Genomic DNA, 71,753 nt, shown 5'->3' on the forward strand with positions numbered 1-71,753 from the left:
CCCCAACACATCCTAAAACCTTCCCTCATAACCAGAATGAATTGTGTTTGGCTGGGATTCTGAACCACAGAACAGGTGGATAGTCTTTCAACATCAGGTTTAGTGGAGAATCTGTATCTTGAATCTAATATTCCCTTGGGCCATTGAACATCACAGAATTGTTGAGTTGAAAGTGAATAAAACTCACTTTCTGTTGCAGTTTAGTCAGGACAAAATATGTGGGATTAGGCTAGAGCAGTGTATTTTCTTATTTTTTTAACACTACAGTTTAACATATATGCCACTTCTTCCTATTTCAAAAGTTATTAGTATCCACAGATAATTTATAAATTGAGAGCTAAATACATTTTGGAAAAAGCTTATGATCTGGGTGGGTGATGGGGAGAGATGTGCCCTTTGGCTGGGTCCCAGGAATTATTTTTGCATTAGGATTTAAAAGCAGGTAACCCTGAGAAAGCACCAGAACCTTTTTCTCCCAGAGTACTTTGTGTTAGATTTTTGGAAAAAAAAAATGGAAATGAAGACCTTCTTTGCAGAGTTTATATACAGGGCTTAATACCCAGATAAGCATAACTATATACCATTTTTATACACAAATGGTTTTTAAATATGTATTCATCATCTATTGCACTTACACATTGTGCAAAAACTGCATTCCATGCCACGCCTGAAATGTCCCAAAGCTCAGTTCTGTCAGTAAATTGCAACCAAGATTTCTACAAAAAAAGACACGAGTGAAAGAGAATGAAGAAGAAAAAAAGAAATATTTTCAGAATACTCTTCTTTCAGGAGTGATTCTAATTTTTATAGATGAAACAATACTTCCACATTTTATCTACACACTAAAGAATTTACTGGTACTGGAAGATTTGGTTTCTGAATTATACTTGCACATTTACATTAAATTTCATCATATTATTTTCATATTACATGACATACTTGTACTGTGTGATCTTTACTTCTCTGGAACAGAGTTTCACAACTTGAATGCTATTGACATTTTGGACTCGATAATGCTTTTCTTGTGGAGGTTTGTCCTGTACATAGTAAGTGGCTTAACAGCAGGCTGGGCTTAGCTCACGCAGTGTCAGCAGCACGTGCAGGGCTGCAAGCTGTTACCTGAATGCAAAATCATGTTGGCTGAGAAGCCCTGCTCTGTGGGATTCACTCTGACTTTTGTACCTGATAGTATTTTTGCTAGAGAGGAAAAGGACCTGTTACAGAATTTTAGCAACCTTCTACTACAAATGTAAAGTAGAATCTTAACCCTATTTCAAGGTGAACAGTGAAGATTTATTAAAATTCCAAATGTGATGAAATTGTAACTTACATAGACTGCAAAAAAGGGAGTGACTCAAATGCACGTCTTTCGATAAACTCTATTTTATTGCAGGATAAATCTCTAGGAAAAGGAAAACATTGCCTTGGTTAGCTATTACCTATATAGTCAGTGGGGATAATAAAATTTGCATTTGATAATGTTGGATATGCAGTTTTTACCTAAACTGTAAAGCTTTGGACTTGTATTTGACCCTCTGGAGATACTACCCCTTCTTACAACCTCTCCTAACAGTCTCACTGTTAGAACCTTCATCAATGACATACACAACTATAGATCTTGATAGATTGTGGTGGTAAACTTTCCTGAGTGCAGAATTGATTAGATGAACTTTCATAGTCTTCATCCATTTGAAACAAGGAGCAAAGCTGTCATCTCCATTTTTAATGTCTAATATTCCAAAGAATTCTCACATTTTCACATCTTTCCTGGTTTAGTCCTAGTTTTCTAACTTCATTCAATACCAGAAAAAAAGATGCCCTTTTGAATCATTTGAAATGAAATTGGTTCTCTAATTAATTCATTATTTTGAACTGATTCAGAATTACACTTTCTGTCATACTAAAGGAAATTTATTTGTTGCTTGTTGCTTGATAGTCCATGAAAGCCATGATAGAACCGTCAGAAAACAGCACGACACTGGATTCCCACTTGAAAACACTCTTGGTGGTAGAGGACTCTTACTTCCACTGATTACAATTTGACCCTCACTTTTCACCTGCAACTCATCTGTTGGTGGCTCCATCTCTAGAATCTCCTTCTCTCACCTGTCCCACGCGCAGTCACCAGTGGGACTTGCCCTAAGTGACTCTCCGAGGCCAACATCACTAGGTGCTTACAGAAGAGGCAGATTCTCGGCCCTGTTCTAGACCGACTCAGGCAGTTACTGTGGGGGTAGGGTTCAGAGCCCCAGGTAACTGTGGTGCAAGCTCAAGTCTGTTTTAGAGCACTGCTGTGACAGCATGGTTCCCCGTGGTGACTCTTGCTCAGCATTCAAAGGCCTGGAAGACCTGGCTTCACCCTCCAGCTTTCCCTGCATCTCTGTGCCTCAGAAGCTTCCATGTTTTCCCTTTCTCCCACGATATTCTCTCCAAGACGTCTGATGATGCCCACTGCCCCCTTGGAAGTCCTGTTCAACTGGCATTGCTCCCTGGTTCCATCGTCCCTGACCCAGCCCAAAGTCTTCTCCCTCGTCTGGACTCTATATCCATTTCTTTTGATATCGTTACTTGTGCCTTCCATTTCCCCAGAGCATAAACTTCTTGAAAGCATGGATTTGGCCTTGCTCATCTACATTGCCCACTATGTTTAAAACTGACTCATGGAAATAGACTCAGGTGTTTATTAAATGAAGGAATGGTTGAGTAGGTAGAAGAAGGAAAAGTGAATTTTTAAAAAGCAGTGTGGTTTTATTATTCCCTGGTCCCTCTGCAGCACTCTGTCAGCTACATAGTGCTTATTGGGTATTGGTTTGAGCTTGTGTATTTGTTTCCCCTGCAAGATTGTGAGCTCTTGGGAAGGTGGGATCCTGTCTTACTCATTTATGTGTCTCCAGTACTAGGCAAAGTGTTTGGCTTTCTCTTTCAGCTTTAGACAATTGATTGGCATTTTGAAAATGAAGTGAATACATATGCTAGCATAAACTAATTAGGCTACAAAGGATTTTCCAGCAGAAACAATGAAGGGCCTATTCTACCAGCAGTAGTCTCATTTGTTTTTCTCCAAACCATGTTTGCAAGGTTCCGGAGCCCAGATGGGAAAGGTGCTCAAGAGGAACCATGCAGATGTGGTTGTCCCCGTATGGCCTAGAAGTTCTGATCATCATTCAAAGGAGTGTTGTGAGTATCACATGCTATGTTCCTTAAGCCTTGTACTTTTGAGACAAGAATCTATTTGCTGAAGAGGCCCAGTAATTAGCCTAATAAGGATTAATGATGTACACTTCCCAATACTATGTAGCTATTGTTTTAATTATCTATTTCCAACATGGGTATAATAGTTCCTTAATGGAAATCATTAATGCCAAATCTGTTCTCTTGGTAGCTTAGTATTCTTGATAATATTGTTTATATAATTTACCTGTTTAGCAAGTCACTTAATGGCTAAAGGTTAACTTATTCAAGATTAGATCATCTAACAACTTTCAGTTGATGGCATTCAAATTAATGTTGTTGGTTTATGTTTTCTTCCCTTTGTTGTATTAAACCAACTTGTTCAAACCTTGTTTGTAAAGGCCAGATGATAAATGTTTGAGACTTGGTCGGCCACATATTGTCTCTGTTGTATTTTCTTGTTTCTTTGTTTCTCTTTACAGTCCTTTATAAATATAAAACTCATTCTTAACTTAGGACCTGTATGAAGACAGACCTTGGATCCAATTTCATCCATTGCTTGTAAATTAAATACAAATATAATCCGCGGCTCACTAGGCTAATCCTCCGCCTTGCGGCGCCGGCACACCGGGTTCTAGTCCTGGCCTGGGCGCCGGATTCTGTCCTGGTTGCCCCTCCTCCAGGCCATCTCTGCTGTGGCCAGGGAGTGCAGTGGAGGATGGCCCAGGTACTTGAGCCCTGCACCCCATGGGAGACCAGGAGAAGCACCTGGCTCCTGCCATCGGATCAGCGCGGTGCTCCGGCCGCAGCGCACTGGCCGCGGCGGCCATTGGAGGGTGAACCAATGGCAAAGGAAGACCTTGCTCTCTGTCTCTCTCTCTCTCTCTCACTGTCCACTCTGCCTGTCAAAAAAAAAAAAACCACAAAGCACATAGTAGGTATTCCATGTTAGAGATATGAGACCCTACAGTGTAGACTTCCAGAAGAAACCTTGGAGATTATCCAGCTGGGACCCATATTTGTTTTCTAGATAATGTAACTAAAATCTCATAAATAAGTATGATTAACTGACTTACAAGTGTTGGAGGGACAGCAGGCCTTCAAATGAGTCCTTATGTAATTCAGTCAAGTCATTTTCACTGAGGATTCTGGAAAATGAAAGAGGTACTTCTGAATCAAAATGACAACTGCAGCTGTTTGCTTCATAGGACTAACTCTGTATGTAGAGGAAACTTTGGTAATGGTGCTGTTTAAATACCCAGATTCTAATTTACTTCTAGGGTGGCAATGTCTGTTGTATTTTAATTTAAACCATTTTTCCCACTCTCCCTTTTTTGTCCATCTCTATACACCTATCCGTCCTTCCCACCAAATCATAAATGTAATGTCTGCTCTGTAGGTCACAATGTCCCTGTTAGAACCTAACACTGGGAGGCACCAAGATTGGCAGAACTGCCATTTCCTTCTGTTTTTTCCCCAAGCCCTACTACCGAAGCCCCATGTTTGAGGTATGCCGGGGCTACAAGTTAAGGTTGACCAGGGAGGCAGTAATGATGGCTGAGTATTTAAATCCCTGCCATCTATGTAGGAGAACAAGACTGAGTTTGAGGTTCCTGAGTTTGACTGACCCAGTCTCACCACTACAGGCATCTGGGGAGTGAACAGTGTATGATAGCATGCTGCCTTTGCCTCTCAAATAAGAAAAAATTAAATTTTCTTCCCCTTCCCTTTATCCCTTAGCCTTTCCAACTCCCGTCTTCACTCTTCAGAGGAAACTAGTGTTATTTACTTTTGTGTCAGATGACTCTGATTTTTCCTTTTTCCAAAGATTTATTTATTTATTTGAAAGTCAGAGTTACACACAGAGAGAAGGAGAGGGGAGAAGGGAGAGGGGAGAGGGGAGAGGAAGGTCTTCCATCCGCTGGTTCACTCCCCAATTGGCCACAAAGGCTGGAGCTGTGCTAATGAGGAGCCAGGAGCTTCCTCCAGGTCTTCCCATGTGGGTGCAGGGGCCCAAGGACTTGGGCCATCTTCCACTGCTTTCCCAGGCCATAGCAAAGAGCTGGATCGGAAGTGGAGCAGCTGAGACTCGAACCGGCACCCATATGGGATGCTGGCACTGTGGGTGGTGGCTTTACCTGCTATGCCACAGTGCCAGCCCTGACTTTGATTTTTCTTACAAGTTTGGGACATCTTTAAATGAAGCATAACCAAAATATATACAAACTGTGTGTATTGCATTTAAGAAACATCATAAATTAAAAGTCACAACTGCCTGATTCTAGCATTTTCCCATCAGAAATGAGATAGTAGGCTAAGGGGAAACTTTTATCTTTTTTAAAAAAGATTTTATTTATTTGTTTCAGAGTTATAATTACAGATGGAGAGAAGGAGAGACAGAAAGGTCTTCTCTCCACTGGTTCACTCCCCAAATGGCTGCAATGGCTGTAGCTGGGCCAATTGGAAGCCAGGAGCCAGGATCCATGAGCCTCTTTGGGGTCTCCTACATGGGTGCACAGACCTAAGTGCTTGGGCCATCCTCTACTGCATTCTCAGGCCATAGCAGAGAGTTGGATTTAAAGTGGAGCAGCTGGGACTAGAACTGGTGCCCGTACAGGATACCAGCGCCGCAAGTAGCAGCTTAGCCCACTGCACTACTGCAGCACTGCACAGGCCCTGGGAAAATTTATCTTAAAGTGATCATAACCCTTCTCCTTTGTCTGTTATATGTCTTGTTTGTATTCAGAAATAATTTATGATGTCTGTACAAGTTGTCCCAGTGATATAACACGCAAACTGTCGTGAAAAATGTCAATTAATTCCTTTTTTTTATTATGTTACACTCAGCACTTCAAAATTTCTAGTTCACTGGCCTAGGTGACATGATAGATTTTTATTTTTAGTTAATTACTTTGAATGTTAAGTATTTTCCCCCAAAATTGGGAGTCTAAACTGATTCCTTTCAAAAATCAGTAAGGAAAAGATAATTCAACAAATGGACAGTGGACAAAACCTCAACGAAACATAGATGTTCAATAAGTATATAAAGACATTTAAATTTATGAGTAATCAGAGAAATCCAGATTCAGCTGGGAACCCTTTTATTTGCCAGTCACATTAGCAAAAAGACAAAGAGCATCCCGAGGTGAAAAGGTGAAGGGAAGAGTCAGTGTTGGGGCATAGCAGGCTAAGCCGTCACTTGAGAAGCGTAAATTCCATATTGGAGAGCCTGGTTAAAGTCTTGGGCCCTCTGCTTCTGAGCCAGATGCCTGCTAGTGCACCTAGGAGGCAGCAGATGATGGCCCAAGTGCTTGATTCCTCGTCATCCCTGTGGGAGACCCAGAATCAAGTATTAGATCTTAGCTTTGGCCTGGCCCAGCCATGGCTGTTTTGGGCATTTGGGGAATAAAGCAGTGGATGGAAGATTCTCTCTTTCTCTCACTCTCTCATTTGCTCTCGCTCCATCTCCCCCTCCCCCCACTCCCATAGTTCAAGTAAACAAATACATCTTTTTAAAAAGGATGAAGGGAAATGAATGTTCTTATATTCTGTTAGCTGGAGTGTAAGTAAGTGTGCACAGCTTTTCTGAGGGCAATTAAAATTTCCTATTTCCGTAGTCTTCATCCATTTTCATTCTTTTTTTTTTTTGAGATTTATTTATTTATTTGAAAGTCAAGTTACACACAGAGAGAAGGAGAGGCAGAGAGAGAGAGAGAGAGGCAGAGAGAGAGAGAGAGGTCTTCAATCCACTGGCTCACTCCCCAGTTGGCCACAATGGCCAGAGCTGTGCTGATCCGAAGCCAGGAGCCAGGAGCCAGGAGCTTCTTCAAGGTCTCCCACATGGGTGCGGGGTCCCAAGCACTTGGGCCATCTTCCACTGCTTTCCCAGGCCATATCAGAGATCTGGATCAGAAGTGGAGCAGCCAGGACTCAAACCAGCGCCCATATGGGATGCTGGCATGGCTGGTGGAGGCTTTTCCCACTATGCCACAATGCTAGCTGCCCCATTTTCTTTCTAGACTTCTATTTTGCAAAATGCTTGTCCATGTTCACAAGTGTGCACAAGGATTTTCCTTGCAGCAATACATGAGAAGTGGACATAATCGAAAATCCATCAATAGAGGGATTATTAAGTAAACTGTGAAATGGCCATCCATACTATAGAATATCATGCAGGAGTTAAATGAATAGGGTAACTGACTGAGTACTAGGAGGGAAAGAAATCCAGAAGAAACCATGAAGTGAAAGAACCAAGTTGCAGGATGTTACTATTTAGGTTAAAAAAAGAAAGAAACCACACAACACAACTATTATGCTCTATGTAAATATGTTTGTAGGTAATTTTTTGGAAGGATATATGCCAAACTCAGAGCAGTAATTATTACCTCATAGGTAGGGAGTTAGGACACAATGAAGGTCTTCACTATCCCTATCACTTTTTATCTACTAAGAATGTAATGGTATTACTGATAAAATGCAAATAAATAGAAGTAGTTTCTTATTTCAAATTCTGTGCCTTGTTAAAACAACCATAGAATTATAATCAACAGATGTTGATTGTGACATGGAGAGGGAATACTTTTTCTGACATACTGACCTCAAAATAGTAGAACAAGAAAGCTCTTACAATGCAGTTAGTTTTGTGTATTCATGTTTGGGAGCGTGTACTCACAGTGTCTCAGCCCAGCGGTATGCTTTCCATACATTTTCATCAATGAAAGAAATCGAGTTTCCTTGGAAATTTCTGTAAAGGAACACAGTTCACATCCTTGAATGGGTTGGAAAAGAATGAACAGAATGAGGAAAAAAATCATGGCACCCTCATGGGGGAGTATTGAAATACAGAAATATTATCAGCTTTCTAATAAATACCAGTGCTTTTATGTTCCGTAGCTCTCTGCTTCCCAGTTTGCTCACTCAATAAATAATGAGGGGCCACTGACATAAACAATGAAGCATCCTCTCAGAAGCTTAACTTCGTCTCTGTCCAGTCTCTTTGACAGTAAAGACAGTCAATCACTTTGAATATTAAGTATTTTCACCAAAATAACTCAGGTGTCTACACTGACTTCTATAAATCAGTGAGAAAAGGATAAATTATTCAAGAAAAAATGGGCAAAATGTATTGTCACCAATAAGAATAATGAAAACCTATGCAGGTATACTAGTGCTTTGGCCAAGCGCCCTCTGCTGAAATCTTTCCAAGTACTGAATGGATACAGACAATTTAAAATCAGAGGGACTAATGTGCTGATGTGGAAAGCCTTTTGGAATACAGCATAGGGTAAAAGTGCCGATCACTGAGCCAGGAGCCAAGCATTACCTCCATAGGAAAAAAAAAAAAAGAGAGGAGGTTGGAAGGAAAGACGCACACCTGGGTTACAGGTAATAGAGTGAGGACCAGGGGATGATGAGGGTGTGTGGGGGTTCATACTTTCACATTTTATCCTACATTCTGTGCACTTTTTAAAAAGTGGAAAGGTGCTCATAATCGATACTTGTTTACAAGAAGCTGTTAAATGACTTATATTTAGCTTCAACTTTGAATTGCTGTGAGTGCTTAGCTTTAACTCTGTCCTCACTCCTCAGCAACAATGAACCTATTTGTTTTAGGTACACATTTTCCTGGAAGCAGGAGCAGCAATAAAACAGATACCTGTATGCTCACCTGCCTGGTGGATATGTCCTCTCGGGTTACTTTATGCTCATCAATAAAAAGTGCCTAACACTGAACACATCTCCCACTAACGGGCTCTTCTTTCTGACTGCTGTGCTTCTGCCTTATAGACCACCATCATTCTCGCTGTCATCCAGGGAAAGACTGTGGAGTCACGCATTTTTATTTTCTGTTACAATCCATCACACAATTCTTTAAGCCAGCTTTACAGATGAGGATATTGAATCCAAGCTAAATAACTTGTCCAAAGTCACAAAGCTAATCACTGGGAGACCTGTGTTCAAAGCCAGGCAACCTGGCTCCAGAATCTATCCTTAAATCTGTTGTATCATCTCTAATAAGTCGGGATGAGGGCTGTGTTGAAGAGTGGGATTAAAGCAATGAGGTAATAACATGGTGAATGTCAATAAATAATGAATCAGGAAAAGCAGTAAGGGCAATCACATGAGACTGTAGAAGAGACAGAAGAGAATAAGAGAAGGAGGATCAGGAAAGCTCACAAGCAAAGTGGCCACTTGGGGGTGAACCAACGGAAAAAGGAAGACCTTTCTCTCTGTCTCTCACTGTCCTACTCTGTCTGCCAAAACACACACATACACACACACACAGTCAACATAAGGTGGGGACTTGAGGAGGGCTCAGAAGATCTTGGGTAAAAGCTGCTGAGACAGGCAGGCTGTAGGGAACCATGAGGAAGGGAGATTCTTACAATATGCTGAAGGTGCCATTGTAGCTGTTGGGCTCTGGTACAGGAACTCTGTGAAGCTTCTGCACTGGGCTGAGGCCAGTGCACGAAAGTGTCTCATCTTTGCAGGTGCAGAGCTCACAGACATTTATGGTGGCAGCCGCATTCAGGGGTTGATCTGTGACTTCAGTTAGGGTTGAGTGCTGAGTCTGAACCTGGCCTGGATGTAGATCTGTAGTCTTCTTCAGGGATGGAGAATGGCCAGCTTTTGCAGTGGGTACCAGAGTTATGGTTAGCTCCATCTTGGAAGGCTGAGCTATGACACTGGGTGATGTTGGGTGCTGAGCTTGATGCTGACCTGCTGTTGGAACTGTCATCTCATTGTCCCCTGGGGACTGAGTTATGAGCTCCTTTAGTGGCTCTGTAGACTGAGTTAGGGTCATTTGCATGGTAGTAGAAGGTGTAGCCTCTGTAGTACGTTGTGGAGTTTGGGTAATTTCCAGGTCCAGAGGCTTGACTGTGACTTGAGGCAGGTTTGTATACTGAGTCTGAATCTGGACTGGAGGTGAAAATGTCACCTCAGGGTACATTGGATAAGGAGGAGGAGATATAGACTTGAAGGCTGTAGAATGTTCATCCTGTGTAGTGGGTACCTGAGTTATGGTTGACTCTAACTTCGAAGGTTCAGCTGTGCCACTGGGTGACATTGGATGCGGAGTTTGATCTTGACTTGGTTTTGGAACTACCATCTCATAATAAACTGGAGGCTGAAAGACCACTTCATTATGTGGCCCTGGAGGCTGCCCTGAAGTCTCCTGCATGGTTGGGAGTGGTTCACCCTCCACAATGGATTCTGGAGTTAGGGTAAGTTCTACATCAAAAGGTTGAACTGTGACTTCTGTCAGGGTTGGATGCTGAGCCTGAACCTGGTCTGGTTGTGAAAGTACCTCCTCATGGAGCACGGGAGGTACTTTAGTCTTCTTCAGGGCTGTAGAATGTTCAGCCTTCCTGGTACGCTTTGCATTTATGGTAAGCACTGTGTCCAAAGGCTGAACTGTGATGTGAGGCAATGTTGGATATTGAGCTTGATTATGACCCAGTGTTGGAACTGTCACCTCTTGATGTATTGGAGATTGGGTTACACCCTCCATGGGAGGTTGACTGGAGGTCTCCTGCATGTCTGTAGAGGGTTCAGTCACCATACTGCTGGTTTCTGGAGTTATGGTAAGTCCCAGGTCCAGATGTTGAGTTGTGACTGGAGTCAGGTTTGGAGATGGAGCTGTAGTCTTGCTCAGGTCTGCAGGATGCTCAGCCTCTGTAGTAGGTTCTGTAGTAATGGTAAGTGCCAGGTCTAAAGGTTGATTTGTGACACTGGGTGATAGTGGAGGTTGATTTTGACCCTCATGATGCACTGGTGGCTGAGCTACAGATTCTTTAGGTGGAGTCTCCTGCACATTTGTGGCAAGTTCAGCCTCTGTAATGGGCTGTGGAGTTATTGTAAGTGCCAGATCAAAAGGTTGAAATGTGATGCGGGGTGATTTTGGAAACGGAGCTTGATCCTGAGCTGGTGTTGGAACTGTCACCCCCTGATATCCTGGGGGTTGAGCTATACCTTCCTTAGATGGCCCTGGAAGCTGAACTGGGGCCTCCTGCATGATTGGAGAAAGTCCGCCTTCCATTCCAGGTTGTGTAGTTATGGTGAGTTCCACATCCAAAGGTTGACCTGTGACTTTGGTCAGGTTTGGTTGCTGAGTTTGAAGCTCCTGCTGGGTTACAGATGATTGAGTGTCAGGGAAGTCTTGTGGCTTGGCTGGGGCTACATTTTGCACTGGAGCTTGTTCTGCATTCTTGAGGGGCTCTAGAGGCTCAGCTGGAGAAAGTTCCATCTTTTCAGGCAGTGCTGGAGGCTTGGCAAGAGGAGGCCCAAGCTGGGTTGGAGAAAATTCAACTTGCTTGGTGGGAACTGTAGGCTGGGCAGGTCCTTCCTGCTGACTCCAGTAAGGATAAACTTCTGGAGTGGGCTTTAGGGTTCTGGTAAGGTCAATATCCACATGTTTTGGTTTGGTTTTAGACATCCTTAAATGCTGAGTTCTGAGTATTTCTTCTGGAATATGAGGTGAAAATGTCATATTCATTGGAATAGCATCACTCATCTCTGGGAAGATATCTGAAGGCTGGTTTGTGTTTCCCTGTTGGAGTGGTAATTGGTAAGCACTCACGGGGCGCTCTAGAGGTGGAACGGAAATCCCCTGCTGGCTTGGTGAAGGTTCCTTCAGTTGTTCAGGCTGAGCTGGGACCCCTGGAAGTGGGGAGTGCTCATCCTCTTCTGGGGGCTTTGGCTGCTGAGCTGTGTCTGCCTCCTGGTCTTTCAAAGGCTCATGCTCCGTAGGGAACACTGAGGCGTGAGCTTGGGCTTCCTGATGGATTGGAGAAGGTGCAGCCTCTTCGGGGGCCTGTAAATTTCAGCTGTTTCCTCCTGCTGGGTCATAGAGGGTTTCTCATCCTGCATAACTTCTGGAGATTGAATTGGCAGTGGTTCAACCTCTTCAAGAGGCGTTGGAGGCAGAGCTGGGACTGAGGCCTGAGTTGTTGTGACCTCGTGGCTGACTGGAAATGTTTCCACTTCTGCAGGGTTTTTTGTTTTTTTTTTTTTTTTTTTTTTGACAGGCAGAGTGGACAGTGAGAGAGAGAGACAGAGAGAAAGGTCTTCCTTTGCCGTTGGTTCACCCTCCAATGGCCGCCGCGGCCGGCGCGCTGCGGCCGGCGCACCACACTGATCCGATGGCAGGAGCCAGGAGCCAGGTGCTTTTCCTGGTCTCCCATGGGGTGCAGGGCCCAAGCACCTGGGCCATCCTCCACTGCACTCCCTGGCCACAGCAGAGAGCTGGCCTGGAAGAGGGGCAACCGGGACAGAATCCGGTGCCCCAACCGGGACTAGAACCCGGTGTGCCGGTGCTGCAAGGCGGAGGATTAGCCTAGTGAGCCGCGGTGCCGGCCGTGCTGCAGGTTTTGGTGTTAGGGTCAGCTGCAGGTCTGGAGGTTTAGTAGTCACATTGGGCAAGTCGTACTGCTGAACTTGATGGTGACCTGGAGGTAAAATGGTCACTGTGTGAGGACTTGGAAGCTGGGCTGGGACTTCTGTCTTCTTTCCAGAAGATTCAACCCCCTCAGAAGACTCAGAGGGCCGCATTGGTTGCTCCTGCTCACTGATATAGGGTTCTGTCTCCACAGGAGGGCCCGGAGTCTGAGCAGAGCCCTCCTGCTGCGCTGGAGAAGAGTCCCGCTCCATGGTAGGCTCCGGAGTTATGGTCAGCGCCACATCTGCAGGCTTGATGGTCACGTTGGGCAGGTTATAACGGTGAACTTGATTCTGATCTGGAGACCAGTCCGTCCCCTTCTGAATCTGTGGAGTCTGAGCTATGATAGTCTCTTCAGGAGATTCTAGCGCTTGAGCTCGGGGATCTTGCTGTACTGGAGATTTGACTTCCACAGGGAGTGCCGAAGGCTTCTCCGGGGCTTCCAGTTGGCTTCTAGAAGGTTCGATCTCAGGAGACTCAGAAGGCTGAGCAGGCTGCTCCTGATTGCTGGAGGAATATTCAGTGTTCACAGGCAGGCCTGGAGGCTGAGCTGGGGCCCCCTGCTGGGCTACAGATGGGCTGACTTCCTCAGCATACTCTGAGGGCTGAGCTGTGGCATCGTTTTGGGTAGAGAAAGGTCCAGTCTCCTCAGGGAGATCTGAGGTCTGAGCTAGACCCTCTTGAGTCCAAGATTCCACCCTCCCAGGGAAGTCCGGAGTCTGCACTGGGGCCTCTTGTTGGGCTGAGGGGAGTCCCACTCCCTCAGGATGCCCCAGAGGCTGAGCTGGAGCCTGCTCCGTGCTTGGAGTAGACTGAACTTCCTCACCTGCCCCTGAGGCTTCTGTCAGCTCCGTGTCTGCAGGTTTCAGTGTGACGCTGGGGAAGTTTGCTTGGAGAGCTACAATCTGAGGTGAGGATGGAGTGTTAGGATCATGATACACTGATGCCTGACCTACTACTTCTGCAGTAGCAAATGGATTCTGAGCGGGGGCCTCCTGCTGCAACGGAGATGCTTCTTCCTCGGGCTGCTGCAGGTCTGCACCTGGGCCCTCTTGCTGGGGTGAAGAAAGTTCATCTGGTTCAACGGGCTGTGGAGGCGGAGCTTGTTCTTCTTGCTGTGCAGAGGAGGATTGGATGGGCTCCTGAGTCTCTGGATTTTGAGTCTGGCCTTCCATCAGGAATTGAGATGGTTCAGCCTGCTCAGAGGGCTGTGCAGGTTCTCCTGGGTTCTCCTGGGATTCTGTAGGAAAACCACCAGGATAGACCCCATAGTCAGCCAGCAAAACTTGATTTTGACCCTGAAGCTTGGCCGCTTTGTCTGGAGTTCCAACAACAACCTTAGGAAGCCGTTGACGCCGAGCTAGATCTTTCTTGGGGGTCAGGGGTGAAACAATCAACTTGTTTCCTTGTGAAGACTGTCTAGAGGCGGAACGAGTGCTTCCAATGACTGGTGAGCATTTCCTTCCAGTCGAGGAGGCAGAGCCGGAGGCTGATCCTGATCCCCGTCTAGCACGGGAATCGCCTCTGGTAGCCTCTGTTGTCGAGTCAGCCTATTGAAATACTGCTTTGGAACAGCAAGCTGTTCTGGCTCTGGGGGCAGTTCCAGAAAAAGGAAGCAAACTCACAGTGGACTCTTGAGGCGAGGTCAGCACCCGGGAGGGAGCAGAAGACCCCAGGTCATCAAAGCCGCCAGGGTCTGCCATGGGTGTGAGCGAGTCAGGCGATTCAGGTGGGACATTCAAGGAGTGGGAAGACCAGGGCTCAGAGAGCCAAGGGATCTGGACTGGGAGCCCCTGGTCTTCCCGCGTGGGGTCTCCTAAGTGATGGGAAAGTGCAGGTCTCCTGTCCTCACCTTACTCGACTCCTGCTCTTTCTGTCCACTCGGGGCTTCTGTACTCTCATTGATATAGGTCTCGGTCCTCCACTGCTCTGCGTCCCATTCTTCCTTGGCTATCTTTTCTTCCTGCTGCTCACTGAGGAGCTTCATCAGGATGCCTGTTTTGGAGGTGAGCTTGGCACAGGGCAGTTGCACCTGGGCCTCAGAGCAGTCCATTTTCAGAGTGCGGATGACGTGAGAAATGAGCTTTTTCATGTCCGTGTTGGGGATGAGGGACTGTAGCTGCTGATTCAGCTGAATTTCAAACTGTTGCCCCTGGGACAGCATCACGGGGTAGGTGAAGCCTGCGGGCGTGGTGGGGGCTTCAGTGCCCTCGCTGGGGTATTCCCACTGTGTTTCCTTGGTTTGGTCCACAGTCGGCATTAGGTCGAACTCGGTCCCAGCAGAATCTGTAGCTGAAGGATCTGTGTGCATTTTGTCGCCAGGGAGCGTTTCTTCATGTGCAGTGGTGTTTTCTGGCAAAACGTTTTCTTCAAAAACACGACCTCCGGAATGGTTTTCCTCCCTAGTGTCTTCTATAGAAGGTTCTCTCAGAGGAGGACTCCCCTGAGAATGCAGGCCTCCAGGGGATGAGAAAGCCTCTCCGGAGGGGGAGTTTATGAGACTCCGCAGTGCAGGGAACGGAGGCCTCTTCCCAGCCGTCAGCCTGTTGAGGGAATTTTTCCTTCTGAACTTCCGACTCAGTTTGGCCTTGGGGGTTCGGAGGACCAGGTGAGAGCGAGTTTTGTGAAAGTGGTAATTTTGTCTGGAATGCCAGATTGGTTTTCCTGCCGCCTTATTTTTAGCTTTAGCATTGGCATCTTCTAAGACAAAAATGGTGTAGGTTAAGTCTTTTCCTTTGTTGTTGATCTCAGAGAGAGATTTTGCAGGGGAGGTAGAAGGCCTGCCCAGGATGTGTTTCTTCAGGAAAGAGGAGGCTGCAGCCTCACGTTCCTTTGTGAGCAAGGGCTCCGTGTGCAAGGAGTTTCCGGCCACCTGCCTGGGCCTCTGAGCCACTTGAAGCTCCTTCAGCTCCCTGGAGCCTGCTCTCCCAAGCCTTCTTCCCCCAATGCTCTCCGCAAAGGGCCAGGTGCCCCGTCTCCTCCCGAGGCTCTTCCTCATCTCCTGGAGGTGCCTTTCCCGTAAGCCCTTTGGCCCCTTGATGACTTTTTTCACTCTCTGCAGCCTGTACCCCACACTTGGCATGGTTGCCAGGCTGTTCTCCTGTGACGGGGCAGTTTCTGATTTCTTTTGGAGGATTTGAGGGTTAAATTGAGGACCTAACAGGATAGGCTGCATAAGCATGGCCTTTTCTTCCTTCTTAACCTCATCGATTTTTTCTTGAATTTCTTCATCTAACAAATTCTGTAGAAAATAGAGCTTTCTCAACTTATTTCTGTAAGGATGAGAGGGCCTCCTTATGTGGGTTTTCACGTAGCTCAGGGACTTATCTCTATCTTGCACATTTGAAAAAAGCAGTGTAATGAATGGTAATAATGTTGATTCTACATTTTGTAGAATTTCCTCTGAGAAATAAGGCAATATGTAATTCAGTGCACTAATAATGTCACTTTCATTGTTGAAGTCCCGCTGTTCACTCATATGGCCTGGGAAGTCCACACTGTTTCTCTCTGATACTGGGTTCCCTGGCTCAATAGTCAGCTGCTTGCTGGTGTTGTTCTTCCGGGCTTGCAATATCTTCATGAATGCCCCCTTTGGGTTCCCTATAGATGCTTCTTCAACTGTCAAAAAAAGAAGAGACTGCTTTTTGGTACGGAAGACTGATGGGACAGCTTTATGTCAGTCCACAGCCCTACACTCTGATCAATTAAATTAGGAGTCAAATCCAATATTTGGGGTACCATTGAGACTTTAGAGAGAAAAGTAAAACCAAACTCAAACCTATGAAATGGCAACAATAAAGGAGAAAAAGATATTTTTGAGAGTGGCATTCAGAAGAGTTCGCAGTGTTAAAAAGCAGTAACTATGATCAGTATTATTTCATTGGTTTCCAATGACCAACCACTCCAGGCTTAGAATAAGGCTGGAGGACAAATGGCCCCACCCAGCTGCCCCTTCTGTGGCTCTGCCCCTGCTTCTCAGCCACATCATTCCACAGTCCTGCCTCATGCTGAGGGAGCCCAAGGCTTCCTCCCTCCCTCCCTCCCTCCCTGTGGCCCTATGTTCTTGCTGCCATCACAGGTGTCCATGGCAAAAGATAGGCATGTAAGGGGAGCGAGGGCAGAGATGGTCAAGCCAAGGGGCCTTGCTCCTCACCTCAGTGTGTTCTTTCCCACCCTTGTAAAGGGAGATTAACAATGCTTGTCCTTCTCACCTCTTGAGACAAAGGGAATAATATAATTGGTAGGAAACTGGTCTGGAAGGTGAGCAACACTGTGTAGATGGGTATACAGTTATCACTGTGCTAATGCCTCAGATCCCTGACTGAGATCCGAATTCAAGCTGTCTAAGGAAGAAAGCGGTCACATTTTGGAAGTCACGACATCAGTGGTAATAACCCTCATCTACAGAAGGATACTTAAAATTACCCGAGTGTTCTGTGGATAGAAAAGCGTGAGACTCAGAGCAGGTTCAGAGTTGGACAGTCTACAAGTGCATGGAGGAGCCTTCCGACTCCATCAGAGGAGCCAGGCAGCCATTTCTGGTTATGGAACCAGAAACTCCCCGGCTCCAAATAAAACAGCATCACTTGTACTCTTTTATACAAGTGCAAAAACAAACAACCGCGGTGAGCAGTGTAGACCTGTTCTATAAGACAGAGGGCCCTTGAGGCCCAACACGTAGAAAACCAGTTTATAGACTGTGTGCAAATGAGTTATCATTGAAAAGCAAAGCACCCAAGAGCACAGAACACCACGTGTGTGGTTCCCAACATTGCTTCCTTCCCCTTCCACCTCTTTTCCATGATCCTTTGTGCATATGTAAATTACATAGCGGTAACTATGTTATTAAATTACATAGCGGTGATTGCGAACCTGACTTTCAGCAAGGGAGCAGTGTAGCAATTTAGGGAGTTTAAATCTGAATGAATGAATAAAAATTCAGCAATTAATTACATTGTTACTTTAAACTTGACCCTAAAATTTTAAAATAAGAAATTTAAAACAAATAAATATTAAAAAAAGATCCTCAGGAAGTTCCGACTCACGGCAATGTGTCGTATTTGGCAGGCATTCATTGTCACAGTGAAGCTTGACGGTGTTGCAGACAACCTCGATAGTATGTTTAAATTGGCAGAGGCAGCAGGCCATATGGCTGGGTAAGATCCTATGAATAGAGACAGAGAATTAAGTTACCTGTAAAGGGGTTCCTTGGGTGGGTCAAACAGGTGAGCCAAGGTGCCAGCAAAGGCGTTCTTGAGGTATGTGTGTGGCCAGGGCATTTGGGTAGGAGCCTGGTGGCCAATTGTTGGTCTTGAATATGAGAATAAAGGAAGGAGGGAGAGGTGGCCCAAGGAGGCATAGGCATGGAAGTGGGTGTGGTGTATCCAAAATAAAGTCAACAGGGTGAGCATTGGGCACCATGGATCTGTCGTTTGACTCAGGGGTGTCTCCTTCCAGTTCACAAGTCTCATTGTGGGTTGGGAGTGCACAGGAGGACTTCCCCCAACCTCTGGAGTACTCTTCTCCATCCCTGTTGGAAGTGTTCACTATTAGAAACTACTCTGGTCCCAGAAAAATGACTGACTGCAGTAATTGTTGGAAAAGATGTGGAGAAAAAGGAACACTTGCTCACTGATGGGTGAGTGAAAGTAATTTGACCAGGCAGGTGTTTAGCCCAGCCATGAAGATGCTGCTTGGGACAAGCACATCCCCTTCTGGAGTGCCTGGCTCCATTTCTGATCCCTGTTTCCTGCCAGGGAGTGCCCTGGGATGTGTCAGGTGGTGCTTCCCTAAATACCCAGAAATGGAAAGGCTGCAACTTATGGTAGGTGTGTGTTTTTAAGAAACTGTCAGTCTATTTTCATTATATTTTTTTTTTCAAATTTATCATTTCGAAAGTTTCTGTGGAAGGAAGAGAGAGAAACACACACAAACACATCTTTTCTTTTTTTTTTCTTTTTGACAGGCAGAGTGGACAGTGAGAGACAGAAACAGAGAGAAAGGTCTTCCTTTTGCCATTGGTTCACCCTCCAATGGCCGCCGTGGCCGGCGCATCGCGCTGATCCAAAGCCAGAAGCCAGGTGCTTTTCCTGGTCTCCCATGCGGGTGCAGGGCCCAAGGACTTGGGCCATCCTCCACTGCACTCCCGGGCCATACCAGAGAGCTGGCCTGGAAGAGGGGCAACCGGGACAGAATCTGGCGCCCCGACCGGGACTAGAACCCAGTGTGCCAGCGCCGCAAGGCGGAAGATTAGCCTATTGAGCCACGGTGCCGACCACATGTTTTCATTAGGTAGTTTACTCCCCAAATGTCTGCGACATGCAGGGCTGGGCCAGGCCAAAGCCAGGAGCTCAGAAACTAGTTTGGTTTTCCATGTGAGGAGCAAGAACTCAAGTCCTTGGGGCATCACCCACTGCCTTCCAGGGTACATGTTAGCAGGAAGCTAGGGTGGAGCAGAGCCGGGACTTGGATCCAGGCATTCTGATGTGGGATTGGAGTATCCCAGGTAGTGGCTTAACGGCTGCACCAAATACCTGCCATCATAAACAGTTTAATTTTTATTTGTTTTATTTTTTAAAGCTTTTATGTAATGAATGCCAATTTCATAGGTACAACTTTAGGAATATAGTGTTTTTTCCTCCATACCTGCCCTCCCACCCCCACTCCCGTCCTACCTCCTACTCCCTCTCCCATCCCATTCTTCATTAAGATTCACTTTTGATTGACTTTATATACAAAAGAGCAACTCTATACTAAGTAAAGATTTCAACACTTTGCACCAACCCCCCACCCCACAACATAAAAAGTACTGTTTGAGAACAAGTTTTGCAGTTAATTCTCATAGTACAGCTCATTAAGGACAGAGTTCCTACAGGGGGGGTAAGTGCAAACAGCTTCATTTCTAATACCCCCAAATTGGAACAACCTAAGTGTTCACAAATAGGTGAATAGATAAACTATGGTAGGTTACACGTAGTGGGCCAGGCTCTTTCTAACCAATAGAATAACCAATGGTTGAGTTGTTACAGATGACTAATGTTACTTCTTTGGGTCCAGGGAAAGCTTCATATAGAAAGAAAAAAAAAAGAAATTATCAACTCCCAACTTGACTCTCACTGGGATTAAACATGACAATAGGTCTGATCTGATTTCATCATCATTTAAAAAAATCATCTATTATTTTTCACTTTATGTTTCTGTGTGGGAGCAAACTGCTGAAATCCTTACTTAATGTATACTAAGCTGATCTTCTGTATATTAAGATATTCGAAAATGAATCTTGATGTGAATGGAAGGGGAGAGGGAGTGGGAAAGGGGAGGGTTGTGGGTGGGAGGGACGGTATGGGGGGGAAGCCATTGTAATCCATAAATCGTACTTTGGAAATTTATATTCATTAAATAAAAGTTAAAAACAAAACAAAACAAAACAAAAAAAAAAGAAAGAATGCACTCAGAATGCTAAGCTAGTGTTTTACTAGACTTCAATTCTAACAGGAAATTTTCGTTAAGTCCTTTCTACCCCTAACTTCGTATTTTGAAAATTTTCAAGCCTACAAAAATATCCGAAAGATTGGTGTCATGAGTTTACATGTTCTCTCACTTAGATTCAACTGTTGCTAACATTTTGCCACATTCACTTTCCACGTGTGTGTCTCTATGCACTTCTTGGACAAACCATTTGAGAATGAGCTGTAGATATGATGACCTTTTCTTGCTAAACCTGAAGTCTGTGTCTCCTAAGAACAAAGGCATTCTCCTGCATATCCACAACACTATTATCACCCAGTCAGCTTTAACATTAACATCACCGTCTATTGTGGTCCACATGCAGGTGCTCTCAGTTGTCCCAAACATGTCTTGGCTACTTTTAAATCAGGCATTGCATTTTATTTTCATGGCTCTTTAATTTTCTTCAGTTTAGAACTGTTCCTTTTTTGCAGTGTTTCATGGCATTGGGATTTTTGAGGCATTCAAATCAGTTGTTTTACAGCATGCACCTCAATTTATCCTTCTAAGACCAATACTGAATATAATCACCAGGGAACATTTATTTTTTTGAGTGGCTAAGATTTTTTTTAAAAAGTTTTATTTATTTGAAAGGCAGAGTGATGGTTGGGTGCAGGAGAGAGAGAGAATGAGTGGAGGGAGAGGGAGAGGGAGGGAGAGAGAGAGAAAGAATGAACGTGAATAAATCTTCCAGCCACTGGTTCATGCCCCAAATGGCCACCGCAGCTGGGGTTGGGCTGGGTTGAAGTCAGGAGCCAGGATCCAGGAGCCAGGAACTATATTCAGGTCTCTCCTGGGTGGCAGGGGGTCAAGCACTTTGGTCATCCTGTGCTGCTTTCCCAGGTTCATTAGCAAGGAGCTGGATGGGAAGTGGAGCAGCTGGGACTTGAACTGGCACTCCCATATGGGATGCCAGCATCACAGACAACTTCACCTTATGCCACAACACCAGCCCCACTAGGGACCATTTCTGGCAGGAACACTGCATCTTGCATAGAGAATGTTGTAGTTTTGCTGCTTACTAAAATGGATGCACTAGGGATGATGTCAGTGATAAAATATTTATTTTTTAGAAGATTTTTATTTATTTGAGAGGTAGAGTTACAAACACAGAAAGGGAGAGACAGAGACAAAGATCTTCCATCTTAAGCTGGTTCACGTCCCAAATGGCCTCAATGGCCAGAGCTGGGCCAATCTGAAGCCAGGAGCCAGGAGCTTCTTCCGGGTCTCCCATGCAGGTGCAGAAGCTCAAGCACTTAGGTCATCTACTGCTTTCCCAGGCCATAGCAGAGAGATGGATCAGAAAAGGAGAAGCCAGGACTGGATCTGGTGCCCATATGGGATGCTGGCACCGCAGGTGGAGACAGCCCACTATACCACAGCGCTGGGCCCCAAATCATTATTTTCAAAAATATTGGCAAATCTGGGGCCGGCACCATGGTGCAGTAGGTTAATCCTTCACCTGCAGCACCGGCATCTCATATGGACGCTGGTTCTAGTGCCAGCTGCTCTGCTTTTGATCCAGCTCTCTGCTATGGCCTGGGAAAGCAGTGGAAGATGGCCCAAGTCCTTGGGCCCTGCACCCGCATGGGAGACTGGAAAGAAGCACCTGGCTCCTGGCTTCGATCAGTGCAGCTCCAGCCATTGTGGCCATTTGGGGAGTGAACCATCGGAAGGCTTTTTTCTCTGTGTCTCTCTCTCTCTGTCTATAACTCTTATCTGTCAAATAAATAAATAAAATTTTAAAAAATATTGGAAAATCTTTTGAAATTGCTAATGACCTGAGGTATAACTTATTCTTACTAGATAATATTTAAGTATTAAAGACCATTGCACATTAATATGCAATAAAGGGGCCAGAGCTGTGCTGTAGCAGGTTAAGCCTTCACCTGCAGTGTCAGCATCCCTTATAGGCACTGGTTCAAGTCCCAGCTGCTCCGCTTCTGGTCCAGCTCCCTGCTAATGCACTTGGGAAAGCAGCAGAGGATGGTCCAAGTGCTTGGGCTCCTGCTCCCACATGATTCAGAATAAGCTCCGACTCCTGACTTTGGCCTGGCCAAGCCCTGGCTGTTGTGGTCTTTTGAGCTAGGAACCAGCAGATGGAAGATCTTTCTCTCTCTCTGTATTTCTGCATTTCTTTTTTCTTCTTTTTTTTAACTTTTATTTAATGAATATAAATTTCCAAAGTACAGCTTATGGATTACAATGTCCCCCCCCCCCATAACTTCCCTCCCACCCGCAACCCTCCCCTTTCCCTCTCCCTCCCCCTTCCATTCACATCAAGATTCATTTTCAATTCTCTTTATATACAGAAGATCAGTTTAGCATATATTAAGTAAAGATTTCAACAGTTTGCACCCACATAGAAACATACCAGGGGATTCCAATTCAATCCCATCAAGGTGGCATGTACCAATGCCATCTCACTAGTTCCGGTGATCAATTTCTGTTCAAATTGATCATAATGATAGGACTAAGAGCCAAAGGGAGCACATAAACAAGACTAGTGTCTGCAAATACTAGCTGATAGAATAAAAAAGGGAGAGAACGATCCAGCATGGGAAGTGAGATACACAGCAGACCCATAGAATGGCAGATGTCCTAAACAGCACTCTGGCCTCAGAATCAGCCCTTAAGGCACACGGATCTAGCTGAAAAGCCCATGAGAGTATTACAGGCATGGAAAGCCAAAACACTCTGGCAAAAAAAAAAAAAAAAACCCTACATGTATTTCTGCCTTTCGAATAAATAAGTAAGTCTTTAAGAATGCATTAAGGACCATCGCTTATGAGTCACGACACAAGTGAGCTGGCCTGCTTTGTCTAAACTCCTGAGGACTTCCAATAATGAACTCCAGTGTAACAATTGCTTTCAGGTTTTTATAGCCTTGGTTGCACATGGCTCCAGAAAATGCTAGCACTTTTCCTGTCCACTGATGGTCAAGTATGAAAAAAAGCAGCTAGAACACCACAGCCTTGGCTAACTGAGAAAGCTTGTTGATGATGAGAGCTTTGACTCTTTGGAGAGGAAGGCCTCTCACTGACCTGGGAGGATCCACTGTGGCAGATGCTGCCCAAGGTTGAGGAAGAGGAGGCTAGAGCAGAAACCAGTGGACTTGATGATGTGGGAACATTAGTCAAGGAGGTGATCTGACAGAAGTGATTAGGGCAGGGTATGCTGTGAGAGGCCTTTCCCCATTCTTATCTTGTGGAGTCCGCTCAACTAGCCTTATCATAGTTTCTGTTTAGCTTGTCCAATTGGCAGGGGGGAGGTCACAATGGAAGTTGCAGTGAGTTTATGGTAAAATGTCAGAATAGGGCTCTAAGGAAATCCTTTTTAAAACTTCAAAACTTGAGATACTTCAAACTCTGCATGAAAATTAACTAGAAAGGATCATGGACCTAAATGTAACTCTACAGTTTCTACAAGAAAACAGGAGAAAATCTCTGTAACTTTAGATTAGACAATGGGTTATTTGAAAGATTTTTTTCAGGAAAGGCACAATAAAAGGACAAACCATACAAGATAAAAGTTGCTATAGGCTCATCAACATTAAAAAAAAATTAACTTCTACTCTTCAGAAGGTACACTTAGTAGAGTGAAATGATAACTCACAACCAGAGAGAAGATATTTACTAAACATACATCTGAGAGAAAGTACTCATACCCAGAGCATATAAAACACTCTTAAAACTCCCTAAGATTACCATCAAATTACTACATGGGAACAGATTTGAATAGACACTTGGTAAAGATATTTGCACAACAGTATCGTCAGTTATTAGAGAAGTCTAAGTTTAAACTGCAGTGAGTGTACCCAAGGTGCCAGCGTTAGGATGACTGAGTCCCGCATTTGAGCACTTGCATTTGATTCTTCTCTCTGGTTCCTGATTCCAGCTTCCTGCTAATATAGTTCTTCTGCCTTTCTTTGGTTGAGTAACTGGGGTTCCTGCCACCTACATGGGAGATCTGGGTTGAATTCCCAGCTGTCAATTCCAGCTTCAGCCCAATGCTGGTCTTGGTGGCATTTGGTGAGAGAACTGATTGACTCTCTAGTAACTATTTTTAAATACTAAAAAAACATATAGAGATTCCACTATTTATCTACTGGCAGAAGAGCTACATTAAAAAAAGTTTTATTTTTTAACTTATTTGAAAGAACGAGAGAGAGAGAGAGAGAGAGAGAGAGAGAAAGAAAGAGATTGATTGATTGACCTTCCATCTGCTGGTTCACTTCCCCAAATGCTGATAACAGCCAGGGTTGGGCCAGGACTATGCCAAGGACATAGGTCTCAATGTGTGGGTCTCCTACATGGGTGGCAGAGACCAGAATACTTGAGTTACCATCGGCTACCTCCCAGGGTGCACATTAGCTGGAAGCAGAGTAGCTGGGACTCAAACTTGGCACTCTGATACGGGATGTAGGCATCCCAAGTGGTATCTTATTTATTTATTTATTTATTTATTTATTTATTTGACATGTAGAGTTAGACAGTGAGAGGGAGAGACATAGAGAAAGGTCTTCCTTCCATTGGTTCACCTCCCAATCACCCCCCAAATGGCCGCTACCGCCGGAGCTGCGCCGAACTGAAGCCAGGAGCCAGGTGCTTCCTCCTGGTCTCCCATGCGGGTGCAGGGTCCAAGCACTTGGGCCATCCTCCACTGCCTTCCCGGGCCACAGCAGAGAGCTAGATTGGAAGAGCAGCAGCTGGGACTAGAACCTGGTGCCCATATGGGATGCCGGTGCCACAGGTGGAGGATTAGCCAAGTAAGCCATGGTGCTGGCCCCCCAAGTGGTATCTTAATGCTGTGCCACAATGTCCAGTTTCTAAATGTTTGTTAAAAAAGTTGAAATCTGAGGACTGGGACAACACATGTTGCAACTGCCACTCTCGAACATTGTTGGTGAGAGTGCAGACTGCAGCAGCTACTTGGCAAACAGTTTAGCTGTGTGTTAAACAGTTCAATATACACTTAGTAGGTAATGAACTGTCCTACCCCTAGATCTTTACACCAAAGAAATGAAGACACATATCCACTCACAGACCTCCATGTGAGTGCTGTTAGTGGCTTTATTTATAATTGCAAAAAGTTGGAAAACACAGTTCTATAAGCTGATGAAATGGATAAACTGGTGTAACTACACAATTGGAATATTACTTAGCAATAGGTAGAGGCAGCAACATGAATAGTAGTTTAATCTCTAAAGGATTATGCTGAGTAAAGGAGCCAGACACAAGAGGCTACACTTACTACATGATTTTGCTTATAAGACACTGTGGAAGGAAAAACTACAAGAATAGAAACAGGATGAGTGGTTTGCAGGGCCTGGGTCTGGGGATGGGAGGAGACGATTGATTGGAAAGGACCATGAGGGACCTTTTTGGGTTGATAGAAATGTTCTACATCAGGAATTTGGTGGTGGTTACATAACCACGTGTTTGCCAAAACTCAGCAAACTTTACAGTGTGAATTGAAATACATAAAAATTATACCTCCATAAGCCTGACTTAAGAAAACAAGTCTACAGACTTACATGGAAATAAACCTAAGAAAAAGATAACTTACAGGTTTTCCAATTGAAGAGTCATCATGAGGATGTTCTCAACTGTGGTAAGTGGTACTTGTGTTGTTCCCAAGTCTCTGAAGGAGAAAGCCCAAACATTCATGGTATGGACCTCAATAAAAAGATCTGTCTTTAAAAAGGTTGTTTCAGGAAGATGTGGTTACATCAGTTTTGGCTTCTCTATAAAGCAAGACAGCTCAAGAGTTTGTCATGGAGACAGTTCCAGAAAGCCCTGGTTGAAATGACTTTACTATTTGCATCATCAGATTAATGACCTTGGCATTGAAGAGTGGAACCTACACCTTTTTCTGCCATTGTCTTATTTTTCATTTTATACTACATTGACCTCTTTTAATTCTTATTTTTTTCTTTAAAAAATTTACATCTATACCTCTTTGCTTGGGATAGATGGTATTCCTAACATGTATTTGCATGTAACACTGTCTCCCTCTGCCAGCTGTCTTTCCCATGATAAATTCTTTCTCAGTTCTTGCCTCAGTCAATAACTTTTTTTCAGTAACCTATTTTTTTTTCAGTAACCTAATTTAAAATCATGACTTTTTAGCCTCAATCTCAAATATTTAATGTTTGATGAAAATAAAAAAGGATTAGTTTAATACTTACAGATATTTTAATGCTGGCAGTTTAAAAAGATACGAATCTTCAACGTTTTTCAGAGGATTACGATTGAGATTTCTGAAAAATGCAATGGAATTAAAGTTATTGGCCTTTCAATAAGCACAAGATTGTATGAGAAATTATATTCTTTTTTGTGTAGACATTTTAGGCTTAAAATTACTTTCTGTGTACTTATAAATCACCCTTAGAATTCAAAAAGCACTTGTTCTTTGGGAACTACCTATGTCTCTTAGAGGATGAATGGAGAAGAGAAAGAGAAAAGATACAAAAAAATGCATAATAAACAAAAAGTATGCAAAAGAACTTTTTAGGTGAAAAGCCCTAATTAGAAGTGGAGCCAGTGTTTTGCCTAGCAATTAACACCCAGATTGGGATACCTACGTCTCAAATCAGATGCCTGGGTTTGATTCCCAGTTCCAGCTTCTAATTGCAACTTCCTGTTAATGCAGACCCTGGGAGGCAGTGGTGATGGCTCAATTGGTTGATTCTTTGCTGCCTACTTGGAGACGTGGACTGGTTTCTGGTTTCCAGCTTCAGCCTGGGCCTGGCCTAGCCTCGCCCGAGCCATTGCAGGTATTTGGGAAGTGAACTAGTGGACGGGAGCTGTCTGTGTCTTAAAAAAGAAAGATGTATAGAAGTGACCACACTGATAGGGAAGCCCTTTTTTGTGTAGGAAACACTAATCCTGTGTTCTCCATAATTCAAGGTGCTTGCCTTTCATCTTTAGAAATTTTAAACAAGCCATGACTTAATTCATTTAGTTGATGGAAAAAGAACCCACGTCAAAGCCATACTCTTGTCACGTTCTTCCACTGGTGTTCTCATTTCGCATCACACATCATCACATCACATCACATCACATCACACCACATCATCACGTCACATCACATCACATCACATCACATCACATCACATCACATCATCACGTCACATCACATCACACTGATCATCACATCACATCACGTCACATTGCATCACATCACATCACAGTCTTTGTTACGTTGCTTGTTGGCCTGTCAGTCTCCTGGCCTGTTAGCCCCTTGAGGGCAGGGAACATATGTTATTGTCTTTGTTATGCCTGTGTGTGGCATAGTGCCTGAAATTTACTGCATGGTTAATAAATATTTGTTGAGTAAAGAAATCACATTTTGTTTCCATACCAATACAATGAATAAATTCGTGTTGTGGGAAATTTCATTCCTAAATGCTGTAATAGATTTTTAAAGTTTTTAAAGCAAGCAAACAAAAACAAAAACAGGTAAAAAAAACTGCCTTTAGTTTAACTCTACTCAAAAACGTACTGTACTGTTACAGACTGTGAAAATAATAATTCTTACAGATGATATTGATTGGGCTGCCAAGCATCTGTGTTCAGCATTCAACACTGGATGTTCCCAGTAACCTCTGTGATAGGTATTGTACCCCAGTAGCCTATTGTGATATATATTGTGCTGAGTCACAGAGGCTGTGTAACTTGTTGTAGGTCACTGCACTTGTAAGAAGCAAAGCTGGAGCTGGAGCTCAGTCCTGCCCCAGACTGTGTCTAATATGTGTGCAGAAAAGGGTCCAAATATTTGTCACTTTAATCTGAAGCTTGAGATGACTAAATATAGAAGTACTTTGAAAATTTCATCAACCTTCTCAGGATAGCGCTCATGAAAATTAGTTTCTCTTTTTATTCCTTTTCCCTAATCTTATCCCACGATTAGATATTTAGCTCAGAGTCATTGAGACTAGAGATTTAAAAGCATGTTGTAGGTGACATCAGTGGAAACCTATGTAAACAGTGGAGTGAGAACATTTGAAAATTTATCCCTTCATAAAGGGAACAACAAAATGGTAAAAGTGGTCAGAATCAAGTTTTTGATAATTCTGGAAATTTAACCAAAGGCTTGCAGCCACCTGTGGGGCATTTACTCAAGAAAATTGGCTGACTTTCTCTAAGAATAGTGAGATTTGTGTGGGTTTTGTGTATTTAACTTGCCCTAGACAGTTCCTCCCTGGCAAGCTCAGTGGTAGCCTTAAAAATAGGCTTGGCAGCTTATGACAAGAGCCTCGGGTGATAACTGACGTCATAAATAAGAGTGTCAATTGTTAAATCAACAACAGGAGTCACTGTGCACTTACTCCCCATGTAGGATCTCTGTCCTTAATGTGTGGTACTATGTGAATTAATGGTATAACTAGTACTCAAACAATACTTTATACTTTGTGTTTCTGTGTGGGTGCGAACTGCTGAAATCTTTACTTAGTATATACTAAGTTGATCTTCTGTATATAAAGAGAATTGAGAATGAATCTTGATGAAGAATGGGATGAGAAAGGGAATGGGAGATGGGATGACTGCAGGTGGGAGGGAGGTTATGGGGGGAAAAAGCCACTATAATCCAGAAGTTGTACATTGGAAATGTATATTTATTAAATAAAAGTTAAAAAAAAGAAACATCTGCTTTAGGAATAGACTGATGTCTTAGCAATATTTGGGTTTAGGTTTTTGGATTGTGGATTAATTTTATTTTTGATTTGTTGCTTCTCAAAATTTTTTAAAATTATGAGATGTATTACTTGCATACTCAAAGTCATATGTAACCATGTGAATGTTGGATAATGTTTGAACTTTGTCTAAGTTATTTTGTCTACATTTGAACCAAATCAGGAATTATAATAAGAAAAGAGAAGTATGTGTAAAATGAGCAACAACAAAAAAACCTCAAACTCTCCAAAAAAAATAGCCTGTATGCCCAGTATCAGAGAGAGTGAGGGAGAGGGATAGAGGGATAGAGGGACAGAGGGACAGAGGGAGGGAAGGAGGGAGGGAGGGGGAGAGAGAGAGAGAGAGAGAGAGAGAGAGAGAGAGAGAGAGAGAATGAAAATGAATGGAGATGAGGGCCGGCGCCGTGGCTCACTAGGCTAATCCTCCGCCTAGCGGCGCCGGCACACCGGGTTCTAGTCCCGGTCGGGGCGCCAGATTCTGTCCAGGTTGCCCCTCTTCCAGGCCAGCTCTCTGCTGTGGCCAGGGAGTGCAGTGGAGGATGGCCCAGGTGCTTGGGCCCTGCACCCCATGAGAGACCAGGAAAAGCACCTGGCTCCTGGCTCCTGCCACCGGATCAGCGCGGTGCGCCGGCCGCAGTGCGCTGGCCGCGACGGCCATTGGAGGGTGAACCAATGGCAAAGGAAGACCTTTCTCTCTGTCTCTCTCTCTCACTGTCCACTCTGCCTGTAAAAAAAAAAAGAAAGAAAAAAAAAGAAAATGAATGGAGATGAGCATGCAGAATGAAGCTGAGCCTCTCCAAAGTGCATCCCAGTGAGCTGTCAGAATCTTGGGCCATCTTCCACTGCTTTCCCAGGCCATAGCAGAGAGCTGGATTGGAAGTGGAGCATCCAGGTCTCAAACCGGCACCTATATGGGATGCTGGCGCTTCAGGCCAGGGCTTTAATCTGCTGTGCCACAGCACCAGCCGTGTCTCTGACTTTCAAATAAATGAATAAATCTTAAAGAAAAAAGTAAAAGAACAAAAAAACCCTAAAGCCAATGAAGAGAATACTTTAAGAGAAGCATACGGTGCAGAGGAAGAATTACCTTAAGAGAAAAGAAGACCTCTTGCCACACAGATGAGAATATGGTGCAGATGAAAAGATTATGAGAAGAAAAGTGTAATAGTTGCAGGAAGTGACAATGTGAAAACTTGTGAACCCTTACAAAACACCCCCAAAGGGCAGACCTGAGTTGTTCTCTTCATCTGTAAGGTTTATGCCTCTCTCTGAGTTTGGGGAGATGCTGTTTGGATTCCAGGACACACCACAGAGGGAGGACTGTGCCAGCAGTGTGCAAATGCAGGTGTATCCACAGCTTGCCTGAAGGAGGCTATGCCCATGGCTGACCTTCAGTGTACGACCACACCCAGCTCACCTACAGTGTCAACAGTGGGGCGAATATCTGAGGAGGGAGAAAGCCTGGACTCTCCTCCTAGTCACCCACAGTGCTTGTGAGTAACAGACGAGTGAGCATGTGGATGTGCTCTGTCTGGATAAGGGAGCCCCTCTCTACACTCTAGAGTCCTTCCACTACTAAACTATGAAACTTGTTTTGTGAGGACCAATGAAGTGACTAAAACAATTTTTAGAAAGAAGCCAATGAGTTAAGACTTAATGTACATGTGTGGGGAGCAACTCGGACTAGACTAAGTTACTGGAATTAAGACTTATTCTATGCATCTGCTCTCCCACAATATGGCGCTGGGAGAGGAGCAAACAGCTTCTACCCAGCTGCCTTTCACCAACTTGACAAGCTGCAGGAGCTGCTCCTGATTGGAGGAGAGCAGCGTACTCGGCGTGTGGGTAGCAGAGTTGGGATTGGTGGAAGAGGACTATAAAGGAGGAGAGAGACAACATGCACCAGGAACATCTATCTGAAGGAACACCTGTGCAGCCCCCGAGAGAGCCGGCCGGCGGTGTGCCGCTCCCCCGCAGAAGTGGGGAAAGCGGCAGGGGGAACCGCCCTTCCACGGAGGTGGAAGGGACGGTAGCCAACCCGGGAAGAACCAGCAGCAAACCTGGGGAGGGCCGAGCAGACGAAAGAACAATGCAGGGTCCTGTGTCGTTCCTCCACGAAGAGGGGGAGCGACATAATGGTGCCGTGACTCGGATAGGAAACCTAGGAGGGAAGAAGAGGGAAGAAACGGGAAGAAGTGGGAAAATACCGGAGAGAGAGACTAGCAAAGAACCTAGGGAAAAGCCGGATGGAAAAGGTGCCGGAAGAAGCTATTGAAAGCCTAGGCATAGACTCGGATACGGACTGTGGGAAAGAAGTTAGGATTTAAAGTGAAAGCAAGAAGAAACTTAGACTCAGATACGGACTGCAGGTTGAAAGCGAAAGTGAAACCTAGAAGAAACTTAGACTCGGATACGGACTGTGGGGAAAAGCCAGGAGAAATGAGAGGGGATTGTTGTTGGAAGAAAAGTTAGGAAACATACCGGGTAGAGAAAAATGTTAGGGAGGATGAAGCCGCGGGGGGGCAGGCTGAAGCGGAGACGTAAGCTAGCTTGGAATTCTTCAAGTCAGCCCGGGGAGCAAAAGGCGAAAATCTGGAACCAGAGGCAGAGACGTGGGCCGCCAGGTTGGAATCCGTCAGATTAGCCCGGGGAGCAAAAGACGGGAAGCCAAACTGGGGGGCGCAGACGTGAGCTAGGTTGAATTCACCAGGTTAGCCCGGGGAACTTGGACTGAATGCCGGTGGCGGAAACGTGAGCTGGGCTGTGTGACTCGCGGAAGCCGCCACGCGCAGAGAGAGCGCGCGGGGCACAAACGGGGAGAGCGCACGGGGTGCGAATAGAAGCCGGTAAGCTGCGCAGAGCCGGGAAGCCACCGCAGGGCGGGCCCCGGGAAGCCGCGCAGAGCCGGGAAGCCGCCGCGGGGGAGGCGCCGAGAAGCAGCCTCGGGGCGGGCGCCGGGAAACCGCGGGGATAAGAGAAACAAGTTTAGAAGTAAAATGAGAGAAATAGGAATGCTGGCAGATAGAAGTAAAATAGGAGAAATAGGAATGCCCGGAGGTAGAGAAATAGAGAAAAATAAGGCCTCCCCACAACACGGCAATGAGAGAGCTTGGATTCGGTCTGCCTGATTAGTAAGACGATAAGCACCTGCAGGCAGCTAGCAGCTTATGCGCTGCAGGTCACCGAAGACAGGCACGAATTAACATCAATAAGTCTCCCCACAATACGGCAATGAGAAGGCTTGGATTCGGTTTGCCTGATTGGTAGGGCTTGTAAGCACCTGCAGGCAGTTCTAGCAGAGCAGAGCATGCGCTGCAGGGCACCGAACACAGGCACGCATCAGCGCCTAAAAACCTCCTCACAACATGGCGAAGAGAGGACCCGGATTCAGTTTGCCTGATTGGTAGGGCTTGTAAGCACCTGTGGGCAACTCTAGCAAGCAGAGCAGTGTGTGTGCTGTGGGGCACCAAAGACAGGCGCGTATCAACGCCAAAAATAAAAAGAAAGGGGGATCTGTGGGGAGCAACTGGGAGCAACTCGGACTAGACTAAGTTACTGGAATTAAGACTTATTCTATGCATCTGCTCTCCCACAATATGGCGCTGGGAGAGGAGCAAACAGCTTCTACCCAGCTGCCTTTCACCAACTTGACAAGCTGCAGGAGCTGCTCCTGATTGGAGGAGAGCAGCGTACTCGGCGTGTGGGTAGCAGAGTTGGGATTGGTGGAAGAGGACTATAAAGGAGGAGAGAGACAACATGCACCAGGAACATCTATCTGAAGGAACACCTGTGCAGCCCCCGAGAGAGCCAGCCGGCGGTGTGCCGCTCCCCCGCAGAAGTGGGGAAAGCGGCAGGGGGAACCGCCCTTCCACGGAGGTGGAAGGGACGGTAGCCAACCTGGGAAGAACCAGCAGCAAACCTGGGGAGGGCCGAGCAGACGAAAGAACAACGCAGGGTCCTGTGTCGTTCCTCCACGAAGAGGGGGAGCGACATAAATGAATGAAGCAGAAGAAATAAAGTATACTTAATGTTTAGAATTATCAATTACTGCTGATTTTCCATAATATATTTCATTTCTGATTTCACTGAAAGATTTGATGAGTATTACTATTCAAGAATGTTATGTCACTGGTAAGCTCTTGGCATGTCTTTGAGGTAGATTTCATATTCACAATAGATTGATCCTACCACACTGCTGTTTTACACAGAGACTTCATTCAGAAGAATGTTTACTGGGCTGCATGTAGTACATGCAAAGTAAGGGTGAATGCAGATTTTGCTGAGCATGAGCCTAACCTAATTTGGGGAATCCCTTATAATGAAACATGCAGAATTATGAATATAAAAATTGCTCCAGCCCCTCCCAGGACCTTGGAAGGGGCACGTGCAAGCGTAAAGCCTTGAAGCTTAGGCTCCAGTTCATGATGAATCCAGCTCAGCTGGCACTCTTTTCTGGACTCTGTAATGCAGTGAACAGCATTGTTTTCACTTTAAAAACCCTCATCTTTGGTCATAAGATCACTGGTGTCTTCCTGGGGCAACGGGGATAGCAAAAGTTTCCTTGAAGCAGATTTGTCTAATAAAAGAATATGTCCCCAAATAAAGGAGACCCGCTCCCAACACACACTTGGTGTATTACAGCCATTGTGCCAATTTTTGAAGCAACCATGAGTTAGATATGTTCAGATCGCATGATAAGAGGATTAGTTTCCAATACCAGCTAGCTCTGGTTTTTGCATCACCATGAAGCAAATGCTTTTTTTCTTTGGCTTAAGATGGACACAGAAACTTGAGATAAATGAACTGGTGCCTCATGCACTGTACGCCATCCCTAGCTCTGCTCCTACTTTTTCAGCTCAACTCTCTGGCCTTGCTGCACAGATGCTAGCATGGCTGTCACTCATTTTCCCATCAATGTCCAACTTCCCCCTGCTGGCATGAAAGTCTCTGGAGACAAAGCTTCTGTCCTGTTCCAGTTTGTACCCCCAGCACTTAATACAGCACCTGGCACTCGGTGGGCCTGGCACTCAGTGAATGTTCTTAAATGAATTCATTACTTTTCATCCACTGTGATTCCACAGATTTTCTCCCTGTGTTGTCTACAGAAAGCTGTACTGGAACTCGGCCCCTTAGGAGGGAATCTAATGGAATGATATATGTTGAGGCCATTTTTACTGATGCTACCAAAACCACTTGGTGTTGGGGCTCCAGGAACCAGCTCCCGGTGTGTGGGTGAAGTAAAAACAGACTCTCAGTGTTCTTCCTCAAGATCTGCAGGCACTGTTGGTCCATCCCCAACACATCCTAAAACCTTCCCTCATAACCAGAATGAATTGTGTTTGGCTGGGATTCTGAACCACAGAACAGGTGGATAGTCTTTCAACATCAGGTTTAGTGGAGAATCTGTATCTTGAATCTAATATTCCCTTGGGCCATTGAACATCACAGAATTGTTGAGTTGAAAGTGAATAAAACTCACTTTCTGTTGCAGTTTAGTCAGGACAAAATATGTGGGATTAGGCTAGAGCAGTGTATTTTCTTATTTTTTTAACACTACAGTTTAACATATATGCCACTTCTTCCTATTTCAAAAGTTATTAGTATCCACAGATAATTTATAAATTGAGAGCTAAATACATTTTGGAAAAAGCTTATGATCTGGGTGGGTGATGGGGAGAGATGTGCCCTTTGGCTGGGTCCCAGGAATTATTTTTGCATTAGGATTTAAAAGCAGGTAACCCTGAGAAAGCACCAGAACCTTTTTCTCCCAGAGTACTTTGTGTTAGATTTTTGGAAAAAAAAAATGGAAATGAAGACCTTCTTTGCAGAGTTTATATACAGGGCTTAATACCCAGATAAGCATAACTATATACCATTTTTATACACAAATGGTTTTTAAATATGTATTCATCATCTATTGCACTTACACATTGTGCAAAAACTGCATTCCATGCCACGCCTGAAATGTCCCAAAGCTCAGTTCTGTCAGTAAATTGCAACCAAGATTTCTACAAAAAAAGACACGAGTGAAAGAGAATGAAGAAGAAAAAAAGAAATATTTTCAGAATACTCTTCTTTCAGGAGTGATTCTAATTTTTATAGATGAAACAATACTTCCACATTTTATCTACACACTAAAGAATTTACTGGTACTGGAAGATTTGGTTTCTGAATTATACTTGCACATTTACATTAAATTTCATCATATTATTTTCATATTACATGACATACTTGTACTGTGTGATCTTTACTTCTCTGGAACAGAGTTTCACAACTTGAATGCTATTGACATTTTGGACTCGATAATGCTTTTCTTGTGGAGGTTTGTCCTGTACATAGTAAGTGGCTTAACAGCAGGCTGGGCTTAGCTCACGCAGTGTCAGCAGCACGTGCAGGGCTGCAAGCTGTTACCTGAATGCAAAATCATGTTGGCTGAGAAGCCCTGCTCTGTGGGATTCACTCTGACTTTTGTACCTGATAGTATTTTTGCTAGAGAGGAAAAGGACCTGTTACAGAATTTTAGCAACCTTCTACTACAAATGTAAAGTAGAATCTTAACCCTATTTCAAGGTGAACAGTGAAGATTTATTAAAATTCCAAATGTGATGAAATTGTAACTTACATAGACTGCAAAAAAGGGAGTGACTCAAATGCACGTCTTTCGATAAACTCTATTTTATTGCAGGATAAATCTCTAGGAAAAGGAAAACATTGCCTTGGTTAGCTATTACCTATATAGTCAGTGGGGATAATAAAATTTGCATTTGATAATGTTGGATATGCAGTTTTTACCTAAACTGTAAAGCTTTGGACTTGTATTTGACCCTCTGGAGATACTACCCCTTCTTACAACCTCTCCTAATAGTCTCACTGTTAGAACCTTCATCAATGACATACACAACTATAGATCTTGATAGATTGTGGTGGTAAACTTTCTTGAGTGCAGAATTGATTAGATGAACTTTCATAGTCTTCATCCATTTGAAACAAGGAGCAAAGCTGTCATCTCCATTTTTAATGTCTAATATTCCAAAGAATTCTCACATTTTCACATCTTTCCTGGTTTAGTCCTAGTTTTCTAACTTCATTCAATACCAGAAAAAAAGATGCCCTTTTGAATCATTTGAAATGAAATTGGTTCTCTAATTAATTCATTATTTTGAACTGATTCAGAATTACACTTTCTGTCATACTAAAGGAAATTTATTTGTTGCTTGTTGCTTGATAGTCCATGAAAGCCATGATAGAACCGTCAGAAAACAGCATGACACTGGATTCCCACTTGAAAACACTCTTGGTGGTAGAGGACTCTTACTTCCACTGATTACAATTTGACCCTCACTTTTCACCTGCAACTCATCTGTTGGTGGCTCCATCTCTAGAATCTCCTTCTCTCACCTGTCCCACGCGCAGTCACCAGTGGGACTTGCCCTAAGTGACTCTCCGAGGCCAATATCACTAGCTGCTTACAGAAGAGGCAGATTCTCAGCCCTGTTCTAGACCGACTCAGGCAGTTACTGTGGGGGTAGGGTTCAGAGCCCCAGGTAACTGTGGTGCAAGCTCAAGTCTGTTTTAGAGCACTGCTGTGACAGCATGGTTCCCCGTGGTGACTCTTGCTCAGCATTCAAAGGCCTGGAAGACCTGGCTTCACCCTCCAGCTTTCCCTGCATCTCTGTGCCTCAGAAGCTTCCATGTTTTCCCTTTCTCCCACGATATTCTCTCCAAGACGTCTGATGATGCCCACTGCCCCCTTGGAAGTCCTGTTCAACTGGCATTGCTCCCTGGTTCCATCGTCCCTGACCCAGCCCAAAGTCTTCTCCCTCGTCTGGACTCTATATCCATTTCTTTTGATATCGTTACTTGTGCCTTCCATTTCCCCAGAGCATAAACTTCTTGAAAGCATGGATTCGGCCTTGCTCATCTACATTGCCCACTATGTTTAAAACTGACTCATGGAAATAGACTCAGGTGTTTATTAAATGAAGGAATGGTTGAGTAGGTAGAAGAAGGAAAAGTGAATTTTTAAAAAGCAGTGTGGTTTTATTATTCCCTGGTCCCTCTGCAGCACTCTGTCAGCTACATAGTGCTTATTGGGTATTGGTTTGAGCTTGTGTATTTGTTTCCCCTGCAAGATTGTGAGCTCTTGGGAAGGTGGGATCCTGTCTTACTCATTTATGTGTCTCCAGTACTAGGCAAAGTGTTTGGCTTTCTCTTTCAGCTTTAGACAATTGATTGGCATTTTGAAAATGAAGTGAATACATATGCTAGCATAAACTAATTAGGCTACAAAGGATTTTCCAGCAGAAACAATGAAGGGCCTATTCTACCAGCAGTAGTCTCATTTGTTTTTCTCCAAACCATGTTTGCAAGGTTCCGGAGCCCAGATGGGAAAGGTGCTCAAGAGAAACCATGCAGATGTGGTTGTCCCCGTATGGCCTAGAAGTTCTGATCATCATTCAAAGGAGTGTTGTGAGTATCACATGCTATGTTCCTTAAGCCTTGTACTTTTGAGACAAGAATCTATTTGCTGAAGAGGCCCAGTAATTAGCCTAATAAGGATTAATGATGTACACTTCCCAATACTATGTAGCTATTGTTTTAATTATCTATTTCCAACATGGGTATAATAGTTCCTTAATGGAAATCATTAATGCCAAATCTGTTCTCTTGGTAGCTTAGTATTCTTGATAATATTGTTTATATAATTTACCTGTTTAGCAAGTCACTTAATGGCTAAAGGTTAACTTATTCAAGATTAGATCATCTAACAACTTTCAGTTGATGGCATTCAAATTAATGTTGTTGGTTTATGTTTTCTTCCCTTTGTTGTATTAAACCAACTTGTTCAAACCTTGTTTGTAAAGGCCAGATGATAAATGTTTGAGACTTGGTCGGCCACATATTGTCTCTGTTGTATTTTCTTGTTTCTTTGTTTCTCTTTACAGTCCTTTATAAATATAAAACTCATTCTTAACTTAGGACCTGTATGAAGACAGACCTTGGATCCAATTTCATCCATTGCTTGTAAATTAAATACAAATATAATCCGCGGCTCACTAGGCTAATCCTCCGCCTTGCGGCGCCGGCACACCGGGTTCTAGTCCTGGCCTGGGCGCCGGATTCTGTCCTGGTTGCCCCTCCTCCAGGCCATCTCTGCTGTGGCCAGGGAGTGCAGTGGAGGATGGCCCAGGTACTTGAGCCCTGCACCCCATGGGAGACCAGGAGAAGCACCTGGCTCCTGCCATCGGATCAGCGCGGTGCTCCGGCCGCAGCGCACTGGCCGCGGCGGCCATTGGAGGGTGAACCAATGGCAAAGGAAGACCTTGCTCTCTGTCTCTCTCTCTCTCTCTCACTGTCCACTCTGCCTGTCAAAAAAAAAAAAAACCACAAAGCACATAGTAGGTATTCCATGTTAGAGATATGAGACCCTACAGTGTAGACTTCCAGAAGAAACCTTGGAGATTATCCAGCTGGGACCCATATTTGTTTTCTAGATAATGTAACTAAAATCTCATAAATAAGTATGATTAACTGACTTACAAGTGTTGGAGGGACAGCAGGCCTTCAAATGAGTCCTTATGTAATTCAGTCAAGTCATTTTCACTGAGGATTCTGGAAAATGAAAGAGGTACTTCTGAATCAAAATGACAACTGCAGCTGTTTGCTTCATAGGACTAACTCTGTATGTAGAGGAAACTTTGGTAATGGTGCTGTTTAAATACCCAGATTCTAATTTACTTCTAGGGTGGCAATGTCTGTTGTATTTTAATTTAAACCATTTTTCCCACTCTCCCTTTTTTGTCCATCTCTATACACCTATCCGTCCTTCCCACCAAATCATAAATGTAATGTCTGCTCTGTAGGTCACAATGTCCCTGTTAGAACCTAACACTGGGAGGCACCAAGATTGGCAGAACTGCCATTTCCTTCTGTTTTTTCCCCAAGCCCTACTACCGAAGCCCCATGTTTGAGGTATGCCGGGGCTACAAGTTAAGGTTGACCAGGGAGGCAGTAATGATGGCTGAGTATTTAAATCCCTGCCATCTATGTAGGAGAACAAGACTGAGTTTGAGGTTCCTGAGTTTGACTGACCCAGTCTCACCACTACAGGCATCTGGGGAGTGAACAGTGTATGATAGCATGCTGCCTTTGCCTCTCAAATAAGAAAAAATTAAATTTTCTTCCCCTTCCCTTTATCCCTTAGCCTTTCCAACTCCCGTCTTCACTCTTCAGAGGAAACTAGTGTTATTTACTTTTGTGTCAGATGACTCTGATTTTTCCTTTTTCCAAAGATTTATTTATTTATTTGAAAGTCAGAGTTACACACAGAGAGAAGGAGAGGGGAGAAGGGAGAGGGGAGAGGGGAGAGGAAGGTCTTCCATCCGCTGGTTCACTCCCCAATTGGCCACAAAGGCTGGAGCTGTGCTAATGAGGAGCCAGGAGCTTCCTCCAGGTCTTCCCATGTGGGTGCAGGGGCCCAAGGACTTGGGCCATCTTCCACTGCTTTCCCAGGCCATAGCAAAGAGCTGGATTGGAAGTGGAGCAGCTGAGACTCGAACCGGCACCCATATGGGATGCTGGCACTGTGGGTGGTGGCTTTACCTGCTATGCCACAGTGCCAGCCCTGACTTTGATTTTTCTTACAAGTTTGGGACATCTTTAAATGAAGCATAACCAAAATATATACAAACTGTGTGTATTGCATTTAAGAAACATCATAAATTAAAAGTCACAACTGCCTGATTCTAGCATTTTCCCATCAGAAATGAGATAGTAGGCTAAGGGGAAACTTTTATCTTTTTTAAAAAAGATTTTATTTATTTGTTTCAGAGTTATAATTACAGATGGAGAGAAGGAGAGACAGAAAGGTCTTCTCTCCACTGGTTCACTCCCCAAATGGCTGCAATGGCTGTAGCTGGGCCAATTGGAAGCCAGGAGCCAGGATCCATGAGCCTCTTTGGGGTCTCCTACATGGGTGCACAGACCTAAGTGCTTGGGCCATCCTCTACTGCATTCTCAGGCCATAGCAGAGAGTTGGATTTAAAGTGGAGCAGCTGGGACTAGAACTGGTGCCCGTACAGGATACCAGCGCCGCAAGTAGCAGCTTAGCCCACTGCACTACTGCAGCACTGCACAGGCCCTGGGAAAATTTATCTTAAAGTGATCATAACCCTTCTCCTTTGTCTGTTATATGTCTTGTTTGTATTCAGAAATAATTTATGATGTCTGTACAAGTTGTCCCAGTGATATAACACGCAAACTGTCGTGAAAAATGTCAATTAATTCCTTTTTTTTATTATGTTACACTCAGCACTTCAAAATTTCTAGTTCACTGGCCTAGGTGACATGATAGATTTTTATTTTTAGTTAATTACTTTGAATGTTAAGTATTTTCCCCCAAAATTGGGAGTCTAAACTGATTCCTTTCAAAAATCAGTAAGGAAAAGATAATTCAACAAATGGACAGTGGACAAAACCTCAACGAAACATAGATGTTCAATAAGTATATAAAGACATTTAAATTTATGAGTAATCAGAGAAATCCAGATTCAGCTGGGAACCCTTTTATTTGCCAGTCACATTAGCAAAAAGACAAAGAGCATCCCGAGGTGAAAAGGTGAAGGGAAGAGTCAGTGTTGGGGCATAGCAGGCTAAGCCGTCACTTGAGAAGCGTAAATTCCATATTGGAGAGCCTGGTTAAAGTCTTGGGCCCTCTGCTTCTGAGCCAGATGCCTGCTAGTGCACCTAGGAGGCAGCAGATGATGGCCCAAGTGCTTGATTCCTCGTCATCCCTGTGGGAGACCCAGAATCAAGTATTAGATCTTAGCTTTGGCCTGGCCCAGCCATGGCTGTTTTGGGCATTTGGGGAATAAAGCAGTGGATGGAAGATTCTCTCTTTCTCTCACTCTCTCATTTGCTCTCGCTCCATCTCCCCCTCCCCCCACTCCCATAGTTCAAGTAAACAAATACATCTTTTTAAAAAGGATGAAGGGAAATGAATGTTCTTATATTCTGTTAGCTGGAGTGTAAGTAAGTGTGCACAGCTTTTCTGAGGGCAATTAAAATTTCCTATTTCCGTAGTCTTCATCCATTTTCATTCTTTTTTTTTTGAGATTTATTTATTTATTTGAAAGTCAAGTTACACACAGAGAGAAGGAGAGGCAGAGAGAGAGAGAGAGAGGCAGAGAGAGAGAGAGAGAGAGGTCTTCAATCCACTGGCTCACTCCCCAGTTGGCCACAATGGCCAGAGCTGTGCTGATCCGAAGCCAGGAGCCAGGAGCCAGGAGCTTCTTCAAGGTCTCCCACATGGGTGCGGGGTCCCAAGCACTTGGGCCATCTTCCACTGCTTTCCCAGGCCATATCAGAGATCTGGATCAGAAGTGGAGCAGCCAGGACTCAAACCAGCGCCCATATGGGATGCTGGCATGGCTGGTGGAGGCTTTTCCCACTATGCCACAATGCTAGCTGCCCCATTTTCTTTCTAGACTTCTATTTTGCAAAATGCTTGTCCATGTTCACAAGTGTGCACAAGGATTTTCCTTGCAGCAATACATGAGAAGTGGACATAATCGAAAATCCATCAATAGAGGGATTATTAAGTAAACTGTGAAATGGCCATCCATACTATAGAATATCATGCAGGAGTTAAATGAATAGGGTAACTGACTGAGTACTAGGAGGGAAAGAAATCCAGAAGAAACCATGAAGTGAAAGAACCAAGTTGCAGGATGTTACTATTTAGGTTAAAAAAAGAAAGAAACCACACAACACAACCATTATGCTCTATGTAAATATGTTTGTAGGTAATTTTTTGGAAGGATATATGCCAAACTCAGAGCAGTAATTATTACCTCATAGGTAGGGAGTTAGGACACAATGAAGGTCTTCACTATCCCTATCACTTTTTATCTACTAAGAATGTAATGGTATTACTGATAAAATGCAAATAAATAGAAGTAGTTTCTTATTTCAAATTCTGTGCCTTGTTAAAACAACCATAGAATTATAATCAACAGATGTTGATTGTGACATGGAGAGGGAATACTTTTTCTGACATACTGACCTCAAAATAGTAGAACAAGAAAGCTCTTACAATGCAGTTAGTTTTGTGTATTCATGTTTGGGAGCGTGTACTCACAGTGTCTCAGCCCAGCGGTATGCTTTCCATACATTTTCATCAATGAAAGAAATCGAGTTTCCTTGGAAATTTCTGTAAAGGAACACAGTTCACATCCTTGAATGGGTTGGAAAAGAATGAACAGAATGAGGAAAAAAATCATGGCACCCTCATGGGGGAGTATTGAAATACAGAAATATTATCAGCTTTCTAATAAATACCAGTGCTTTTATGTTCCGTAGCTCTCTGCTTCCCAGTTTGCTCACTCAATAAATAATGAGGGGCCACTGACATAAACAATGAAGCATCCTCTCAGAAGCTTAACTTCATCTCTGTCCAGTCTCTTTGACAGTAAAGACAGTCAATCACTTTGAATATTAAGTATTTTCACCAAAATAACTCAGGTGTCTACACTGACTTCTATAAATCAGTGAGAAAAGGATAAATTATTCAAGAAAAAATGGGCAAAATGTATTGTCACCAATAAGAATAATGAAAACCTATGCAGGTATACTAGTGCTTTGGCCAAGCGCCCTCTGCTGAAATCTTTCCAAGTACTGAATGGATACAGACAATTTAAAATCAGAGGGACTAATGTGCTGATGTGGAAAGCCTTTTGGAATACAGCATAGGGTAAAAGTGCCGATCACTGAGCCAGGAGCCAAGCATTACCTCCATAGGAAAAAAAAAAAAGAGAGGAGGTTGGAAGGAAAGACGCACACCTGGGTTACAGGTAATAGAGTGAGGACCAGGGGATGATGAGGGTGTGTGGGGGTTCATACTTTCACATTTTATCCTACATTCTGTGCACTTTTTAAAAAGTGGAAAGGTGCTCATAATCGATACTTGTTTACAAGAAGCTGTTAAATGACTTATATTTAGCTTCAACTTTGAATTGCTGTGAGTGCTTAGCTTTAACTCTGTCCTCACTCCTCAGCAACAATGAACCTATTTGTTTTAGGTACACATTTTCCTGGAAGCAGGAGCAGCAATAAAACAGATACCTGTATGCTCACCTGCCTGGTGGATATGTCCTCTCGGGTTACTTTATGCTCATCAATAAAAAGTGCCTAACACTGAACACATCTCCCACTAACGGGCTCTTCTTTCTGACTGCTGTGCTTCTGCCTTATAGACCACCATCATTCTCGCTGTCATCCAGGGAAAGACTGTGGAGTCACGCATTTTTATTTTCTGTTACAATCCATCACACAATTCTTTAAGCCAGCTTTACAGATGAGGATATTGAATCCAAGCTAAATAACTTGTCCAAAGTCACAAAGCTAATCACTGGGAGACCTGTGTTCAAAGCCAGGCAACCTGGCTCCAGAATCTATCCTTAAATCTGTTGTATCATCTCTAATAAGTCGGGATGAGGGCTGTGTTGAAGAGTGGGATTAAAGCAATGAGGTAATAACATGGTGAATGTCAATAAATAATGAATCAGGAAAAGCAGTAAGGGCAATCACATGAGACTGTAGAAGAGACAGAAGAGAATAAGAGAAGGAGGATCAGGAAAGCTCACAAGCAAAGTGGCCACTTGGGGGTGAACCAACGGAAAAAGGAAGACCTTTCTCTCTGTCTCTCACTGTCCTACTCTGTCTGCCAAAACACACACATACACACACACACAGTCAACATAAGGTGGGGACTTGAGGAGGGCTCAGAAGATCTTGGGTAAAAGCTGCTGAGACAGGCAGGCTGTAGGGAACCATTAAGAAGGGAGATTCTTACAATATGCTGAAGGTGCCATTGTAGCTGTTGGGCTCTGGTACAGGAACTCTGTGAAGCTTCTGCACTGGGCTGAGGCCAGTGCATGAAAGTGTCTCATCTTTGCAGGTGCAGAGCTCACAGACATTTATGGTGGCAGCCGCATTCAGGGGTTGATCTGTGACTTCAGTTAGGGTTGAATGCTGAGTCTGAACCTGGCCTGGATGTAGATCTGTAGTCTTCTTCAGGGATGGAGAATGGCCAGCTTTTGCAGTGGGTACCAGAGTTATGGTTAGCTCCATCTTGGAAGGCTGAGCTATGACACTGGGTGATGTTGGGTGCTGAGCTTGATGCTGACCTGCTGTTGGAACTGTCATCTCATTGTCCCCTGGGGACTGAGTTACGAGCTCCTTTAGTGGCTCTGTAGACTGAGTTAGGGTCATTTGCATGGTAGTAGAAGGTGTAGCCTCTGTAGTACGTTGTGGAGTTTGGGTAATTTCCAGGTCCAGAGGCTTGACTGTGACTTGAGGCAGGTTTGTATACTGAGTCTGAATCTGGACTGGAGGTGAAAATGTCACCTCAGGGTACATTGGATAAGGAGGAGGAGATATAGACTTGAAGGCTGTAGAATGTTCATCCTGTGTAGTGGGTACCTGAGTTATGGTTGACTCTAACTTCGAAGGTTCAGCTGTGCCACTGGGTGACATTGGATGCGGAGTTTGATCTTGACTTGGTTTTGGAACTACCATCTCATAATAAACTGGAGGCTGATAGACCACTTCATTATGTGGCCCTGGAGGCTGCCCTGAAGTCTCCTGCATGGTTGGGAGTGGTTCACCCTCCACAAGGGATTCTGGAGTTAGGGTAAGTTCTACATCAAAAGGTTGAACTGTGACTTCTGTCAGGGTTGGATGCTGAGCCTGAACCTGGTCTGGTTGTGAAAGTACCTCCTCATGGAGCACAGGAGGTACTTTAGTCTTCTTCAGGGCTGTAGAATGTTCAGCCTTCCTGGTACGCTTTGCATTTATGGTAAGCACTGTGTCCAAAGGCTGAACTGTGATGTGAGGCAATGTTGGATATTGAGCTTGATTATGACCCAGTGTTGGAACTGTCACCTCTTGATGTATTGGAGATTGGGTTACACCCTCCATGGGAGGTTGACTGGAGGTCTCCTGCATGTCTGTAGAGGGTTCAGTCACCATACTGCTGGTTTCTGGAGTTATGGTAAGTCCCAGGTCCAGATGTTGAGTTGTGACTGGAGTCAGGTTTGGAGATGGAGCTGTAGTCTTGCTCAGGTCTGCAGGATGCTCAGCCTCTGTAGTAGGTTCTGTAGTAATGGTAAGTGCCAGGTCTAAAGGTTGATTTGTGACACTGGGTGATAGTGGAGGTTGATTTTGACCCTCATGATGCACTGGTGGCTGAGCTACAGATTCTTTAGGTGGAGTCTCCTGCACATTTGTGGCAAGTTCAGCCTCTGTAATGGGCTGTGGAGTTATTGTAAGTGCCAGATCAAAAGGTTGAAATGTGATGCGGGGTGATTTTGGAAACGGAGCTTGATCCTGAGCTGGTGTTGGAACTGTCACCCCCTGATATCCTGGGGGTTGAGCTATACCTTCCTTAGATGGCCCTGGAAGCTGAACTGGGGCCTCCTGCATGATTGGAGAAAGTCCGCCTTCCATTCCAGGTTGTGTAGTTATGGTGAGTTCCACATCCAAAGGTTGACCTGTGACTTTGGTCAGGTTTGGTTGCTGAGTTTGAAGCTCCTGCTGGGTTACAGATGATTGAGTGTCAGGGAAGTCTTGTGGCTTGGCTGGGGCTACATTTTGCACTGGAGCTTGTTCTGCATTCTTGAGGGGCTCTAGAGGCTCAGCTGGAGAAAGTTCCATCTTTTCAGGCAGTGCTGGAGGCTTGGCAAGAGGAGGCCCAAGCTGGGTTGGAGAAAATTCAACTTGCTTGGTGGGAACTGTAGGCTGGGCAGGTCCTTCCTGCTGACTCCAGTAAGGATAAACTTCTGGAGTGGGCTTTAGGGTTCTGGTAAGGTCAATATCCACATGTTTTGGTTTGGTTTTAGACATCCTTAAATGCTGAGTTCTGAGTATTTCTTCTGGAATATGAGGTGAAAATGTCATATTCATTGGGATAGCATCACTCATCTCTGGGAAGATATCTGAAGGCTGGTTTGTGTTTCCCTGTTGGAGTGGTAATTGGTAAGCACTCACGGGGTGCTCTAGAGGTGGAACGGAAATCCCCTGCTGGCTTGGTGAAGGTTCCTTCAGTTGTTCAGGCTGAGCTGGGACCCCTGGAAGTGGGGAGTGCTCATCCTCTTCTGGGGGCTTTGGCTGCTGAGCTGTGTCTGCCTCCTGGTCTTTCAAAGGCTCATGCTCCGTAGGGAACACTGAGGCGTGAGCTTGGGCTTCCTGATGGATTGGAGAAGGTGCAGCCTCTTCAGGGGCCTGTAAAATTTCAGCTGTTTCCTCCTGCTGGGTCATAGAGGGTTTCTCATCCTGCATAACTTCTGGAGATTGAATTGGCAGTGGTTCAACCTCTTCAAGAGGCGTTGGAGGCAGAGCTGGGACTGAGGCCTGAGTTGTTGTGACCTCGTGGCTGACTGGAAATGTTTCCACTTCTGCTGCAGGTTTTGGTGTTAGGGTCAGCTGCAGGTCTGGAGGTTTAGTAGTCACATTGGGCAAGTCGTACTGCTGAACTTGATGGTGACCGGGAGGTAAAATGGTCACTGTGTGATGACTTGGAGGCTGGGCTGGGACTTCTGTCTTCTTTCCAGAAGATTCAACCTCCTCAGAAGACTCAGAGGGCCGCCTTGGTTGCTCCTGCTCACTGATATAAGGTTCGGTCTCCATAGGAGGGACTGGAGTCAGAGCTAGGGCCTCCAGCTGGCCTGGAGGAGCTTGAGTCTCCACCAGGGCCTCCGCGTACTGAGCAATCTGCTGCTGTTCTCTGAGAGAAGGCTCTGTCTCCACAGGAGGGCCTGGAGGAGGCTGAGTCTCCACCAGAGCCTCCGCATACTGAGCTATCTGCTCCTGTTCACGGGGAGAAGGTTCTGCCTCCACGGAAGGGCGTGCAGTGTGAGCTCTGGGTGCCTTCTGGAATGGGGAAGGTTCCGTCTCTGCAGAAGGGACCGGAGTCGGCTCTGGGGGTTCCTGCTGGGCTGGAGAAGCTTCTGTCTCCAGGGAAGGGCCCAGAGTTTGATATGGGGTCTCCTGCTGGGCTGGAGAGGGTTTGTTCTCTACAGAAGACTCAACATACTGAGTGGGCTGCTCCTGATCACTAATATAGGGTTCTGTCTCCACAGAAGGGCCCGGAGTCTGAGCAGAGCCCTCCTGCTGCGCTGGAGAAGAGTCCCGCTCCATGGTGGGCTCCGGAGTTATGGTCAGCGCCACATCCGCAGGCTTGATGGTAACATTGGGCAGGTTATAACGGTGAACTTGATTCTGATCTGGAGACCAGTCCGTCCCCTTCTGAATCTGTGGAGTCTGAGCTATGATAGTCTCTTCAGGAGATTCTAGCGCTTGAGCTCGGGGATCTTGCTGTACTGGAGATTTGACTTCCACAGGGAGTGCCGAAGGCTTCTCCGGGGCTTCCAGTTGGCTTCTAGAAGGTTCGATCTCTGGAGACTCAGAAGGCTGAGCAGGCTGCTCCTGATTGCTGAAGGAATATTCAGTGTTCACAGGCAGGCCTGGAGGCTGAGCTGGGGCCCCCTGCTGGCCTACAGATGGGCTGACTTCCTCAGCATACTCTGAGGGCTGAGCTGTGGCATCGTTTTGGGTAGAGAAAGGTCCAGTCTCCTCAGGGAGATCTGAGGTCTGAGCTAGACCCTCTTGAGTCCAAGATTCCACCCTCCCAGGGAATTCCGGAATCTGCACTGGGGCCTCTTGTTGGGCTGAGGGGAGTCCCACTCCCTCAGGATGCCCCAGAGGCTGAGCTGGAGCCTGCTCCGTGCTTGGAGTAGACTGAACTTCCTCACCTGCCCCTGAGGCTTCTGTCAGCTCCGTGTCTGCAGGTTTCAGTGTGACGCTGGGGAAGTTTGCTTGGAGAGCTACAATCTGAGGTGAGGATGGAGTGTTAGGATCGTGATACACTGATGCCTGACCTGCTACTTCTGCAGTAGCAAATGGATTCTGAGCGGGGGCCTCCTGCTGCAACGGAGATGCTTCTTCCTCGGGCTGCTGCAGGTCTGCACCTGGGCCCTCTTGCTGGGGTGAAGAAAGTTCATCTGGTTCAACGGGCTGTGGAGGCGGAACTTGTTCTTCTTGCTGTGCAGAGGAGGATTGGATGGGCTCCTGAGTCTCTGGATTTTGAGTCTGGCCTTCCATCAGGAATTGAGATGGTTCAGCCTGCTCAGAGGGCTGTGCAGGTTCTCCTGGGTTCTCCTGGGATTCTGTAGGAAAACCACCAGGATAGACCCCATAGTCAGCCGGCAAAACTTGATTTTGACCCTGAAGCTTGGCCGCTTTGTCTGGAGTTCCAACACCAACCTTAGGAAGCCGTCGACGCCGAGCTAGATCTTTCTTGGGGGTCAGGGGTGAAACAATCAACTTGTTTCCTTGTGAACTCTGTCTAGAGGCGGAACGAGTGCTTCCAATGACTGGTGAGCATTTCCTTCCAGTCGAGGAGGCAGAGCCGGAGGCTGATCCTGATCCCCGTCTAGCACGGGAATGGCCTCTGGTAGCCTCTGTTGTCGAGTCAGCCTATTGAAATACCTGTACGGACCAGGACCAGCAAGCTGTTCTGGCTCTGGGGGCAGTTCCAGAAAAAGGAAGCAAACTCACAGTGGACTCTTGAGGCGAGGTCAGCACCCGGGAGGGAGCAGAAGACCCCAGGTCATCAAAGCCGCCAGGGTCTGCCATGGGTGTGAGCGAGTCAGGCGATTCAGGTGGGACATTCAAGGAGTGGGAAGACCAGGGCTCAGAGAGCCAAGGGATCTGGACTGGGAGCCCCTGGTCTTCCCGCGTGGGGTCTCCTAAGTGATGGGAAAGTGCAGGTCTCCTGTCCTCACCTTACTCGACTCCTGCTCTTTCTGTCCACTCGGGGCTTCTGTACTCTCATTGATATAGGTCTCGGTCCTCCACTGCTCTGTGTCCCATTCTTTCTTGGCTATCTTTTCTTCCTGCTGCTCACTGAGGAGCTTCATCAGGATGCCTGTTTTGGAGATGAGCTTGGCACAGGGCAGTTGCACCTGGGCCTCAGAGCAGTCCATTTTCAGAGTGCGGATGATGTGAGAAATGAGCTTTTTCATGTCCGTGTTGGGGATGAGGGACTGTAGCTGCTGATTCAGCTGAATTTCAAACTGTTGCCCCTGGGACAGCATCACGGGGTAGGTGAAGCCTGCGGGCATGGTGGGGGCTTCAGTGCCCTCGCTGGGGTATTCCCACTGTGTTTCCTTGGTTTGGTCCACAGTCGGCATTAGGTCGAACTCGGTCCCAGCAGAATCTGTAGCTGAAGGATCTGTGTGCATTTTGTCGCCAGGGAGCGTTTCTTCATGTGCAGTGGTGTTTTCTGTCAAAACATTTTCTTCGAAAACACGCCCTCCGGAATGGTTTTCCTCCCTAGTGTCTTCTATAGAAGGTTCTCTCAGAGGAGGACTCCCCTGAGAATGCAGGCCTCCAGGGGATGAGAAAGCCTCTCCGGAGGGGGAGTTTATGAGACTCCGCAGTGCAGGGAACGGAGGCCTCTTCCCAGCCGTCAGCCTGTTGAGGGAATTTTTCCTTCTGAACTTTCGACTCAGTTTGGCCTTGGGGGTTCGGAGGACCAGGTGAGAGCAAGTTTTATGAAAGCGGTAATTCTGTCTGGAATGCCAGATTGGTTTCCCTGCCGCCTTATTTTTGGCTCTAGCATTGGCATCTTCTAAGACAAAAATGGTGTAGGTTAAGTCCTCCTTTGTTGTTGATCTCAGAGAGAGATTTTGCAGGGGAGGTAGAAGGCCTGCCCAGGATGTGTTTCTTCAGGAAAGAGGAGGCTGCAGCCTCACGTTCCTTTGTGAGCAAGGGCTCCGTGTGCAAGGAGTTTCCGGCCACCTGCCTGGGCCTCTGAGCCACTTGAAGCTCCTTCAGCTCCCTGGAGCCTGCTCTCCCAAGCCTTCTTCCCCCAATGCTCTCCGCAAAGGGCCAGGTGCCCCGTCTCCTCCCGAGGCTCTTCCTCATCTCCTGGAGGTGCCTTTCCCGTAAGCCCTTTGGCCCCTTGATGACTTTTTTCACTCTCTGCAGCCTGTACCCCACACTTGGCATGGTTGCCAGGCTGTTCTCCTGTGACGGGGCAGTTTCTGATTTCTTTTGGAGGATTTGAGGGTTAAATTGATGACCTAACAGGATAGGCTGCATAAGCATGGCCTTTTCTTCCTTCTTAACCTTATCGATTTTTTTCTTGAATTACTTCATGTAACAAATTCTCCAGAAAATAGAGCTTTCTCAACTTATTTCTGTAAGGATGAGAGGGCCTTCTTATGTGGGTTTTCACGTAGCTCAGGGACTTATCTCTATCTTGCACATTTGAAAAAAGCAGTGTAATGAATGGTAATAATGTTGATTCTACATTTTGTAGATTTTCCTCTGAGAAATAAGGCAATATATAATTCAGTGCAGTAATAACATCACTTTCATTGTTGAAGTCCCGCTGTTCACTCATGCGGCCTGGGAAGTCCACACTGTTTCTCTCTGATACTGGGTTCCCTGGCTCAATAGTCAGCTGCTTGCTGGTGTTGTTCTTCCGGGCTTGCAATATCTTCATGAATGCCCCCTTTGGGTTCCCTATAGATGCTTCTTCAACTGTCAAAAAAAGAAGAGACTGCTTTTTGGCACAGAAGACTGATGGGACAGCTTTATGTCAGTCCACAGCCCTACACTCTGATCAATTAAATTAGGAGTCAAATCCAATATTTGGGGTACCATTGAGACTTTAGAGAGAAAAGTAAAACCAAACTCAAACCTATGAAATGGCAACAACAAAGGAGAAAAAGATATTTTTGAGAGTGGCATTCAAAGAGTTCGCAGTGTTAAAAAGCAGTAACTATGATCAGTATTATTTCATTGGTTTCCAATGACCAACCACTCCAGGCTTAGAATAAGGCTGGAGGACAAATGGCCCCACCCAGCTGCCCCTTCTGTGGCTCTGCCCCTGCTTCTCAGCCACATCATTCTACAGTCCTGCCTCATGCTGAGGGAGCACAGGCTTCCTCCTTCCCTCCCTCCCTCCCTGTGGCCCTGTGTTCTTGCTACCATCACAGGTGTCCATGGCAAGAGATAGGCATGTAAGGGGAGTGAGGGCAGAGGTGGTCAAGCCAAGGGGCCTTGCTCCTCACCTCAGTGTGTTCTTTCCCACCCTTGTAAAGGGAGATTAACAATGCTTGTCCTTCTCACCTCTTGAGACGAAGGGAATAATATAATTGGTAGGAAACTGGTCTGGAAGGTGAGCAACACTGTGTAGATGGGTATACAGTTATCACTGTGCTAATGCCTCAGATCCCTGACTGAGATCCGAATTCAAGCTGTCTAAGGAAGAAAGCAGTCACATTTTGGAAGTCACGACATCAGTGGTAATAACCCTCATCTACAGAAGGATACTTAAAATTACCCGAGTGTTCTGTGGATAGAAAAGCGTGAGACTCAGAGCAGGTTCAGAGTTGGACAGTCTACAAGTGCATGGAGGAGCCTTCCGACTCCATCAGAGCAGCCAGGCAGCCATTTCTGGTTATGGAACCAGAAACTCCCCGGCTCCAAATAAAACAGCATCACTTGTACTCTTTTATACAAGTGCAAAAACAAACAACCGCGGTGAGCAGTGTAGACCTGTTCTATAAGACAGAGGGCCCTTGAGGCCCAACACATAGAAAACCAGTTTATAGACTGTGTGCAAATGAGTTATCATTGAAAAGCAAAGCACCCAAGAGCACAGAACACCACGTGTGTGGTTCCCAACATTGCTTCCTTCCCCTTCCACCTCTTTTCCATGATCCTTTGTGCATATGTAAATTACATAGCGGTAACTATGTTATTAAATTACATAGCGGTGATTGCGAACCTGACTTTCAGCAAGGGAGCAGTGTAGCAATTTAGGGAGTTTAAATCTGAATGAATGAATAAAAATTCAGCAATTAATTACATTGTTACTTTAAACTTGACCCTAAAATTTTAAAATAAGAAATTTCAAACAAATAAAAATTTAAAAAAGATCCTCAGGAAGTTCCGACTCACGGCAATGTGTCGTATTTGGCAGGCATTCATTGTCACAGTGAAGCTTGACGGTGTTGCAGACAACCTCGATAGTATGTTTAAATTGGCAGAGGCAGCAGGCCATATGGCTGGGTAAGATCCTATGAATAGAGACAGAGAATTAAGTTACCTGTAAAGGGGTTCCTTGGGTGGGTCAAACAGGTGAGCCAAGGTGCCAGCAAAGGAGTTCTTGAGGTATGTGGCCAGGACATTTGGGTAGGAGCCTGGTGGCCAATTGTTGGTCTTGAATATGAGAATAAAGGAAGGAGGGAGAGGTGGCCCAAGGAGGCATAGGCATGGAAGTGGGTGTGGTGTATCCAAAATAAAGTCAACAGGGTGAGCATTGGGCACCATGGATCTGTCGTTTGACTCAGGGGTGTCTCCTTCCAGTTCACAAGTCTCATTGTGGGTTGGGAGTGCACAGGAGGACTTCCCCCAACCTCTGGAGTACTCTTCTCCATCCCTGTTGGAAGTGTTCACTATTAGAAACTACTCTGGTCCCAGAAAAATGACTGACTGCAGTAATTGTTGGAAAAGATGTGGAGAAAAAGGAACACTTGCTCACTGATGGGTGAGTGAAAGTAATTTGACCAGGCAGGTGTTTAGCCCAGCCATGAAGATGCTGCTTGGGACAAGCACATCCCCTTCTGGAGTGCCTGGCTCCATTTCTGATCCCTGTTTCCTGCCAGGGAGTGCCCTGGGATGTGTCAGGTGGTGCTTCCCTAAATACCCAGAAATGGAAAGGCTGCAACTTATGGTAGGTGTGTGTTTTTAAGAAACTGTCAGTCTATTTTCATTATATTTTTTTCAAATTTATCATTTCGAAAGTTTCTGTGGAAGGAAGAGAGAGAAACACACACAAACACATCTTTTCTTTTTTTTTTTCTTTTTGACAGGCAGAGTGGACAGTGAGAGACAGAAACAGAGAGAAAGGTCTTCCTTTTGCCATTGGTTCACCCTCCAATGGCCGCCGTGGCCGGCGCATCGCGCTGATCCAAAGCCAGAAGCCAGGTGCTTTTCCTGGTCTCCCATGCGGGTGCAGGGCCCAAGGACTTGGGCCATCCTCCACTGCACTCCCGGGCCATACCAGAGAGCTGGCCTGGAAGAGGGGCAACCGGGACAGAATCCGGCGCCCCGACCGGGACTAGAACCCAGTGTGCCAGCGCCGCAAGGCAGAAGATTAGCCTATTGAGCCACGGTGCCGACCACATGTTTTCATTAGGTAGTTTACTCCCCAAATGTCTGCGACATGCAGGGCTGGGCCAGGCCAAAGCCAGGAGCTCAGAAACTAGTTTGGTTTTCCATGTGAGGAGCAAGAACTCAAGTCCTTGGGGCATCACCCACTGCCTTCCAGGGTACATGTTAGCAGGAAGCTAGGGTGGAGCAGAGCCGGGACTTGGATCCAGGCATTCTGATGTGGGATTGGAGTATCCCAGGTAGTGGCTTAACGGCTGCACCAAATGCCTGCCATCGTAAACAGTTTAATTTTTATTTGTTTTATTTTTTAAAGCTTTTATGTAATGAATGCCAATTTCATAGGTACAACTTTAGGAATATAGTGTTTTTTCCTCCATACCTGCCCTCCCACCCCCACTCCCGTCCTACCTCCTACTCCCTCTCCCATCCCATTCTTCATTAAGATTCACTTTTGATTGACTTTATATACAAAAGAGCAACTCTATACTAAGTAAAGATTTCAACACTTTGCACCAACCCCCCACCCCACAACATAAAAAGTACTGTTTGAGAACAAGTTTTGCAGTTAATTCTCATAGTACAGCTCATTAAGGACAGAGTTCCTACAGGGGGGGTAAGTGCAAACAGCTTCATTTCTAATACCCCCAAATTGGAACAACCTAAGTGTTCACAAATAGGTGAATAGATAAACTATGGTAGGTTACACGTAGTGGGCCAGGCTCTTTCTAACCAATAGAATAACCAATGGTTGAGTTGTTACAGATGACTAATGTTACTTCTTTGGGTCCAGGGAAAGCTTCATATAGAAAGAAAAAAAAAAGAAATTATCAACTCCCAACTTGACTCTCACTGGGATTAAACATGACAATAGGTCTGATCTGATTTCATCATCATTTAAAAAAATCATCTATTATTTTTCACTTTATGTTTCTGTGTGGGAGCAAACTGCTGAAATCCTTACTTAATGTATACTAAGCTGATCTTCTGTATATTAAGATATTCGAAAATGAATCTTGATGTGAATGGAAGGGGAGAGGGAGTGGGAAAGGGGAGGGTTGTGGGTGGGAGGGACGGTATGGGGGGGAAGCCATTGTAATCCATAAATCGTACTTTGGAAATTTATATTCATTAAATAAAAGTTAAAAACAAAACAAAACAAAAAAAAAGAAAGAATGCACTCAGAATGCTAAGCTAGTGTTTTACTAGACTTCAATTCTAACAGGAAATTTTCGTTAAGTCCTTTCTACCCCTAACTTCGTATTTTGAAAATTTTCAAGCCTACAAAAATATCCGAAAGATTGGTGTCATGAGTTTACATGTTCTCTCACTTAGATTCAACTGTTGCTAACATTTTGCCACATTCACTTTCCACGTGTGTGTCTCTATGCACTTCTTGGACAAACCATTTGAGAATGAGCTGTAGATATGATGACCTTTTCTTGCTAAACCTGAAGTCTGCATCTCCTAAGAACAAAGGCATTCTCCTGCATATCCACAACACTATTATCACCCAGTCAGCTTTAACATTAACATCACCGTCTATTGTGGTCCACATGCAGGTGCTCTCAGTTGTCCCAAACATGTCTTGGCTACTTTTAAATCAGGCATTGCATTTTATTTTCATGGCTCTTTAATTTTCTTCAGTTTAGAACTGTTCCTTTTTTGCAGTGTTTCATGGCATTGGGATTTTTGAGGCATTCAAATCAGTTGTTTTACAGCATGCACCTCAATTTATCCTTCTAAGACCAATACTGAATATAATCACCAGGGAACATTTATTTTTTTGAGTGCTAAGACTTTTTTTAAAAAGTTTTATTTATTTGAAAGGCAGAGTGATGGTTGGGTGCAGGAGAGAGAGAGAATGAGTGGAGGGAGAGGGAGAGGGAGGGAGAGAGAGAGAAAGAATGAACGTGAATAAATCTTCCAGCCACTGGTTCATGCCCCAAATGGCCACCGCAGCTGGGGTTGGGCTGGGTTGAAGTCAGGAGCCAGGATCCAGGAGCCAGGAACTATATTCAGGTCTCTCCTGGGTGGCAGGGGGTCAAGCACTTTGGTCATCCTGTGCTGCTTTCCCAGGTTCATTAGCAAGGAGCTGGATGGGAAGTGGAGCAGCTGGGACTTGAACTGGCACTCCCATATGGGATGCCAGCATCACAGACAACTTCACCTTATGCCACAACACCAGCCCCACTAGGGACCATTTCTGGCAGGAACACTGCATCTTGCATAGAGAATGTTGTAGTTTTGCTGCTTACTAAAATGGATGCACTAGGGATGATGTCAGTGATAAAATATTTATTTTTTAGAAGATTTTTATTTATTTGAGAGGTAGAGTTACAAACACAGAAAGGGAGAGACAGAGACAAAGATCTTCCATCTTAAGCTGGTTCACGTCCCAAATGGCCTCAATGGCCAGAGCTGGGCCAATCTGAAGCCAGGAGCCAGGAGCTTCTTCCGGGTCTCCCATGCAGGTGCAGAAGCTCAAGCACTTAGGTCATCTACTGCTTTCCCAGGCCATAGCAGAGAGATGGATCAGAAAAGGAGAAGCCAGGACTGGATCTGGTGCCCATATGGGATGCTGGCACCGCAGGTGGAGACAGCCCACTATACCACAGCGCTGGGCCCCAAATCATTATTTTCAAAAATATTGGCAAATCTGGGGCCGGCACCATGGTGCAGTAGGTTAATCCTTCACCTGCAGCACCGGCATCTCATATGGGCGCTGGTTCTAGTGCCAGCTGCTCTGCTTTTGATCCAGCTCTCTGCTATGGCCTGGGAAAGCAGTGGAAGATGGCCCAAGTCCTTGGGCCCTGCACCCGCATGGGAGACTGGAAAGAAGCACCTGGCTCCTGGCTTCGATCAGTGCAGCTCCAGCCATTGTGGCCATTTGGGGAGTGAACCATCGGAAGGCTTTTTTCTCTGTGTCTCTCTCTCACTGTCTATAACTCTTATCTGTCAAATAAATAAATAAAATTTTAAAAAATATTGGAAAATCTTTTGAAATTGCTAATGACCTGAGGTATAACTTATTCTTACTAGATAATATTTAAGTATTAAAGACCATTGCACATTAATATGCAATAAAGGGGCCAGCGCTGTGCTGTAGCAGGTTAAGCCTTCACCTGCAGTGTCAGCATCCCTTATAGGCACTGGTTCAAGTCCCAGCTGCTCCGCTTCTGGTCCAGCTCCCTGCTAATGCACTTGGGAAAGCAGCAGAGGATGGTCCAAGTGCTTGGGCTCCTGCTCCCACATGATTCAGAATAAGCTCCGACTCCTGACTTTGGCCTGGCCAAGCCCAGGCTGTTGTGGTCTTTTGAGCTAGGAACCAGCAGATGGAAGATCTTTCTCTCTCTCTGTATTTCTGCATTTCTTTTTTCTTCTTTTTTTTTAACTTTTATTTAATGAATATAAATTTCCAAAGTACAGCTTATGGATTACAATGGCTCCCCCCCCATAACTTCCCTCCCACCCGCAACCCTCCCCTTTCCCTCTCCCTCCCCCCTTCCATTCACATCAAGATTCATTTTCAATTCTCTTTATATACAGAAGATCAGTTTAGCATATATTAAGTAAAGATTTCAACAGTTTGCACCCACATAGAAACATACCAGGGGATTCCAATTCAATCCCATCAAGGTGGCATGTACCAATGCCATCTCACTAGTTCCGGTGATCAATTTCTGTTCAAATTGAGCATAATGATAGGACTAAGAGCCAAAGGGAGCACATAAACAAGACTAGTGTCTGCAAATACTAGCTGATAGAATAAAAAAGGGAGAGAACGATCCAGCATGGGAAGTGAGATACACAGCAGACCCATAGAATGGCAGATGTCCTAAACAGCACTCTGGCCTCAGAATCAGCCCTTAAGGCACACGGATCTAGCTGAAAAGCCCATGAGAGTATTACAGGCATGGAAAGCCAAAACACTCTGGCAAAAAAAAAAAAAAACCCTACATGTATTTCTGCCTTTCGAATAAATAAGTAAGTCTTTAAGAATGCATTAAGGACCATCGCTTATGAGTCACGACACAAGTGAGCTGGCCTGCTTTGTCTAAACTCCTGAGGACTTCCAATAATGAACTCCAGTGTAACAATTGCTTTCAGGTTTTTATAGCCTTGGTTGCACATGGCTCCAGAAAATGCTAGCACTTTTCCTGTCCACTGATGGTCAAGTATGAAAAAAGCAGCTAGAACACCACAGCCTTGGCTAACTGAGAAAGCTTGTTGATGATGAGAGCTTTGACTCTTTGGAGAGGAAGGCCTCTCACTGACCTGGGAGGATCCACTGTGGCAGATGCTGCCCAAGGTTGAGGAAGAGGAGGCTAGAGCAGAAACCAGTGGACTTGATGATGTGGGAAAGTTAGTCAAGGAGGTGATCTGACAGAAGTGATTAGGGCAGGGTATGCTGTGAGAGGCCTTTCCCCATTCTTATCTTGTGGAGTCCGCTCAACTAGCCTTATCATAGTTTCTGTTTAGCTTGTCCAATTGGCAGGGGGGAGGTCACAATGGAAGTTGCAGTGAGTTTATGGTAAAATGTCAGAATAGGGCTCTAAGGAAATCCTTTTTAAAACTTCAAAACTTGAGATACTTCAAACTCTGCATGAAAATTAACTAGAAAGGATCATGGACCTAAATGTAACTCTACAGTTTCTACAAGAAAACAGGAGAAAATCTCTGTAACTTTAGATTAGACAATGGGTTATTTGAAAGATTTTTTTCAGGAAAGGCACAATAAAAGGACAAACCATACAAGATAAAAGTTGCTATAGGCTCATCAACATTAAAAAAAATTAACTTCTACTCTTCAGAAGGTACACTTAGTAGAGTGAAATGATAACTCACAACCAGAGAGAAGATATTTACTAAACATACATCTGAGAGAAAGTACTCATACCCAGAGCATATAAAACACTCTTAAAACTCCCTAAGATTACCATCAAATTACTACATGGGAACAGATTTGAATAGACACTTGGTAAAGATATTTGCACAACAGTATCGTCAGTTATTAGAGAAGTCTAAGTTTAAACTGCAGTGAGTGTACCCAAGGTGCCAGCGTTAGGATGACTGAGTCCCGCATTTGAGCACTTGCATTTGATTCTTCTCTCTGGTTCCTGATTCCAGCTTCCTGCTAATATAGTTCTTCTGCCTTTCTTTGGCTTGAGTAACTGGGGTTCCTGCCACCTACATGGGAGATCTGGGTTGAATTCCCAGCTGTCAATTCCAGCTTCAGCCCAATGCTGGTCTTGGTGGCATTTGGTGAGAGAACTGATTGACTCTCTAGTAACTATTTTTAAATACTAAAAAAACATATAGAGATTCCACTGTTTATCTACTGGCAGAAGAGCTACATTAAAAAAAGTTTTATTTTTTAACTTATTTGAAAGAATGAGAGAGAGAGAGAGAGAGAGAGAGAGAGAGAGAGAGAGAGAGAAAGAGATTGATTGATTGACCTTCCATCTGCTGGTTCACTTCCCCAAATGCTGATAACAGCCAGGGTTGGGCCAGGACTATGCCAAGGACATAGGTCTCAATGTGTGGGTCTCCTACATGGGTGGCAGAGACCAGAATACTCGAGTTACCATCGGCTACCTCCCAGGGTGCACATTAGCTGGAAGCAGAGTAGCTGGGACTCAAACTTGGCACTCTGATACGGGATGTAGGCATCCCAAGTGGTATCTTATTTATTTATTTATTTGACAGGTAGAGTTAGACAGTGAGAGACACAGAGAGAAAGGTCTTCCTTCCGTTGGCTCACCTCCCAATCACCCCCCAAATGGCCGCTATGGCCGGAGCTGCGCCGAACTGAAGCCAGGAGCCAGGTGCTTCCTCCTGGTCTCCCATGCGGGTGCAGGGTCCAAGCACTTGGGCCATCCTCCACTGCCTTCGCGGGCCACAGCAGAGAGCTGGACTGGAAGAGGAGCAGCCGGGACTAGAACCCAGCACCCATATGGGATGCCAGTACCACAGGCGGAGGATTAGCCAAGTGAGCCATGGTGCCAGCCCCCCAAGTGGTATCTTAATGCTGTGCCACAACATCCAGTTTCTAAATTTTTGTTAATGTTGAAACCTGAGGACTGGGACAACACATGTTGCAACTGCCACTCTCGAACATTGTTGGTGAGAGTGCAGACTGCAGCAGCTACTTGGCAAACAGTTTAGCTGTGTGTTAAACAGTTCAATATACACTTAGTAGGTAATGAACTGTCCTACCCCTAGATCTTTACACCAAAGAGATGAAGCCACATATTCATTTACAGACCTGCATGTGAGTGCTGTTAGTGGCTTTATTTATAATTGCAAAAAGTTGGAAAACACAGTTCTATAAGCTGATGAAATGGATAAACTGGTGTACCTACACAATTGGAATATTACTCAGCAATAGGTAGAGGCAGCAACATGAATAGTAGTTTAATCTCTAAAGGATTATGCTGAGTAAAGGAGCCAGACACAAGAGGCTACACTTACTACATGATTTTGCTTATAAGACACTGTGGAAGGAAAAACTACAAGAATAGAAACAGGGTGAGTGGTTTGAGGGCCTGGGTCTGGGGATGGGAGGAGACGATTGACTGGAAAGGACCATGAGGGACCTTTTTGGGTTGATAGAAATGTTCTACATCAGGAATTTGGTGGTGGTTACATAACCACGTGTTTGCCAAAACTCAGCAAACTTTACAGTGCAAATTGAAATACATAAAAATTATACCTCCATAAGCCTGACTTAAGAAAACACATCTACAGACTTACATGGAAATAAACCTAAGAAAAAGATACCTTACAGTTTTTCCAGTTGAAGAGTCATCATGAGAATGTTCTCAACTGTGGTAAGTGGTACTTGTGTTGTTCCCAAGTCTCTGAAGGAGAAAGCCCAAACATTCACGGTATGGACCTCAATAAAAAGATCTGTCCTTAAAAAGGTTGTTTCAGGAAGATGTGGTTACATCAGTTTTGGCTTCTCTATAAAGCAAGACAGCTCAAGAGTTTGTCATGGAGACAGTTCCAGAAAGCCCTGGTTGAAATGACTTTACTATTTGCATCATCAGATTAATGACCTTGGCATTGAAGAGTAGAACCTACACCTTTTTCTGCCATTGTCTTATTTTTCATTTTATACTACACTGACCTCTTTTAATTCTTATTTTTTCTTTAAAAAATTTACATCTATACCTCTTTGCTTGGGATAGATGGTATTCCTAACATGTATTTGCATGTAACACTGTCTCGCCCTGCCAGCTGTCTTTCCCATGATAAATTCTTTCTCAGTTCTTGCCTCAGTCAATAACTTTTTTCAGTAACCTAATTTAAAATCATGACTTTTTAGCCTCAATCTCAAATACTTAATGTTTGATGAAAATAAAAAAAGATTATTTTCATACTTACAGATATTTTAATGCTGGCAGTTTAAAAAGATACGAATCTTCAACATTTGTCAGAGGATTACGATTGAGATTTCTGAAAAAGGCAATGGAATTAAAGGTATCGGCCATTTCAGTAAGCACAAGACTGTATGAGAAATTATATTCTTTTTTGTGTAGACATTTTAGGCTTAAAATTACTTTCTGTGTACTTACAAATCACCCTTAGGATTCAAAAAGCACTTGTTCTTTGGGAACTATCTATGTCTCCTAGAGGATGAATGGAGAAGAGAAAGAGAAAAGATACAAAAAAATGCATAATAAACACAAAATATGCCAAAGAACTTTTTAGGTGAAAAGCCTTAGAAGTGGAGCCAGTGTTTTGCCTAGCAATTAACACCCAGATTGGGATACCTACGTCTCAAATCAGATGCCTGGGTTTGATTCCCAGTTCCAGCTTCTAATTGCAACTTCCTGTTAATGCAGACCCTGGGAGGCAGTGGTGATGGCTCAATTGGTTGAGTCTCTGCTATCTACTTGGAGACGTGGACTGGTTTCTGGTTTCCAGCTTCAGCCTGGGCCTGGCCTAGCCTAGCCTGAGCCATTGCAGGTATTTGGGAAGTGAACTAGTGGGCGGGAGCTGTCTGTGTCTTAAAAAAGAAAGACGTATAGAAGTGACCACACTGATAGGGAAGCCCTTTTTTGTGTAGGAAACACTAATCCTGTGTTCTCCATAATTCAAGGTGCTTGCCTTTCATCTTTGGAAATTTTAAACAAGCCATGACTTAATTCATTTAGTTGATGGGAAAAGAACCCACGTCAAAGCCATACTCTTGTCACGTTCTTCCACTGGTGTTCTCATTTCGCATCACACATCATCACATCACATCACATCACATCACATCATCACGTCACATCACATCACGTCACATCACGTCACATCAGTCTTTGTTACGTTGCTTGTCATCACCTGTTGGCCTGTCAGTCTCCTGGCCTGTAGCTCCTTGAGGGCAGGGATATTGTTATTGTCTTTGTTATGCCTGTGTGTGGCATAGTGCCTGAAATTTACTGCATGGTTAATAAATATTTGTTGAGTAAAGAATTCACATTTTGTTTCCCTACCAATACAGTGAATAAATTCATGTTGTGGGAAATTTCATTCCTAAATGCTGTAATAGATTTTTAAAGTTTTTAAAGCAAGCAAACAAAAACAAAAACAGGTAAAAAAAAAAAAAAACTGCCTTTAGTTTCACTCTACTCAAAAACGTACTGTACTGTTACAGACTGTGAAAATAATAACTCTTACAGATGATATTGATTTGGCTGCCAAGCATCTGTGTTCAGCATTCAACACTGGATGTTCCCAGTAACCTCTGTGATAGGTATTGTAGCCCAGTAGCCTATTGTGATATATATTGTGCTGAGTCACAGAGGCTGTGTAACTTGTTGTAGGTCACTGCACTTGTAAGAAGCAAAGCTGGAGCTGGAGCTCAGTCCTGCCCCAGACTGTGTCTAATATGTGTGCAGAAAAGGGTCCAAATATTTGTCACTTTAATCTGAAGCTTGAGATGACTAAATATAGAAGTACTTTGAAAATTTCATCAACCTTCTCAGGATAGCGCTCATGAAAATTAGTTTCTCTTTTTATTCCTTTTCCCTAATCTTATCCCACAATTAGATATTTAGCTCAGAGTCATTGAGACTAGAGATTTAACAGCATGTTGTAGGTGACATCAGTGGAAACCTATGTAAACAGTGGAGTGAGAACATCTGAAAATTTATCCCTTCATAAAGGGAACAACAAAATGGTAAAAGTGGTCAGAATCAAGTTTTTGATAATTCTGGAAATTTAACCAAAGGCTTGCAGCAACCTGTGGGGCATTTACTCAAGAAAATTGGCTGACTTTCTCTAAGAATAGTGAGATTTGTGTGGGTTTCGTGTATTTAACTTGCCCTAGACAGTTCCTCCCTGGCAAGCTCAGTGGTAGCCTTAAAAATAGGCTTGATAGCTTATGACAAGAGCCTCGGGTGATGACTGATGTCATAAATAAGAGTGTCAATTGTTAAATCAACAACAGGAGTCACTGTGCACTTACTCCCCATGTAGGATCTCTGTCCTTAATGTGTGGTACTATGTGAATTAATGGTATAACTAGTACTCAAACAATACTTTATACTTTGTGTTTCTGTGTGGGTGCAAACTGTTGAAATCTTTACTTAGTATATACTAAGTTGATCTTCTGTATATAAAGAGAATTGAGAATGAATCTTGATGAAGAATGGGATGAGAAAGGGAATGGGAGATGGGATGGTTGCGGGTGGGAAGAAGTTATGGGGGCAAAAAGCCACTATAATCCAGAAGTTGTACATTGGAAATTTATATTTATTAAATAAAGGTTAAAAAAGAAACATCTGCTTTAGGAATAGACTGATGTCTTAGTAATATTTGGGTTTAGGTTTTTGGATTGTGGGTGAATTTTATTTTTAATTTGTTGCTTCTCAATTTTTTTAAAATTATGAGATGTATTACTTGCATACTCAAAGTCATATGTAACCATGTGAATGTTGGATAATGTTTGAACTTTGTCCAATTTATTTTGTCTACATTTGAACCAAATCAGGAATTATAATGAGAGAAAAGAGAAGTATGTGTAAAATGAGCAAAAAAAAAAAAAACCTCCAAACTCTCTAAAATAAAAAAAAAATAGCCTGTATGCCCAGTATCAGAGAGAGGGAGAGGGATAGAGGGACAGAAGGAGGGAGGGAGGGAGAGAAAGAGAGAGAGAGACAGAACAGAGACAGAGAGAATGGAAATGAATGGAGATAAACATGCAGAATGAAGCCTCTCTCAGAGGCTGTTTTTGGGAAATAACTACAGGCAAGTGCTTCACCATGGAAGCTGTGTGCGATACTGGATAGCAGTTGGGACCAAAAGATAGTCTATTCAAAAAGCTTAACATGGGAAGCTGAGGAATAAGATGTTCATTAGAACTTTGAAACACACAATATACCCTCAGGACACTGGAAGATGGTGGAATGTATTCCTGTGAATTTGGAAGGCCTTACACATATCTAGGGCTATAAGCTTTGCCAGGAAAGACCTAAAGAGGCCCTGACTTCTTTATAACTGGCTGATCCTGAGGTTCTATGCATGCAGGAAGTAAAAGAAAAGACAGCCCTGGACTGCCTGGCTAAGAACAGAAAGGACACAGTACAACGTGTACTTGGAGCTCTTTGACAAAAGCTGGGAGAATTGTTGATTCCAGACTTGTAGGGAGTTCTCTATTCAGTCCTGACCCCCAGGCTAACCAAGTGGAGACTTCAATGGCCACACATCATAAGTAATACAAACTTTATAGCATTGGTTCAGAAAAGTGGCTAGATAACAGCAACTGCTACAACAAGCATTAGTAACACCAAACTGGAGACAGGAATCTAGTTTTTGGAATTGCTATATTATTTAAAATGTTCATTTTTTTATGAGAGCAAGAAGGAAACAAAATATGGCTCATACTCAGAGGAAATTCCAGTTTCAGTAAAAAACTATCCCTGAGGAGCCCAGACATTGGACTCACTAGACAAAGACTTGATTCAGTTACTGATAATAAGTTCAGAGGTGGGTGTTGTGGTGCAGAGGGTTAAGCTGTCACTTGGGATGTCCACATCCTACCTGGCTTCTGACTTCAGCCTCCTGCTGCTTCACGTGCTGGGAGACAGCAGCTTTGCCTCAAGTGTGGGAGCCCCTGCCAGCCATGTGGGAGACCCAGATGGTTTTCCAAGCTTTTGGCTTTGGTCTGGCCCAGCTCTGGCTTTTGCAGGCATTTAGGGAATGAACCAGCAGATGGAAGACCTCTCTGTCAGTCACTACCTTTCAAACAGATGTTAAAATGGAAGTGATGAGTGAGGACACCCTTGTTTAAGAAAGTATAAAGGAAACCATTTAGTTTTGTTTAGTAAAGAACTAATGAAAACTATGCCTCATCAAATGGACCATATTAAATATGGAAATTACTTTAAAAAGAGGGACAGCTGATTGGTGCAGCAGTCAAGACGCTGCTTGGGACATCTGCATCCCATAGCAGAGTGCCTGGGTTCAAGTTCTGATTCCACTCGCAACTTCAGCTTCCTGCTAATGCAGAGTATTGGAGGAAGCAGGTAATTTCACCCACAGAGGAGACCTGGACTGAGTTCCCCATTTCCTGTTTCAGCCTGCCCCAGCCCCACATGATAGAGATAGTTGGGGAGTAAAACTGTGGGTGGAAGATCACCATCTTTGTATGCTTTCTAAATTAAAAAAAAAAAAACACAGAAATTATAAAAAGGAGCCAAATAGAAATTGAGGAGTTGAAAAACATAGTAATTAATATGGAAAATTCACTAGTGAGTGTCAGTGGCAGATCTGACTAAGCAGAAGAAAGAATCAGGAATTTGATGATAAATTGAGATTGTTGAGTTGAAGGAACAGAAAGAAGGAAGAAAGAAGAAAGATGGATGCAATCCTAGAGAGTAGGACACCATCAAGCTTACTAATTTCAGAAGGAGAAAAGAGGAGAAAGAATATTTGAAGAAATGGTGGCCTCAAACTTCCTAAACCTAATAAAACATATGGATCTATACATGCAAGAAGTTCAAGGAATTCTTAAGTAGGATGAACTGAAAGAGTTTCACATATAGGCGTATCATAATCAAACTATTAGAAGCCAAACACAGAACATCTTGAAAGCAGCGAGAGAAAATAACATCATATACTAGGAATCGTCAAAAGATTAATAGCTGATGTATCATCAGAAACAATAGAGGCCCCAAGGCAGTGAGATGGCACATTCAGTGTGCTGCAGGGAAGAAATGTCAACCAAGAAGTGCATAGTTTTTCCATAGTACACATTTCTGTAAACTTTTGAAGACTCATCAGATGCATGGATTATCTAATATGTTTTAATTCCACTTTCTCAAACTTTTTGTCACCCTGATGGGTAAGAATAGCAGGATATGGTTGAACTCTGTAATTAATACACAATTATTCTTAGGCATTTAAAATTAACAGAAAAATGATCTCTGTTAAATAGAAGAGTGGGAATAAGAGAGGGAGGAGATGTACAGGTCGGCACATGCTCACTCGGGCTTACCTCCAATGGTAGAGCTAGAAATGTGCCAGGGGATTCCAAATCAATCTTATCAAGGAGGCATGTACCAATGGCATCTCACTTGTTAAAGTGATAAGTTTAAGTACATAATTGCTCAAAAAGGTAAGTGTCGAAGAGATTTCACAAAAAAGACCAGTGTCTGCAAAGAATGAAGGATAGAATTAAAAGGGAGAGAATGATCCGGCAGGGGAAGCAGGACACACAGCAGACTCATAGAATAGCAAATGTCCTAAACAGCACTCCAGCCTCGGAATCAACCCTTGGGGCATTCGGATCTGGCTAAAAGGCCCATGAGAGTCTCACAGGCATGGAAAGCCAAGACACTGTAGCAAAGACAACCTGAATGAACGATCTCAGTGAACAAGATCCCAGCAGAAAGAATGGGCCATCAAAGAAGGAGTCACCTTTCTTTCTCTGAAGGGAGGAAGGAACCTCCACTGTGATATGGCCTTGACTAAGTTCAGAGTTGGTGATCTCAAGAGGCTTCCATAGCCTTGACAGCTCATGGCAAGAGCCTCAGGTGATTACTGACGTCATAAATAAGAGTGTCAATTGTTAAATCAACAATGGGAGTCACTGTGCACATGCTCCCCATGCAGGATCTCTGTCCTTAATGTGTTTTACTATGAGAGTTAACGATAAAACTACTAGTCGAACAGTACTCTATATCTTGTGTGGTTGTGTGGGTGCAGTCTGTTGAAATCTTTGCTTAGTATATACTAAGTTGATCTTCTGTATATAAAGATAATTGAAAATGAAACGTGATGAAGAGTGGGATGGGAGAGGGAGTGGGAGATGGGATGGCTGCGGGTGGGAGGGAGGTTAGGGGGGGAAAGCCACAACAATGCAAAAGTTGCACTTTGTAAATTTACATTTATTAAATAAAAAAATAGTATAAAGGTAGGGGGAGAATGGAGCTATAGAGAAGCAAAGTTTCTGTATACTATTTAAGTTATTTTGATAGTAATCTGAAGAAAAATGTTATAAACTAAGATGTTAATTATAATTCTAGGACAACCACTAAGGAAATAACTTGAATATATTGTAGAAAAAAAGTGGATGGCCATTTGGTCTAGTGGTTAAACCACTGTTTGGGTTGTCTGCATCCTGTATTAGAGTGTCTGCAAAGGAGTCTGAGTTTTGCTCCTAATTCCAGCTTCCTGCCAGTGTGGACCTTGGGAGGCGGCAAGTGGTAGCTCAAGTGGTTGGCTTCCAGTTGCCCATGTTGGGTAGACATGGACTGAGTTGCCAGCTCCTGGCTTTTGCCTTACCCAACCCTGGCCAGTACAGGCATTTAGGGAGTGGGCTGGGAGGTGTGGCACTGGCACCCCATATGGGTGCTGGTTTGTGTCCCAGCCGTTCCTCTTCCCATCCAGCTCTCTGCTATGGCCTGGGAAAGCAAGGCCCCTATACCCGTATGGGAAGACCTAGAGGAAGCTTCTGATTCCTGGCTTTGGATGGGTTCAGCTCTGGCTGTTGTGGCCATCTGGGTAGTGAACCAGTGGGTGGAAGACCTTTCTCTCTGTCTCTCCCTCTCTCTGTAATGCTCTCTCAAATAAATAAATAAAATATTTAAAAAAAGAAAACTTGAATGAATATAAACCATCTAGATGTACCAGACATCTACAGAGCAATTCCCAGCAATGTCGACATAAAAATGCTAAAGATGTATTCTTTTCTAGTGTAAATAGAACATTCTCTAGGAAGATCATATGTTACATCACAAGACCTATCAATACATTTAAAAGGACTGAAATCACACAGAGTATGTTTTCAACTAAAGTAGAATGAAATTAGAAATCAAAGCAGAAAAACATCTGGGAAATTCACATATAAGTGGAAATAAGCACCCATGAATAACCAGTGGTTCAAAGAAGAAATCACAAAGGAAACCAGAAACTATTTTGGTAGGAATGAAAATGCACACAGAAGATATCAATACTACATGATGAGCTGGAGCAGTGCTCAGAGGGAAGTTTATATATGTAAATATAAATGTTTAGAAGTCTCATATCTGTACCTAAACTTCCTCCCAAATCAACTATGAAAAAAAAAAAAGGAATGAAACAAAGTTCAGAGCAGAAATATAGAAAAACAATAGAGAAAACTCAATATAATAAAAATTGGTTCATTGAAAAGATCAACACACTTAAGTTCGACTGACCAATAAAATTATTTAAAATCAGGGGCCGGCGCCGCGGCTCACTAGGCTAAACTTCTGCCTTGCGGCGCCGGCACACCGGGTTCTAGTCCCGGTCCAGGCGCCAGATTCTGTCCCGGTTGCCCCTCTTCCAGGCCAGCTCTCTGCTGTGGCCAGGGAGTGCAGTGGAGGATGGCCCAAGTGCTTGGGCCCTGCACCCACATGGGAGATCAGGAGAAGCACCTGGCTCCTGGCTTTGGATCAGCGCAATGTGCCGGCTGTAGCGTGCTGGCTGCGGCGGCCATTGGAGGGTGAACCAACAGCAAAGGAAGACCTTTCTCTCTGTCTCTCTCTCTGTCCACTCTGCCTGTCAAGAAAAAAAAAAATCAGGAATGAAAGGGGACATTACTGTTGACCTTATAGACATCAGAAGTATAAAAAGGAAAACTGAGGACTATATGCCAGTGAATTAGGAAACATGGATGGAATGGACACGTTCTTAGATGGATACAAACTGCTGAACCTGACTTCAAATTAACAAATCTGAATAGACCTATATCAGGTGAAGAGACTGAGGGGGCAGATGTGGTGTGGTAGGTTAGGCTGCCACTAAGAATGCCCACACCCCTTACTGGATTGGCTGGGATCAAGCCCCACGTCCGCTTCTGATACAACTTCATGCTAATGTGCTCCCTGGGAGGCAGCAGATGAGGGTTCAGATTCTTGGCCACCCATGTGGAAGACCCAGATGGAGTTCCTGGCTCTTGGCTTCAGTCTTGCCCAGCCTCAGGTTTGTGGTGAGTAAACTAGCAAATAGAAGATATTCACTCATTCATTCATTCTGATTCTTTCTGCCTTTCAAATAAATAGATAAACTTTCTTTTAAAGAAAAGAGATTTAGTTAGTAATTAGAACTTCTACAAAGAAAAGCTCAAGGACACATAACTTCATTGCAAATCTAAAATAATTAACGTCAATAATTCATTAAGTCTTCTAAAATATAGGGCAGAACATTTCCTAGCATTGTATGAGGTTAGTTTTATGCTGATACCAAAGTCAGACAAAAATATCACAAGAAAAATTATAAACTGGTACCTAATGATATAGATTGAAAAATGCTCAGCAAATACTAGCAAGTATAATCCAACAGAATATATGAAAAGGATTCCATATCTTAACCAACTTGGATTTATCCCAGGAATGAAAAGTTGATTAAACATATCAAAGTAAATCACTGTAATGTGCTGTGTTAATAGAATGAAAGAAAAGATACGTGATCATCTCAATACATACAGTTCTAAAAGTATTTAAAAGCTAGAATAACCTTTCAGTATAAAAACATGGAACTTGGATAGAAGGCAACTCAATAACCTAATAGAGGACAACAGTGAAGATCCCCTGGCTAACTTCGTGCTGAATTATGATGGATTGAAAGCTTTCATCCTAAGATCAAGAACAAAGCAAGGGTGCTTTCTCTTACCACTTTTATTCGATGTTGTTCTGAAGGTTCTAGCTAGGGAAATTAGGTGAGAAAAACATATATTTTGGAATGAATGAAAGAAAACATTCTCTTTTTGGAGATGAGATGATTATCTTACCTGTAGAAAATGAGAAAGAATCCATGCACAAAAAAATCTACTAGAGAAAAAGTTCAGTAGTTTGTGGGACACAGATCAGTCTGCCAAAATTTGCTGTATTTTCAGACTAGCAATTAATAATCTGAAAATGACATTAAGGTAACAATTCCATAAACAATCACACCAAAGAAAAATACTTAGGAATACATCTAATCAGAATGAAAAGGCCTGTACTCTGAAGCTACAACATATTTTTGAGTAATTTTAAAGAAGATCTAAGAAAATGGAAAGACATTCTGTGTTTATGAATCAGAAAGTACAGTGAAGATGTGACTGTTCTCCAAATTTATCCATGATTTTAGCACAATTCCTAGCAAAATCCAAGCTGGCTTCTTGCCAGAAATTGGCATAAGGTCATATGACAATTCAAGGGATCCAGAATAGCTAAAACAATACTTAAAAAAGGAAAAAATCGGGAGGACTCAAACTTCCCAATTTCAAAACCCAGAGGCAGGCATTTGGCCTGACAGTTAAGATGCTGGTTAAAATGTCTGCATCCCATATCCAAGTGCCTAGATTTGATGTCTGGCTTCAGCTCCTGAGTTCTACTTCCTGGTAATGCAGACAGTGGGAGGCAGCAGTGATAGCTCAAGTAATTGGTTCCTGACACCCATGTGGGAGGCCTGGATTGAACTTCCCTTCCTGCTCTACTTTCAGTCTGTTGCAAGCAAAAACTCCACAACAAAACCCAGTTCAAACCTATGGTAATCTCAGTATGGTACTGGAGTAATGATTGACAATCATTGGAATCAATGGAACCGACTTGACACCCCCAAAATGAACCCTCACATATAGAGGGTTATATAGACTATATGTTTTGAAAATTAAAAACACTGGTGCATCCAAGGAGACTGTCAAGAAGGTGGGACAGGTGTGTGGCATAGCAGTTGAGTTGATACTTGGAAAGTCTGAATCTTAGATCAGAGTACCGTATTTGATTCCTGGCTACCCTGCTTCCAATCTAGCTTCCTGCTAGTGTGTACCCTGGGAGGCAGCAGGTGATGGTCAGGTATTGGGTCCTTGCCACTCTTATGGGAGTCTCAGATTGAGTTCTGGGCCCCTGGGTTAGGCCTGACCCACCCTAGTTGTTGCGGGACTTTGGCGATTGAACCAGCAAATGGAAGAATTATCTCTGTCTTCTGTCTCTGTATCCCTTTAAAATAAAATAGGTAAATAATTTTTTTAAAAAAGCTAAGACAACTCACAGTATTTGCAAGTCTTGTATCTGATAAAGGTCTAGTTCTTAGAATGCCCAGAGTATTTAAAGAATTCTTAGACTTCAAGGAGAAGGGAATAAACATTCATGAAATGAAGATATATAAATGGCCAGCAGTCATAAAATGATGCACAACATCTGAAGTCATTAGGGAAATGTGAATGAAAACCACAATTAGATGCTACTTTAGCCACTTAATAGGATGGTCATAATAAAAAAAGACATACACTGACAGTTGTTGACATAGATAGATAGAATGGGAACTCTCCTACATGGCAGGTGGGAAGGTAAAATGGTGTAGCCAATGTGGAAAAGAGATTGGTGGTTCCTCACGTATGTTAAACATGCCTTAACATAAGACCCAGCAGTATCATTCCTACTTATAGGTTCAGGAATTAAAAAACAAACATGGTTGCACAAAAACTTGTTCCTGAATGTTCACAACAGCATTATTCATAGCAGCCCCAAAGTGGAAATAACCCAGGTGGCTCTTAAAGGATGAGTATGTGAATTGGTATTGTGGTCTGTCTACACCATGGAGCCTTATCAGCATTAGGAAGGCATTAAAGCACTGGTACCTGTTACAACATGGGTGAACCTTGAAACCAGCAGGCTATGGGCAAGAAGTCAGATGCAAAAGGCCACAATACTGTGTTATGCATTTGTATAATTCTGAACATTTTATACAAATGCACCACACAGTATTGTGGCCTTTTGCATCTGACTTGTCCTAGAGGAGGAGGAGAAGGAGGGGAAGGAAAAACCTGGACCCCTTTTCCCTTATAAACCCCAGTCTAGACAAAGACTGCACGTTCAGCTCTCTGCTCTCCCCTGAGCTGCCCGCCTGGCCTGCCAAGTGTATTTTCTCCATTCAAACATGTCACCTTGCTCTCCCCCAGTCCGAGTGACTGGGCAAACTCTCTCTGTCCCTTCCATCCTGACGGATGCCCTGTCCCCAGTGAAACCTTGCTACTTTGCTCTCTGTCTCACACCTGAATTCTTTCTTGCATGAAGACAAGAACCCCACATGACTTCTCTCTGTGACAGAATCAGATAATGGAGATGATTATAGAGCCTTGTGAATGACTATACTAGACACCACTGGATTGTATGCATTTTATGATAAGTGGATTATATTTCAGTTTTGAAACAGAACCATATTATACACAGGTGCCAGAAAACCAGACATGCTGCT

The 71,753-nt window shown here is 44.1% G+C and overlaps 2 protein-coding genes across 2 annotated transcripts; both read right to left on the minus strand.

Moving 5' to 3' along the window:
• Positions 1-13,143: 13,143 nt before the first annotated feature.
• Positions 13,144-47,972, minus strand: LOC138845945 (leucine-rich repeat-containing protein 37A3-like). Its single transcript, XM_070059994.1, has 11 exons — positions 47,750-47,972; positions 43,666-47,407; positions 41,953-42,024; positions 38,355-38,426; positions 35,437-35,508; positions 34,742-34,822; positions 26,307-26,378; positions 25,685-25,759; positions 17,656-17,774; positions 15,951-16,228; positions 13,144-15,707 (listed from the first exon to the last, which is right to left on the minus strand). Exons 1-11 carry the CDS (start codon positions 47,970-47,972, stop codon positions 14,427-14,429), a joined length of 6,087 nt encoding a protein of 2,028 aa, XP_069916095.1. The 3' UTR covers positions 13,144-14,426.
• A 370-nt stretch (positions 47,973-48,342) lies between these two features.
• Positions 48,343-50,231, minus strand: LOC138845946 (leucine-rich repeat-containing protein 37A2-like). Its single transcript, XM_070059995.1, is given in 3 exon segments — positions 48,343-48,359; positions 48,880-49,535; positions 49,537-50,231. Coding segments are annotated over 3 exon segments (1,119 nt in total). The 5' UTR covers positions 49,983-50,231.
• Between the last annotated feature and the right edge of the window lie 21,522 nt (positions 50,232-71,753).

This window comes from Oryctolagus cuniculus, chromosome 17 (genome assembly GCF_964237555.1).
Source record: "Oryctolagus cuniculus chromosome 17, mOryCun1.1, whole genome shotgun sequence".
NCBI classification, from domain to species: domain Eukaryota; kingdom Metazoa; phylum Chordata; class Mammalia; order Lagomorpha; family Leporidae; genus Oryctolagus; species Oryctolagus cuniculus.

What these genes read in the sequence shown, in the direction of transcription:
- LOC138845945 (XM_070059994.1), bottom strand. Translation starts at nt 47,972, where the DNA reads ATGGAAGGCCAGACTCAAAATCCAGAGACTCAGGAGCCCATCCAATCC. An exon ending in AATGGCACCTTCAGCATATT is followed by an intron (nt 42,025 to 43,665) that starts GTAAGAATCTCC and finishes GTTCCTTTACAG; the next exon opens with AAATTTCCAAGGAAACTCGA. An exon ending in TTACACTGCTTTTTTCAAAT is followed by an intron (nt 15,708 to 15,950) that starts GTGCAAGATAGA and finishes CCGTCACAGGAG; the next exon opens with AACAGCCTGGCAACCATGCC.